Here is a 63,556-nt window from a genome sequence, read left to right as displayed (position 1 = left end):
TCTCTTACTAATAATATCTACCATCTTACTTTAACTACTGCTGCTGACGTTATGTATCATGTTATGACATTTTATACAAAATTGAGATTCGTCATAGAAGATATCTATCGAAGACGTTGATAACCAAGAAAAACTATCAGAAGTCTTTGATTATTTTTATTTTCTTTTCCTTTTGTATCTGCTACTTGTATTACTATTAGTTTGTTAATAATATAATATCAATCATATTCTAAATTCTGGTAATTTTTCTATTAAGATTATTGTTAATAACGTATCATGCTGCGCTCTGGATGATGGCTCCAGTATGTCGTCTTTAAGTCCCAATCCGACGTGTGACACTCGATATCAACGAATCCGGAATGAAACAATCTACAGATGCGTGTTCTTACGATCCCTGTCAAATAGAAGTTTTCCGTTGCGCAATACTACTTATTTCCAAAGACAGGAGCTATACAGTGTGATGAACAGTGCTATTACAGTAATTTTGGCGACATCCATCTCAGGATTTTGGTAACGAGTGGAAAAATAGGAGATTGGGAAGTACGCTATAAGGAAGATGATACGTTTGATGACAAAATATGGAAGAAGGATTTTAGGTGGTGACGGGATGTGTGACCGTCAAGCTAGTGACTAGTGTATTAATGGAAACTCGATATAAAGTTCACCGTAAAGACGTTGATAAGGTGAAAAACAAAAACATTAATAGTAATGAGAAATATGGATGTTGTGATGATATAGTGATAACTATGGACGATAATAGCACAATGAATGCTAAGTCGGTTGAATGTGAAATGTGTAAACTATCTTTTCATTTTAAGTGTTTGAATTTACCGGAAGATCAACAGGAGTTTTTAGGTAAGAGAGAATTCCCCTGGAAGTGTGATTCGTGTGATAAGAAAACAATCAATGAGAATAGCCTAGAGGACGAAACTATGTCGAAGAAACCTTGTAAAGATCATGAAAAAGAAAATGAAAAGAAGAAATTGGAGGAAGATGAAGTCAGTGGGGTAGCTGACGTAAATAAATCTAATTTAACTACTGATGATATGTTAAGATTAATACTTACCGAAATGAAATCCGTGAAGAGTGAGATTAAAGACACACGCCAGCAAGTATCGAAAACTGATAATGCGATCGCTGAAGTTAAAATTCATTTGAAGAATGAGTTTGATGCAGTCAGGAGTGAAATGCAACAGATATGTACAAAATTCAGAGAGGAATGTCGGATTGAAACAGAGAAAATAGTTGAGTCTTTGAGAGAAGAATTTAAAGTGACTAAAGAAAAGACAGAAAATAACGAGCAACGCATATGTGAACTGGAAGAAAACGCAACATCTATCATGAAGGACAATGACGAAATGAAAACTAGTGTAGTGGATCTACAGAATGAGATCACTTTATGCAAACGCAATATGGATACTAATACCCTGTACATCACGAAGTTAGAAGATGAAATGACAACTCGAATAACTGTCTTAGAGGAGAAGGTAGTCGAATTACATCAGACAGATACTAAAGCTAGACAATTGACGAATATAACCGGACATGGAGAAGGAAATAAGGAGTTGCTAAATTTAACATCAGCCGAAAACTCGGAGCATAAACAACTAAATATAAGGAATATACAAAATACCGAACGATCAGACAGGCAAACGATAGAAAGTGCGAACAGAATGCCTAGTAATATTAGTTTCAGAGATTTACGGGATTTCCCGAGGTTTAATGGCCAGAATAATAATAACGGCTATGCCAAAAATTTCCTAGATGAATTATTACAGACTATAGAATTATTCTCTCTAACGGACAAAGAAAAACTTGTAGTGGCTCAGCGTTGTTTAACAAAGAACGCAATTGCATGGTTTAAGAATGTGAAATCGGAAATAAAAACTTTTGATGATTTTGTACACCTTTTCAGAAAGAAATATCTAAATCAAAGTTTGGAAAGAGCTCAGAAGCGTCAGTTACAGTATATGCGATATGACAGTACGAAAAATGGTAATATCGTTGATTTTGTTTGGATGATTGTTAACAACTATAGAAATATTGTAGAAGAGCCGGACGAAGCGGAGTTGATGGAAATTATCCTGAATGCGATTCCGGCCCAAGACGCTAAAATACTACGGGCTACTCCTAGTCCGAACTCGGATGATTTAATTACTAGAATCACTAATATGCAAGATGGAAATAGACAACCGATGAATAAATTCTGGGATCGAGATGACAAAACCAAGTCACTTGCGCAAAATCCGAGGGTGAATTTTGTAAAACGTTTGAAAACAGATTCCGCAATGCAGTCAGAAGATGATGCAAATCCATGTAATCGCCTGGTTCTTAATAGGAGAAACTATAATTACAATAACAATATGAAGTGGAATCAATCATGGAACAACAGACGTGGTAGCACATGGAATCGGAACTGTAGTAGAGGGTATAGTAATCGATATGTCCGGAATAAAAGTACGAATTCTGTAGAAACCATGACAGACCCAACTCCAGAACTTAGTAATATTGTTAATACAGTAGTATCTACGGATAATCGACGAGAAAACTAAATCTGCTATCCGATGACAAGGTCCGTATGTGATAACCAAACTACTTCGAAATTGTGCAGTCTTAAACACTTTAGATGGAAAGTCTATAGGAACTCACAATTTTCGGAATTTGAAATTCTATAATTGTACAGAGGAAGAAAGGACCAGATTGATGACTAAATACAAGTCACCCGAAGAACTATTTTCTAATAATTAACAATAATAATTTGTTGGTATTCTACGTTAATGATATTTCATTATTTCTTTTGTTTACATACATGGACTGAGTTCATTTTAGTATACAATTATAAAATTTTAAACGAAGTTTAAAATTTTAATTAAACCAGCGGCCGGCTGTAGTGCTCCACTACGTGGGTTACAACAGTTAATTCTATGTCTTGATGTGCAATTCGCAGTTCATTTTAATGTTATGAAAGTTTGTTGTAAAACAGTTGAGAAATTTATATGGTTTAATTAATTTTATCAGTAGTGCCCATATTATATATCTGTACTTAAGTTCATTTGAAAACATCTTTATAAATAGACCATGAACACTCTTGAAGAAACTTATTCTCGGAAAGTGAAAAAGAAAAAAATATTATTCTGTTATAAATTAAATACGTATTGTAGTTTGGAATTATCAAACTTCAACATAATTTATAAAATTTGTGCAGACAAAGGAGAATTCTATTATTGGAGAAATTCTATCTTCAGTGTGAAGTGAACCAGATAACATTGCCTGAGTAAGAATTAAGTATTTTTTGTAATAGAAGGATATGACAAACAAAATGATAGCTTAATTTGTTTTAGGCTTGAGGGTCCTATTCCCTCAACACCACCGAAGCCTTCAGATATGATTTAATCTTCATATGGACAAGTCTGTCAAAATTATCAGTACTAAATATGCAATAATAGTTGACAAAATTTCCATATTTCGATAATTATTGCAGTATGTATTTTGAAATGATGGTAAGTTTTTTGATTATCATTAAATACATCTTTCTTTTACCTGGATTTTTGCGATGTATATCAGGTCAAGAAATATTGGATGTGCTGCGGTGATTCATGGGTATCGAAGCGAATATATATATCTATCAAGGAATTTCATAGTTATTCTGCAGTTTTCCTTAAGGCTATCTAAATAGAACACAAATATGTATTCTTCGAATTTTAAAAATGTATTACAGGTGAAGTTAAATAGTACATAGTAAATATGAAATACGAATTAATTACTTGGATATGACCGCAGAGGCATATCGCATCATGTATGAGTAGTAGATATTTACTGTATTTTGTGTTTTCATGAAAATCATGTTTATCAACTTAGGGAGAATAGGAATTGATTTACCAACGATGTGTATTATTGTTCTACCATCGTATTTTTGTTCGCTATCGACTTTAACAGCCCACTTGGATCAGCAATGATAAACTTATCATCGCGCTTCTCTTACTAATAATATCTACCATCTTACTTTAACTACTGCTGCTGACGTTATGTATCATGTTATGACATTTTATACAAAATTGAGATTCGTCATAGAAGATATCTATCGAAGACGTTGATAACCAAGAAAAACTATCAGAAGTCTTTGATTATTTTTATTTTCTTTTCCTTTTGTATCTGCTACTTGTATTACTATTAGTTTGTTAATAATATAATATCAATCATATTCTAAATTCTGGTAATTTTTCTATTAAGATTATTGTTAATAACGTATCATGCTGCGCTCTGGATGATGGCTCCAGTATGTCGTCTTTAAGTCCCAATCCGACGTGTGACACTCGATATCAACGAATCCGGAATGAAACAATCTACAGATGCGTGTTCTTACGATCCCTGTCAAATAGAAGTTTTCCGTTGCGCAATACTACTTATTTCCAAAGACAGGAGCTATACAGTGTGATGAACAGTGCTATTACACGATGACTGAGGGGACTAATTCATACGCTGCAGCCCCGTGGAGTGATACTTAAGTCAAGTAAGTAGAGTATCTTGGTGGCACAGTGCATTGTCAGCCTGGAAAATGCCGTTTTCGTGTGGATGTGATTTTCTAACACCTGCAAGTACACAACGGATGTCTCGCTGTGGTCCATACACATAAAAGGTCTCAGTCCATGCGAACAGAACCATCTCTAAACCAAGCAGCTGCCCCGCCTGCCTGTACACTACGCATAATGCACGAGGGATCCATACCTTCATGCTGTTGGCGCCACACATTCACATGCCTGTCCGAGAGGAGTAGCACTTCAGATTGATTGACCCAATTTGCAGTTTTAACCTGTATAATCATAGAATAAAAACAGTAAGAGATAACAAGTAATTGCTTTTTGATATTTATTCAGCGTCCGAGAAACAGGTTCTATCTTTGATCTTATTAATCTGTTGCAACCAGCAGTATACCCGTAGATGTGTTTCTTAAATTTTGAGTATTTAATTCCCATAGTTTGGAAGTCTACGTAGTTTCACACTGTGAAACGAAACTCACTTGACATTTTCTCAAATGCTGCACACAGGCATTTACTCTCAAGCATATAATCTTGTTTAGCTCAATGTGGTCTATTGATTGATTTATGTCTTAAATTTGGACAATATTTAAATTAAACAAAAATCAAAATTTGAGAGTTAATGGTAATAATTTTAGATTGATCTCATTAACCGCATTATATATTGTCCTCATGCTAGTATCGTAATAAATAGATTAATGATTATATGCTAAATCTCATTAGCCGTTACATGTATTGCTGCCCTGCTAATATCATAATGGAGAACTTAATGAGAGTATATATATTAGGATTAGTTTCCGTGTTAATCTCAGTAAGTGCCACGGTTCTCTTACAGCATATTTTTTATATTTACAAAGACAATAGATTGCCTCCATTTTCTGGAAAGTTATCCTTAAGATTTTCCTCTCATGGACATCATTTTGTTCAGCTGAAGAAGTTATATCATTTTGTTTTCATCTCATCTTTGGATATTTTTCCCTTATTAAACGCTAATATAATAATGCGGAATTAAGTTGAATCTATTATTTCTCAACCTATAAGGGTTTCAGATTCTCAGCTACAGCGAGAGATATGCAAATTCATTTGATTTTTTTTTTTTTTTTTTTTTAGATCTCTTGGGGGCTCGTCTTCAATCTAAGAGGACAACAAAAGCAGAACCTTGAGGGGTACTTCTTGTCCACATACCAGAGTTTAAGAAACTGCAGTATACATGCATTTGAAGGATGTTTTGACAAAATATTGTCAGTGTCCTGGCCGAAGGTAAGGGCTCTAACTCAATTATTCTAATTAATTAGGTAAGGCCATTAACCCAGTAGTGGCTAGTATCTTTCACTGATAGTTTACAAGAGTACATGCAGAGCAAGACACAGGAAACTGGAGTGTGAAATAAAGGCTGAGAATAAGGATAATGCATACTTACTAAACTGAATAATTATAGCTTCAGTACACAGATATTTCCATACATGCCAATTAATGTAATTTCAATATAAAGACATACCCTCTACTTCTTATATAGTATCCAAAAACCACTTCCGTGATAGGAAATTTGAGGAAAATAAATAGTCTAGAATATGCGATTAAGTATATGAAAAAAATAACACAAGGATGTATTACGCGTCTGAAATATTTATGAAGACGACGAGATTGTCTTTTTCTAACAAGTGACGTCAGACATACTGCCAGTGTTGCCAGAGGTAATACTTTTACGTGATATTTTTTGCATAAGTGTTTTTTTTTTTTTTTTTTTTAAGAAAACAGAAAAAGGATAAGCTGAACCTAAAGGTATAAGAATTAGGATTTCCCATGAGACGAGACGACAGAAAGTTCTTGCAATAGAAACAGATACACTTCCGAGATGAGACATCACTTTCAAAATACTTTTTCGAGACAAGACATACTGAACTCTTATCTCGTAGACAAATCTAATAAAAAAACATATTGTAATATCCTATGTGATGTCGTAAACAAGCAATTCCACGTATCAATGTTTACAAACCACCACATGGTTCAGCAAGAGGATATCCCACCATAGGGGCCTATAATTACATGCAGACGACAGCTTCTGGTCCCTCCCATGGAGCAGCAGACGACATCGGAGCAGCAGCGCCACCGCCACCCAAAAAGACCCTATAAATTGGATGGACGAAGGCAACTCGACACCAGTTTTCTGGTGACCCTCCTATTGTCTGCTTCGGGACTTTAGGAGTAACTTAACCCCAGGACCTCTAGTCTGCTTCGGAACTACGCCTATCCTTTCTCCTGGCTTTGCCTGCTTCGGGGCTCTGACTGGGAAACCCAACCTCAGCCGCTTTGCCTGCTTCGGGGCTCTGTTGGCCATCTAATCTACTCACTGCTTGCTTCGGAGCTTTGGGCACTTAAAATCCACTTCTCTTTGCCTGTTTCGGGGCTCTGTTGGAGATCCCGTCTGCGACCTTACGGTCAAAGACCACCTATAACTCATCTTGATTCTAGAGAGATCAATTTGTATAGTATTTTGTGAAAATACTTTTATAAAGAAAAAGTTTTATAATAAAACTGGTAGCGGGAGTCGATTCCGGACGCTCTTTTTATTAACTGCTCTACCCAAAATCCTATATGAGACAAAGTTTTACAATATATATGCCACTTATGTTACATTTAAATTTTAACACAGTTGCTCTTATTACAAGGAGTGAATATTCTTCATACTATACGGAAACATGTTTCTTTCTCTTCTCCTAAAACTGAAAAAAAGGCATGTGTGTGTGTGTGACAAAGAGAGAGAGAGTCGAAAACTTTCCATTACCACTTGAAACCTCTCTCGTGTGGTGTCCTTCACGTTAAACCAAAACACTGTAAAGACACTTATACTACTTCAGTGCACTCTGGTGGGGTAGCGAGAAATTGATTCCATAAGAGAGAGAGAGAAACGAAAGTAGAAAATAACCCTCACCCATCGAAGAAGAAGAAGAAGAAGAGGGAAAAGAAGACCAGAAGAAAAGTAATTTTCCAATTAAGCATCCGTTTTTCGCTATACGAGTAATTAGAATCATTTCCAATGAGACTTAGAGACTCTAAATTTATATATACTGTATATATATATATATATATATATATATATATATATATATATATATATATATATATATATATATATATATATATATACGTTTGTTTGTTTGTGTATTAGAAGGAGAGAAAGAAGGAAAGAACAAATTGAAAAATAGCCCTAATTAGAACTTTAAACTAAGTTGGGAAAATTAAAAGGAAAAGTGGGTGGGAGAAGAGAAAGAAGAAAATTGTCTTTATTTACCAGAACACAAATACAACTTACTTCTTAATGGAATTTGTATGCATTAATCTTTTTTTAAAGCTACTTTTATTTTATAACTTTGTTTCCTTTTTGCAAATTTTACTGTATTACTTGTGTTTTTCAGCTTCTCTAATTCTTTGTTTAAAATATTCATCACCATTTTAAACTTCATCTTTATCGTATTAATAACACTTATTCTTTCGTTCTCTCTTAGTTCGCAAGGCATAAGCGCTTTAAATTTTAAGAAAAATTAATCGGAAGAGTTTCAAAGCCTTGATATTATTAGAAGCGCGTAGCACAGGGTGTCTAAAAATTGATGTAGCCCTCACTTTAACTTCAAAAAATTGTTAAACATACGCGATTAATGATAGACTACTGCAGGAATGCCTTATTTAACCCGTCAATGGGCGAGTAGTACCCTCCTCAAAATCTTCCTTCTAACATAATCTCCTCCTAGCTCCAAAAAATTAGTAATACCACTTCAAAGTCCCTCTACTCCTCCTTTTGAATAGAGCCTTCATTAAAACATTAATTTATTGTGTAAATAGTACAGTTTTTATTCAATTTACATTTGTTAAAGAATTGCCGTAGCCAAAGAAGCATACAACAAGAAAAGGTCACTCTTAACTATCAGCCTTAATATTGGACTAAGGATGAAATTGGTCAAGTGCTATATATGGAGTATTGGACTGTATGGTTCAGAGACATAGACATTATGGATGTTAAAGAAGAAATATTTATTGAGCTTTGAAATGTGGTGTTGGAGGAAGATGGAGAAGATAAAATGGACAGATAGAGTAACAAGCGAAGATGTTTTAAAACGGATAGGAGAGAACAGGACGCTTTTAACCAGCATCCTCGTAGAAAGGCCAATTGGACTGCACATATTCGAAAGAAATTGTTTTTTTCATACCGTCATAGAAGGATAGATGGAAGGAAAACGATGAATAGGAAGAAGAAGAAAACAACTGATTGATGATTTGAAAAATAGAAGAAAAATTTGGGAGTTAAGAAAGCAAGAAAGCACTAAAAATCTCATTAGCCCCAGATCCTGTCAAAAGGCATAAATATTTTAATAATAATAATAATAATAATAATAATAATAATAATAATAATAATAATAATAATAATAATAAATTAATTTAAAGTACTGTTGACTACGAGACGAAAGTTAAAGCTGTCTTGCATCGAAATGGAATTGTTAATGTGATGTATCATCTCGGAAAGTGTATTTTTTTCTATTAGAGACCTCGATCTTGTCTATTCTCATATCAGGTCTCGAAGAAAAATGTGTCTCGTCTCATACAGTGCAAGAGTTGGCTCCAGAGTTCTACCAGAGAAAAATCACATTGACAATAGCAGCGAAACCCCATCTTTCACCCCTATCCTACAAAGTCAATTTCCACTTTCGGGACTTTAAATTCTGATATGAGGTACAAATATTACAGAAAAAATCACAACGAATTTTGACATTGCATAGTCATACATCCATATGTGCTTACATAACTATATAACTTAAATTTTAGATACTTTTCTCAACACACACAAAAAATCATATATTCAAGAAGCAGAAAATAATTTGATGTTGCCAACATAGTTCAAGCTAATTGCTTGAACAGTGATATCTCGAAAAAGCATTTTACCACATGAATTGGTAATTATTATTGGGAGTTCTAAAGAAAGTTGAGTTGGAATGGAAATATCGGAGACCCATAAGAAACGTATATATGAATCAACAAGTAAGTGTTAGAATAAGTGAGAAAATGACAGAGGAGAGTGTGATTGGAAGGGGAGTTCGACAGGGATACTGTCTCTCGCCTACATTATTTAATATCTATCTAGAAAAGATAGTAAAAAATAGGCTACAGTATGAAGACTGCACTTTGGTAGGAGGCAGAATTTTTAGGTGTATACGATTCGCAGATGATATAGCTCTTGTTGTAGAATCTGAAAAGAAAATCAATAGAACTCACTGTCAGATGTTAAAAAAACTTGAGGAATAAATGTTGGAAAGACAAAAGCCATGATTGGAACTTAAAAGTCGATGCAAAATATAGAAGTAGGAAGAGAGAAAATAGAATATGTGACTAGTTTTGGATAGACGGATAGTATTAATGATATGAAGTGTTAACATGAAACACAAGCAAGGATAGGAATAACGAAAGAAGTCTTTAGGAGGAAGAAAAGTCTATTTTGTGGGACTTGAATAATAAAGAGTAAATGCTTCGTGTGGAAAATTGTACTGTATGGGACGGAAACATGGGCATTATGCAAAAGTGATGAAACGTGATTGGAGCTTTCGAAACGTGGGTGTGGAGAAGAAGTAGCTGGATTACACGGAAACGATTGAGAGTTTGTTGCAAATTGTGGAGGAGAAAAGACTGTAACGTTATTTATGATTCCTTTTGTTACATATATTGCCCACAATTCGAATCACTAAATAAGTCAACACGATTCTGTACTTTAATTTTTACACTTAATTGCAAAAATTAACAATTGCATACCTTGGAAATTAGGCTTGTCAAATATATAGAACAACTAACTTTTATTCTCAAAATTCCATGAATAATAATCTTTCTGTTGTCATAGCAACACGAAACAAACAATTGTCTCTAGTTATAGCCACTATCATTACATGAACATCAATCTATCTCAACAACCTATATTATACATTTTTCCTTCTTCTTCTTCATAACATATTGTGCATTTTTAAGCACCGTTGCCCAAAATAGCTACAATTAGAAATGAAAGTAATTCACAGATGTCAGATATTCAATATGTTAGATATACAATATTTTTGTATATATGGCTCCCGACGAGGACTTCTTGAATTGATTACAGTTGAAGAAAGAATCCTGGACCGTTACATATCTTACATATGTGGTTACCTTACTTTCCGAATGGCCCTCACATATATATATAAAATAAAATACATACATAAATTATATTCATTTTATCTCAACAATAATCTTACATTCATTTAATAATCAATTACATTTTAATTCTAAAAAATTATCGACGAAGAGGACTTATTGAAAATACGATCCTTTTGCTGATTATTTAGGTCCTAAAATAGATTCTGTAATTCAATATCATCGGAGCTCAGAGACAAATTAAATTAAAGTATATTAAAATGTTATCTAACGTATTTCTTGCATTTGGTCATAATTAAGATAATTATAAAAGATTTTGAAAACACAATATTGATAAGTGAAGCGAATTACAAAGAAATCATAACAATACTCAAAGTGTAACAAAACAAGACTTGATTAACGGAACAATACAAATATCATCATCATCATCATCATCATAGGTATTCTGCCTTTATTGGCAGGTCTGAGAAGCTTCCATGCTCCACGGTCCTCCGCTAACCTTTTCGTCTTCGCGTATGATCTTTCTGTTTTAATATCATCCATCAATTGTAGTCTCTTTCGGCCCCTCCCTCTCTTTCCCGCCACCATACCCTCTAGGACGTCCCTCATGATACAATCTCTTCTTAGGCAATGTCCCAACCAGTTTCTCTTACTCTTCCTAATAATATCTAAAAGTGTTCTTTTCTCACCCACCATTTCTAACACTCTCTCATTCGTTTTCCGCTCGACCCAACTAATTCTTTCCATTCTTCTCCACACCCACATTTCGAAGGCTTCCAGTCGATTTTCGTCACCATTACGTAATGTCCACGTTTCCCCTCATACAGTACAACACTCCACACGAAGCTTTTTATGAGTCTTTTTCTCAACTCTTTGTCCAAGGTCCCATAAAACAGACTTTTCTTTCTTTTAAAGGCTTCTTTCGCCATTCCTATCCTTGCTTTTATTTCACGTTCGAATTTCATGTCATTACTAAGAACACTACCCAGGTATCGAAAACTATTCACTTGTTCTATTTTCTCCCCTCCTACTTTTATATTTGACACAGACTCCTTCGTTCCAATCACCATAGCTTTTGTCTTTCTAACATTTATTTTCAACCCATATTCCTCAAAGCCCTTTCTCATTTTTTCTAACATTTTATTGATTTTCTTTTCAGATTCTGCAACAAGCGCCATACCGTCTGCAAATCTTATACATCTAATCATTCTACCTCCTACCGAAATGCCATCATCATCATGTAGGCTCTTTTTCACTGTTTCTTTGGCGAGTGTTGGCGAGAGGCAGCATCCTTGTCGAACTCCCCTTCCAATTGCACTCTCTTCCATCAGTTCTTCCCCTATCCTAACACTTACTTGTTGGTTCATGTATAAGTTTCTTATGAGTCTTCTATCTTTCCATTCCAACACTATCTTTGTTAGAACTCCCAACAACAATTCCCAATTCACGCGGTCAAAAGCCTTTTCTAGATCAATAAATACAACATACACCTCTTTCCCTTTTTCTATCAACCTTTCACCGATCACCCTTAATAATCCAATAGCATCTCTTGTGCCCTTGCCTCTTCTGAACCCAAACTGCTCTTCCTCAACATCTTTATTTGTTCTTCCATATAACCTTCTGTTCAGTATTCGGAGCAGAATTTTAGCTGCATGAGATATGAGACTAATAGTTCTATAATCCTCACATCTCTTTGGGTTCGATTTCTTAGCCATCGGTTTCATGATCGTTTTCAGAAAATCTCTTGGCCATTCTCCTGTTTCATATATTTCACTGCATAGTCGCCACAATTCTTTCTTTCCCTTGTCTCCTATATTTTTAATGAATTCAATTGGAATGTTATCTATTCCTGTTGCCTTTCCATTCCTAATCTCGGATATAGCCTTTTGAAACTCATCCCGGAGAATACTAAATCCTTTATCATCCTCGCCTACTTCATTTTCCACTTCAACATTTAGGCTACATGGTCTATCCCTACTCTCATATAAGTCTTCAACGTATTCTTTCCACCTTCCTATGACCTCATTTCTCTCGCTGACTACCTTCCCATTCTTATTTTCTACTGCCATCATAATACTCCCTTGTTTCCTCCGAAATTCCATAGATTTCACCTCCTTGTACATTTCCTCATATTTCCCAACTCTTTCTAATTCTTCTGTGTCCTCGCATTTTCTTTTGTAAAACTCTTCCCTCGCTTTGTCTGTTTCTCTTCGTAATTCATTATTTAACTTTCTGTACATCTTTCTGCCCTCTTCTGTATCAACCTGTTTCCACATCTTCCTCTCCCTCATTTTCTGCAACATCTGCTCCGTAACCCATGGTTTCTTAGCAGTTTTGTGTTCGCGGTAACCTACTGCTTCTTCTGCAGCCTGCTGTAAGCAACGTTTAATATGTTCCCACCGTGCGTTACTACCTGCGCCTATCCTTTCCTCGTTTGAACATTTTTCTTTGAATTTTTCAGCGAAAAGATTTCTTATTTCCTCGTTTTTCAACTTTTCAGAATTCAACACTTTGTTACCTACTTTTCTTCTGCCTACATTTTTCAGTTGAATATCTACTTCGGCCAGCACAAGATTATGATCAGAGAAAATATCAGCCCCGGGAAATATAATTAGATGATTGAAATTAATGCATTGTGCAGACATCAATATTTGCTGCAACCTAAAAGGTAACAATATCCGGATCGATGCCATGATTCGTGATTCCTGTTGGTATGGATTAATTAATTTCAATTCATTATATACGGAAATCACAAAGTCAGTAAGATTCTTATCAATTTTGGGATCATACCATCTGTTTCGAAACAAAGCGTCTCGGTTTGCCAACATAAAATCATTCTCAAAGTTGGAAAACAGTGCATTCTTAAAATCTAAATAATTGCGTAAACTCCCCCTGATCGCTTTGAACCAAACAGAGCACGGTGGTAGCAAAACGTGTGGTAAAATCTTAAGAAATTTGGATCTCTCTACCCCAATTAAATCGCATTCTTCTTCGAACTTTTCTAAAAATACACTTGCAGGTATGTCTTCTGACCTACTAAATTTCGTTAAAGACCTTATTTCACTAAATCTGAAATGATGATGATTATGAGATTGTTTCAAGTCATTAGACTTTACGTATCTGGTTTTCTGGCGATGTGATGAATACGGTTTTCTCTCTTCTTTCCCGGTGCTAGAAGCACTATCATCCCTCTCAGTACAGCTTTCCGGTATATCACTTTCTTCCAAAGCTAATCGGAGTTCATTTGGCCTATGATCGCAATTCTTGATCTGACCAGGATTATCATTTATGGTAATGATCCTTTCCTTGATAGTGTTTATTTCTTCCTGTAATACTTTAATTTGGTTGCTATGCTCATTAACTTGAGTTTCAACCACTTCCACCGAACTTTGTATAAGTGTAAATCTGTGCAAAATTTGTTCCATCCTACAGTCTGTTCGTTCTAGTTTAGTGTTCATTTGCTGCGTAATTTGCTCAAATTTGTTATCCATTTGTTGAAGCCTAATATACATCTGTTGTGTTTGCTGCGTCAGTTGCTCAAATTTAGTATTCATTTGCTGGGTAATTTGTTCAAATTTGCCATCCATTTGCTGTGACAAGGATTGACCTAACTGTTTTATAAGGTCAGCCACATTCGTTAATGTATCCGATCCTGGTGTTCCAACATCACCAACTTCATCGTTATTACTTTCGGCTCTGGGTAAATCCACTTTAATATTCCTATAAATTTTCCTTTTACTTCTTAATAAAGTGTACTCCGTGTTGACGGTTATTTATGAGATTGCTTACTTTACTTCACACAAATCTCAAGGTTCCCGGGCGAAAACACAATCTAAAATAATATGTAACGTTATTTAAAATTTCTTTTGTTACATATATTGCCCACAATTCGAATCACTAAATAAGTCAACACGATTCAGTACCTTAATTTTTACACTTAATTTCAAAAACTAACAATTGCATACCTTGGAAATTAGGATCATAAAATATATAGAACAACTAACTTTTATTCTCAAAATTCCATAAATAATAATTTTTCTGTTGTCATAGCAACACGAAACAAACAATTGTCTCTAGTTATAGCCACTACCATTACATGAACATCAATCTATCTCAACAACCTATATTCCACATTTTTTCTTCTTCTTCTTCATAAGATATTGGGCACTTCTAAGCACCGTTACCCAAATTAGCTACAATTAGAAACGAAAGTAATACACAGATGTCAGATATACAATATGTTAGATATACAATATCGTTGGAAGACCAAATTAAAGGACTATTGAAAAGAAGAAAAGAAACTGGCTGGGGCATTGACTAAGAAGGAATTGTATCACAAGCGATGGACTAGAGAGTAAGGTGGCAGGAAAGAGAGGGAGAGGAGGAGTGTATAATTGATGGTATCAAAACAGAAAAATCGTACGAGGAAACAGAGATTAGCTGAAGAACGTGGAGCATGGAAGTTGTGGTAAGTGACTGCCAATAATGGCAAAATTTCTATTATTATTATTATTATTATTATTATTATTATTATTATTATTATTATTATTATTATTATTATTGTTATTATTATTATTATTATTATTATTATTATTATTATTATTATTATTATTATTATTATTATTATTATTATGTGTATTTTTTCATGATTACTGAATAGTAAACTCGCATCTTTGGACGCCTTTTCGATTCCGTTTCATACCAATGGTATTCTACAATGTATTTAATATTTATTTACTGCAGCATTTAAAAAAAAAAACGTGAAAAATCCCTTTTTAAAATGTGTACAATTGACCAAATTTAGTAATAATAATAATAATAATAATAATAATAATAATAATAATAATAATAATAATAATAATAATAATAATAATAATAATAATAATAATAATAATAAACAAAAAGAAATAAAACAAAAGGGAATGCAACATTAAAATGTACACGTAAAACACGCGTACAAGTAATGTGTTTTGTTGGTAGAAAAAAGACAGAAGTATCAAAAGCACCTTTAAAACTCTCGTAAACCAAAATGGACTCTTTCTAATTCAGGAGAGTGACATTGTGAAAAAGCAAGGGTATTCATCTTAAGTAACGTTTCCCTTGTAATTAGAACAAATGCCTTCCGGGTCAACAATTACCTGTGGGGTCAATAATCACACGAACACAAATAACAATCAGATAAGTTCGTTTTTTTTTTTTTTACTTTTATGTTTTTCTCCCATTTGTTTTCCTTCTTTCTTTCTTACTGGCCGTCTACTAGGTTTTCTTCTTACTTTCTCTTCATTCCGGTTTCTCTCCAACTTTCGTAATCTGGATTCGAGGTGATAAGACAAAAAAAAAAAACAAAGAAACCTAACTAAATTGATTAGTCTAATATCCTTGAGAATCTGAGGAAATTGTATTGCTTTCTCAGAATTTCGTTGGTGTGAATTCTTCTCAGGTACAATCACGTGACTCAAGAAGAAGAAGTAACTAATTATTATAGTTGTGCCGCCAAAGCGAAGAAGCAGTAACATTTTGGCGTATCTCAAATCCAACCGACCAATTAGTAATCAGCACAGTTGCCAAAGTTATTATTACATAACTTAACCAATGCTTCTACTTATCGCGCCACTCTGTTTTTGGAACTAACTTAAGTAAAGAAAAAACTTAAAATTTCAGGAAAGAGAAAGCTTACATTAATAACTTTGTATTACAGATTTCACCCACATATGACACATTACACTCAGCCTGTTTTAACGAACTAAAAAGAGACAACAGCAATTCGATGTTGCCGATTTTCCGTAAATTCCAACACTAAGTATGTAGTGTCATAATATTTGCCATAATATTTGAATTCCGGTCTTATCAGATCTTATAGACGTGAAGATTCACACACCTGACGTAAAAGACAAGGGTTGCCAGGAACCTTTATTTTCGATTCCCTTTGAATAAGTGGTAAGTTTTTCTTGCCTTTGGGGCGAGAAAAATTATATTAGTAGCTGAAAACAGAACATTAAGCTCCAAGCAAAAGAACACAAAACATCATTAATATCTCAAGAGCTTCATAAATTGATACACATGTACAGTATTTTCTCTTTTAACATATGACCTCCTGTTATATAATGTTCTATTTTTTCGTCATGCTATGCAAGTAATTAACTAGGTTTAATACACTTAAAATAAAATAAATCAAATATTTCAGTTTTAGGTCTCATGGTATGCCATGTGGGCTAAAGGAGACAGTGATGACGAGAATGAATGAAAAATGGTGAAATGAAGAAAACACGAGAACCACGAGAAGATTCACGCATACGATGTTTGCCTAACACATCACCCTCTTCATGCGAACTGCGATCGAACCAAAGACTCCACGCATCAGAGGTGAATGTCCTATCACTTTAAAAAAATAATAAATTTCCTGACAAATTTTCTCTATCACAGTTCAGGACTATTGGACTTAACAGGGACACGGACACAGTAACATCGAGGACACTTAAAATCCGCCCACGCTACTTTAGAGGGACTCGAACTCCCTACGGCTTCACTTTACAATCGTCGGTCTAACGCCTCGGATCACTATAATTTTTGTACACTTAGGAAATGTAAAGACGATAGAGCCCGATGAGGAACGAGCCACCACGAGACCATCTGTAAAAACACAGTATGAGGAGGAACCAGCTATCAGTTTGATCGCTGATCATATTAACAACATCCGCTCTTGAGGTCGCCTTGGACTAGGGAATAATAACTACAACCCAACCTCGCGAAGCTGCTTTGGACTGAGGAGAGTTCCCACAAGACTCGCCTAAAACCGTGCAAGTACTCTGGAGGGTGCTTTGAGTAAAAGAGGCACAGTGCAAAACACCTTTCTCCTTCATCTTGGTCGCTTAGAAGGACAGACTTAATTATTTTTTTTCTAAATTCAAAGATGTTTGTATTTAAAATTGGTGAATGGGAAAACACCCGGATCGTTATTGGCTCTACCTCAAAGACATTAAAATATATAATACTCGCAAGAATATGAAAAGTTACAAAATGCCAATTGTAACATAAATACACGTGTTAACTTACGAAGTTTAAATCTAATCTTATAGCCCTTCTGCTAATTCCAATTCGTTTCTAATATCCGCAGCAGCCTTTCAGTAGAGATAACACACAAGAAGTAGAATTTATGCTTCCAGAAGCATGAAGTGATGACTATAACATTACACTAGATTTGGTATATACTTCTAGGCGGCTGCTATTAGAACCTTGTCCTCTGTGTTCTGTACAAACTGCACGTCGTCCATTAAGAAAAATATAAGTCCAAAATAAAATTCTACTGATAATTACTGAAATTTATGTATAAAACTCATGCTTCTAAGACATTTTCTCAGATCATCGTGTGCTCTCAAGTGGCCCCGGGGTTTCGTAGGTTCTTTGATCTGTTTGGAGCAAGCGATCCCAGGTGCTATTTCCGGTGGTGGCACTCTATCGGAAAAGTATAAAAGCTTCTTCAGGTCACCAATCCTGAGTGAGGTTTTCTGGGGTTTCCTCATTCACACCAGGAAAATGCTGGGATGGTACTAACATATTTTTACCAAGCCGCTTTCTTTCTTTCCTTTCCTCGGACAGTGTGGTCACCGAGGGACGTCATCCCTCATACGTGATGGGCTAACATGGCGATAAATGCCGAAAGCCCAGAAATCTAATTCCGAAATTCCTAATGTAGTCTCAATGATGAAGTATTGAAGTATCCTATCGTCAAGTCTTTACATTACTTTACATTAATTTTCTTTTATTTTCTTCTGAGTACATTTTCACTCTTCTGAAAACATGAAAATTAAATATAGTATCTTCAAGTCAGTAAATATAGTACTGTAAGCTGAATACTTTTGAACTACGGTAGATGGAACACTGAAACTTCTATTCGTGATCACCTGAAAGAAGTTCATTTTAGAGGCAAGTTCATCTTCTATTAATAGCAGTGTTAGATGATTTAGTTTATCGTGAACTAACGCTACTGCCACTAATAGGCTAAAAAGTGCCCACACTTCAATAAATGTCTAAAGGTGATTTTTTAAATACTAATTTGAGAACGCTGAATTCAATAAAAATATTTTTAAACATATCTGTCCATAGAGTCACGAGAAAAATAGCCTCTAACTTGGGCTCTTTGAAAGCACTGTTTATGCTCATGGCGAAAGTGTCCACACTTAAAGACATTTCTAACTGTGTTGTGTGTACAAATTTGAGGTTTCTGAATCCAATGGAACTATCTTTTAAACATTTAGCTTAAAATAAGTTTCAAACCGAATCGGCTGCTCTCGAAATTTTAACCATTGCTTCCGAAATTCTTTAAATCGTGGTCCATGAAACCGTGGGATGAATGTATGTGAATTTGATTTTGATTTTCAATCTTTATTTTAAAAACAGTGTCGAATTCCAACATTTTGTAAGCGGTTTCTACGGAAAATTTTCATATTTATAATCTCTTTGATGAAGTTTTTAGTCTATTGTATGGTTGTAAATGACTCGTATCTTCAAGTTGAAGAAAAGTATCTCTTTTTGTTTTTCTTTCATTTATTTATTTTTACACAATTTGATGAAGCTGCTGGTTGCGCCATATTGCGGGTTTCAGAAAATGATTTAGATAACTCTCAACTTTCGAAAAGCTAATGTAGAAAGTAAGAAACTTGGAAAGGCAGAGTAGTCTACTTTTAAGAAACAGAGTCAATGTAACGCTTTCTGGTGTGAGATTTGCAGTTCTTCATTTTCTGCTGCGAAGTTTGTTACTCCGTTTTTTCCACTAAAAGAATGGGTGGAGTGTTGGTGGTTGAGTGTGAATATGTAGTCAACAGTGCATTATGAAATGACACATGCCATAGTGCATTCTTAACACATCTAAAATGATAGGTGTTAATGACAGTACCACGTCACAAGGTCCTGGACATAGGGACAAGGACAGAAAGACCTAAGTCAAACCGTCTTACGTTAAGATTGTCCTCTCAAAACAACCCCGCATCAAAAGAGCCCAGCATCGGAAAGGTCAAGATCAAAATGGGCCGGTTTTGGAAGGACATGGGTCAAACATTTCCTACATCAAATGATCCTGATGAAAATGACTTTGTGGAGAAACACTATGATTAAAAGCGTCCGCATCAATTTAGTTGAGTCATTTCGATATTCGACTTTCTCTTTCATATTCTTCAAACAAATGTTTTGTATTTGATTTGTTTATGATGATTAGTGTGTTCTTGAATAATGTCAACATAGATTCCTTTAGTTGAAATAAATTAGAACCTTTATTAGAAATTCGTATTTTTAAGATCCGAAGGGAGAGCTCATCCGTTTGCTGAAAACAACGAAACAAACAGAGGTGCCAACCAATCATTCTTCTATTAATCCCTAATTTGAATACTAAACCGCTAATGGTACAACCATAATATATTTAAAAAAAAAGTTACACATAATTATGAATCAGCCGGTAGGTATAAGGTAAATTGATGTTAAAACGAATTAAGAAGCCGAAAATAAGCAAAACCTTCAGTAGTATTTAAGTTATCAAATGCATATGAATGAAAACACAATATATCTATTACGTGTCACAGCATCAAAAAAAGCTATAGTGAGGTTGTCAGCAGATCGTACCGAAAATGTTCAGTTTTATATCAAAATAATAATGATTCATTCCCCTTCTGCCTAATTCTCGTTCTGCCTGAAGACCCTCCAACACTTTGTAGAAAATATTTTCAATGATCTTATCTTTAGGCAGAACAGGAATTTCAGTTCTCCCTATTTTTTGTAGACAGGGAATTTTATGCGGGAAGGATTTTGGGCCGGGAAATGCAGCATCAAAAGGCTTGACTCCTAGCGTGTTTTTATGCAGATCGGCACTCATGTATCTAATGGCTGTAGTAACGAGGGCGGGGATTAAATACAAGCGGTCAAAATTCAAGCAAAAATTCTGACGGCCCTTAAGAAAGAATCTTAGAATTTTTCATCGTAACTCCTTTTTCGGCATCACCTTATCAGCTGATTTGTCTTATATACATAATTCTATACTATATGCATTAATATCATATACGACTTCTATCTTCACATTTATATTGCCAATGTAAATAGCAGCAGTACAAAATATCAATGTCACATATTGGAATACTTGTATGTTTTTGGTAGAGTTTCAATCAGATCAAAAAGTCAGATAATCGGGGATAAGGTCTGTCTTATGCGTCCTCTTACATTGTTTGCTTAATATGGCCAAACATGTCTTGAGGATGTGAACTATGGCACCTTTTACGTACTACGAGCCTTAGCATGTTAGAGATGAACTACTGGAAAACTGAAGAAAATTTTATCTTCAGTGACTTGAAATTAGACCGAATAAAGTTTGTTTTAGTTCCAATGTCAAACAGCTTTCTTGCAACTGAGTTAATCAATTTTCCATTTCTCATCACCTATTTTTTGTTTTAAAAAAATCACATTCATTTTTACTAAAGTACTAAATGTGAATAACACAGCTAATAAGAGAACTGTATCTAGTCACTTTTCCGAGAAGAATAAGTAGAATAAAATCTAAAATTTATGATGAAATTTGAAGAAATAGTATTCTTCTTGCAGAATCTGTTCCAATTATTAAAAAAAAAAAAAAAAAAAAAAAAAACCTAGAAGAAAATCCCTCCTTCACAGAATTCCCAGTCTCGAGAGATTAGGCGGAACGCGAATTCACTCAATCAATTAAAATATTTTCTACAAAGCGCTGGAGGACCTTATATGCAGAACTAGAAGACATTATAATAATAATAATAATAATAATAATAATAATAATAATAATAATAATAATAATAATAATAATAATAAACAGATATGAGATATTCTGCAATTTACGTTACTTTAGACGTAAGTACTCACAAAATGAGAGATTTTTAACTTTAATCTGTGTCAATGTCTTAAATTGTCTTCAATACGCTACGGTCTTCTATTTAAGGTTTTTCCTTCTCCTTTTTTTCTGTTCACATTATCTCCTCTATTTTCCAGCTTTCTACTTCTTCACCTCTTTTCTTATTTTCTTTCGTCTTATCTCGTTCCTACGAAAGATTGTAAGTTGCCGTGGAAGACATGTCGCATTGCTCGACACGTCCCATTGAGCACAGCCAAATGAGCTGGAAAATGCGGATTCATAAAACCGATAACAGATAGCATCCAAATCGACCTCTTTGGCTAGAGCCACTTGCGCTGTTATGAACTATCAATTCACCTCGGAGGGCAATTTGTTCCAAGGCAAATATCGAACTGTGAAAGCATTGACAAAGCCACTTAGTTGCAAGGCTAGTGGGCTGGATGTTAAGAAAATGGTTGGAACCGAAGATTTCATGGTTACATTGTTCTGATTATTGGATATATGGTAGCTTAGTGGTAGGGCTTTCACCTTATTATGGAATATTTTAGTCGACTTCATCTTGTGTGTTTGAAAGACAGCGACATATCCAAGGGTGCAGATCTTGGGAGGCCGAGGACCCGGGACCCCAATGCTCATGTGGGTCCCATGTATTTTTTGTGAATATGTATTTTTATTGTTATAGTATTGTTATATGTATTTTCTAATGAATATACAATATTTGGCATAATTTGAATTAAATTTGTGTTAAAATCATCATATGCCTTCTTAGAACCTTGTCTGCAACCAAACACACATCTGAATGGGTCCCCACAAAATTACAGAGGAATTGGCGCCCTTGATCATATCCACAGGTTTCTAATTGTTTCCTCGTTTCCTTCCACATCTTCATCCCACCAATTCTTTCATAATCATTCATTTCGTTATTCATCTCACCTGAAAAGCACAAGAGTGATACATTAACGGCATTGAATATCTCCACCATGTCTATTTTTAGCTCATTGATTTGTGTGGAGAATTACTTTCCTCTTCTCTTGAAATAAACTTGGAATATTTATGGTTTCATTTTATTGATTTTTATTCAAATCTACTCAAATGTTTCTTACTTCATGAAAACCTAAATTTTGTTTTATATACATATGATATTCAGCAATCAAATTTATAATTCATATAAAGTTCGTTTTGAAAACCTAAAGGACATTTAATAAGATATAAAGAAGAAATTTGTAAAAATCACATCATTAAAATTGCAGTCCGTTTCAAAGAAAACAGATAAACAATTCTCCAATGGGCTAAAAGTCAAAGATGGCGTAGGTACATTTCACCGTTATTTTTAAAAGTTCATTTAAATTCTAATCAAAGATGGTGTAGATGCGCAACACCGTTAATTTTAAGAGTTCATTTAAATTTTAATCAAAGATGGCGTAAATACTCATCACCGTTAATTTTAAGAGTTCATTTAAATTCTAATAAAACAGTTGCCACTGAGACCTAGTGGTCGCTAAAGTGACCTATCCACTGTTGGTCAGTGATGACCACGGTTGACCAAAATTGAACAAAATCACTTCATATGCATGTATTGCAACGGGAATCTTAAAATAAAACCCAAATACTATAACAATTGGTTTGTTCTCGGGTCTGAGGAGAGACCTGATCGTGATTTTTGGTCGTTCAAGCGACCGTGTGTTTTCCGGCAGTTGCCACCTTAGAAACAATTTTTATATTAATCTGGAACGCTTGGTTGCTAAAGAAACCTTCCTCCGTAGAACGAACTTACAAGTAGTTTGAAACTTCAACAGTATACAGCAGGATCGTCACACAATGGCAGCGTCTTCTAGAAATACGCGTGTTGCAGCAGCATGTGATAAGTATTTATTTATTACATATGTTTGGTGTTAAAGTTGACATGTTTTCATGCATTAATTTTCATTTTTAATGTCAGATTGTACAAAGCACGTAATAAATAGTGATTGAAACGCTTTCTTGATAAAACTACAGTCTCGAAGATTTGTGTGGTCTCTAGAGCAATCAGAGGTCACAAAGTCATAATTTCTTGTTTTCTAGAAAAATACTCGAGTGGAATTAAATGCCTATTTACTAAGGGCAAACTATAGAAGTAATCAATTTAATTCTCTTGTGAATGGGCTGAGCGAGGAAGGGTCTTGAGGGTACAGACCTCCCCAAAAATTAAGACTTTTTGTGAAATTAGTAAAACTTTAAGCATTCCGTACATATTATGTACGAGGGCGGGGTGAAAAGTTCTCGGCCTGACCCAGAGATATCACTCCAATCAGCAAAATTTATTGTTCTTGCCTAGGGGCGCTTTCCAGTTGTTCGCATAACAAGTGTCAATTTGTTCTTTCAAGTAGTTTGTGTGTAAGCATTATTGCAGCTAGTCGTCTTGCGTGTTAGTTGTGAAAAAGGATAAACTTGAATATCGTGTGGTTATCAAATTTTTCGTTTTGGATGGATTAACCCCTACGGAAATTCATCCAAAGGTGACAAAAGTTTACAGGGACTCTGCTTCTTCCATCAACCGTTAAAAAGTTGGCAGCTGAATTTAAACGTGCTCGCACATCCTTCGAAGATGACCCACATGAAGGAAGGCTGAAAACCGCAACCACATCGGAAACAATCAAAGAAGTGCATGATAACGTGTTGGACGACAGGCGAGTGAAGGTGAGTGAGATAGCTGAGAGTGTGGGGATAGCGGAGGAATGGGTGCGAAACATCTTGCACAAAGAACTAGGACGCGAAAGCTCTGCGCATGATGGGTGCCGTATTTGCTGACTGCCGACCAAAAGCAAATGCGAAAACGATTTTCGCAGCAATCTTTGGACCTATTCAAAAGGGATCTGACAGATTTTGTGCGGTGATTTGTGGCAATGAATGAGACATGGGTTCACCACTACACGCCAGAAATGAAACAGGAGTCCAAACAGTGGATGGAAGCACCCGCTAGAAAGCGAAGACGATCGTATCGGCCAGAAAGGTCATAGCCAGTGTGTTTTGGTATGCGAAAGGGACCCTGTTAATTGATTACCTTGCAAAAGGGAGAACAATTTCAGCCGAATATTATTCCAAACTTCTTGACCAGCTGGATGCCATAATTGGCGAGAAGAGCCCTGGCTTGAAGAAGAAGAAAATCATCTTTTAGCAGGACAACGTACCTTGGCGATGGGTAAACTGCGGGATTTGGGGTATGATTTGCTCGGCCATCCCCCATATTATCCTGATTTGGCACCATCGGACTTATATCTTTCCCAAACTTGAAGAAATTTCTTTCTGGGAAGCGCTTCACATCGAATGAAGAAGTTGAGAGGGTCGTGGATGACTATTTTCACAACCTTCCAGACTCTCACTTCCGGGAAGGATTACTGATGTTGGAGAAACGCTTTACCAAGTGTATTGAAGTTAAGGGAGGTTATGTCTAAAAACACAATCATGTTTGAAGTGAAATTCGCAGTCTTTCATTGTCAGGCGGAAAACTTTCCACCCCGCGCTCCCCAAATTCAACTTTTGCGTACGTGCCTGCGCTGAGTTGAATTAATGGACTGAACAGACAGTATTGGCCTAAGCCCGTCATGTGTGGGGGATGACATCTCTGGATGATTATCCATCCAGGGATACCCTTCCCTTTGTTAGTAGTTTTAATAAACAATGGACCGAGCCACCATTGCTCAGGTTTTTCCTCAGTCACACCAGGCAATTGCCTGGATAGCATCTTCAACGTAGACAGTGGCCAAAAGCTTTCCCTATCCTCACCCCTCTCCTATTCTTGTCTGAGGCTTAGATCCCTAAAAGCCATAAATGGAATTCAATTCAAGAAACAATGGGTGTGTTCTATTTTTATTTTGACTCCGAATAATTGTGATGCGCCCTGGTTTTTAGTGCCTTGATAAATATGTGAAGGCCTTATACATATATCTGCAAGAAATATCAAAGAATAACAAACAAAACCAATCCCTTTTCAACTGAACAGAACTTGGCACTACTGTCAAATTTACAAGCCTTACGTTTCAAAACTTTCATGTTTTATTTTATTTTATTTTTATTTTTTGAATGTCAATCTGCAGCTTCTCACCAGTTTTGATCCTCTTTTATTTCAATTTTATTTACACCACTCATTATTTGTTCTTTGTTATAATTGGCAGTAAGAATGGAAATAAAAGAGGTATTAAAACAGAAAAAGAAATTTAAAATTATATTCAAATATACGAGCGGCTCACCGAAAGACAAAGGAAATGCCATCTATGATTAAATTGAGTTATTAAATAGTGTGGGTTGGGATCGGAGCACATAACGATACGTAGGCACTTTAATTTGGGAAACATGCAGGTAGCAATGGATGCTTGTTTGGTATGCGTCATTGCGTTGCATTGCATGGGAATGTTGAACTGTCTTTTCGAATTTACTCGAAAGTTAGAAAATGTTACATAGCATTATTTCCCGCCAAGCCGTTCATATATTTCCCTCTACAACCTAAGTATACTGTACCCCCCAGCCCCAGATGGGTTAAAAAAATATATATACACTTTGAACTGTCATAGAAAATTTATTTTCCAGCCTTCAAGGTTCAATTTATGGGCGAAAGCATTGTAATGTTTCCTTAACAGGTGGCAGCCAGGGCGGATCCAGGGGGGACAATCGGGGCGATCGCCCCCCAGAAGAGGAAACTTTTTATTTTATATATAAATAAAATATATAGTTTATTTTTTGACGCTCTTAAAAGTAACTCTAAGTAGCATTACAACCCACCGCTCCCCCAGAAGTCCGTCCTGGTGGCAGCAGATATATTCACTTATGAAAGGTTAGCATTGGAAAAACAATATTCTGAGAAAAATTGTGATTTTATTAAGCATAAGAATCAAAGTTTCTCAGTCGAACATGCGAACATCACACCTGCAGTTATCGAATTATGTGAAGAATTCTTTTAGAAGCATCAAATGATCGCGCAGGGAGAGAAAGATTATAACATTTGCAGAATGAATAATTAAAAAATTCTTAGCTTTCAGGGACAGGTTTTGAACCAAGAACGTCTAGATCATAAGTTTACGATGTTAAACACTCACTCACGAAGAATCCTACTTGACTAACCACATTCTCTTCGCATAACACTTTAGAGGCATGAAAATTGGGAATGTAATCATATTTCTATTAAAAATAGTTATTTATGATAAATATTCAAACAGGCATTGCAATGTGTAGAAAAAATTATTTTCAAAGTGAATGATAGGCGAGAAAGTTCAGTGTCTGAAGTACTACAAGGTCTCACAACTAAATGCTCTTACCCAACAGTCAGGGATCTAGACGTGGGATATACAGGGTAGACCAAAAGTAGGTATACACCTCTGCATTGATCAAGTATAACATTCTAGTTTATGAGTTTATTTACTCCGGCTCTTTTCCGAGCTTAAAATGCAAATAAAAACACATTAAGAAGAACTAATAAAGAAATAAGTCTACCTGACGAATAGCAATAAGAAGTGATATAAAATGCAATGAGCTGATCAGTACGGTACTGTATACCTACTTTGGGGCCACCCTATATATTCGTAAATTATTAACAGAGATTAGCAAAAGTACGAAATCTAATCAAAGAGTATACGAGTTAGAAGGGTTTTAAGCTAATATTGTAACCTGTGGAAAATCTTATTTGTGTTTTAGTTTTGAGTTTCTACAAAATCTCCTTGCTGGCCTAGTAGTAGGACTTCTTGCTTGAGCGCTTATTGTGTTCGGACGTGTGGACCAATTGCTCTAGACAAGAGCTTATTTTTTTTTCTATTTCGTGTGTCGACATAACTGTGAATAGACTCCTCAAGAGACTTTGTCCTGTGAGTGTAATCAATAGCTATTTGAACGAACTTTTAGTTTTTTCCTGAGCCGTATACTGACTGTTTGGATTTTGTGATTTGAAAGTGTAACTAATAAAAATTATAATAATTTATTGCCCAAATAATTTATTAATATATTGTTAGTAAATAATATATTGCCCAAATCATCAAAACACTATCAAACTTGTGTATGATTTGCACTATCGCTCTACAGACTCATAATTGACTCGAAAATAAGTTAAAACTTTAACTGCATCAAGTTGCTGGAATCCAGTTAAATCCTGAAGAGTTCTGTATATTCTTGAAACTTTGTAATGCGGGGTGGCTTTAATAAATTTCTACGTGACATACTTTGGTCTTGAGTGAGTATGATGGTCTGAGGAAAATATAGAATGGCACATTCACAAATAATAATAATAATAATAATAATAATAATAATAATAATAATAATAATAATAATAATAATAATAATAATGTAAAACAACGCTCTGTATGGTGTTGTGTAATTCATAACCTTATCGCTAGCAACAGTAAATTCCATAGAATTAAACTTTATGCCTCTTGATTGTCTTCATTAACACCTCTTCGTTAACAGATTAGATGATATACACCATCGCTTAAGGACTTGATCGAAATCATAGCCCATCTGAATCTATTGTAGAAAATGTGCTTCGCATTATTTGTTGCTGCAGCTGGGTTCACTACCATCAACGCTCGTATATTTTCCGAATTTCCACTATTATCCCGGAAAAAAAAAAAAACACAACGTTGTGATTTGGCTATGTGGTGTGACAGTTGAATTTCTTACTCAAAACTAGCAATGTACTTTGGTTAGCTATAAATATCATTTTCTCAAGGAAAGGTGGAAACTGAACAATGTTCTCCCACACATGCTATTTGCAAACTTTCTTGAACTGCTGGATGTACACTCATGTTCAAAATGATTGTCGCATATCTATAACTGTCTTCTATTAAGAATATAATTTGATAATGATTTTGCAGGGTACTTTTAATACTGATACTATGTGTATAATCGGGAAATGTATATTTCTGGTAAATTTTATAGGAAAAGAATTATAAATACGAAAATTAGAATAAATAAAACAAAATGTTGCTAAATGGACAAGAAAGTTTTGTTTTCGTTTTATTGTTCTTATTTACTGCTCATGAAATTTTCCACATACATGTCTTTGCCGATTATACACATACTAATATTGTAAGAAATACCGGGCGAATCTGTTATTAAATTATATTCCTACAACAACATTTTTATAGACATGCGACAATAATTTTGGAAATGAGTGTACCTTTGTAAGTTAGTTTTGCCTTCATTTTCTTTTATTATTTTTTCTTTGTCTTTTTACTTAGAACATTTTATTCTATACACTTGTTGTATTTAGTTTATTTAATGTTTATTGTATTTATATATTAATAACTTTGCATTTTTCCTTTCACCTTTTCAATTTTCATAGAATTTTGTAAAATTATGTTTGACTCGCCTGTATATTTACTAATTTGGTAATAAAAAGTTACTAGAGCATAAATCTTTGGTGCACGTGGTCCCGGGTTCGATTCCCAGTGAGAGAGTATAAACATTTAATTTCGCATTCATTTTTTTATTAAACATGTGTCTTCTTTATCATGTAAGGAATAATCGTAGAAATTAAAACTTAAAAAACTTTCATGTCTCTAACTATATGTTCGACTGGGGAAGTTTTGATTCTTATGCTTTAAAAGAAATTACAGTTTTCCTCAGAATATGATGTATTTCCCCAATTCTTACCTTGCATATGTGAATGTACCGTATCCCTCTCTGTCCCCATATTTGAATTTCTCTCCCCCTCCTCTATCTCTTTCTCAGTGTCATCTGTCACGAGGTCACATGACTTGGGATCAAATCTCCGATGTAACCAGAAGTAAGTGATCTTCCAATGGGCAATCATGGACTTCATGTAAGTTTGTGGTTTAGTAGACAGCGCACGTTTAGGCATTTCAAATAAGACCTATAGGCACAAAAATTAGTAAAACAGAAACTAAAAATGGGCATATAAAACAGCCAAAATAGACGCAACATACATCAAAAGTACTCTGAAACCATCTTATATGAACATTTCCATATAGTTACTGAGATAGAAAGGAATTTAACCCATTAAAGACCACTCATTTATTTCAGTGCTTTTAAGTAAATAAGTTCAGAGGAATTTTTGTCTGAATAGAAGGAGTATATTACGTCACAGCAGCAATACGTTGACAAAGGCTGCTTTAGACAATTTACACCTTTATCGAAATATAATTGTAAAATATAGAACAATTTTGCACAACCTTCACTTATCTTCACGGCCCAACACCTAACGTCTAATTCTAAGAATTTCAACACTTTTCGTACATCTACTAGCCTCAATTATCAGCTATCAAATGATGTTAAGTCGGACCCGCTGCGACTGATATACTTTATATCAGGGACACTGACCCCATTTCATGCGTAAAAGGGTAAGTACATTTTAAACTAAGTGATATTTTATTGAGATTTTCAATAATGTGATAAACTATTCCCAAGGAAAGCTGTTATCTATATAAAAAAAATTCTACAATTTGATAATTATTACAAATTTCTTTAACCATGTTTCGTAAGGAGACCCATTCTACAGGGATTTAATATCCTACCTTTTAGTTTAGGCATCTAACTAAAGTGCAGGGTAACGGAAAAATGAAAAAAATTTTAAAAAAAGAAAACTTAGACGAAGAATAGCTTACCGGTACTTCAAAAACACAATAAAAAGCAGAAAATAAGATTTTTTTTAAAAAAAAGTCAACAATCTACTTCAAAACCGCACTAAAAGCCAAAAGCCAAACTTTTAAAAATATGAACCAACTTCAAAAAAGGCACAAAAATAATAAAAAGCGCCTAAAAGAAAACAACATTAATAATAACAAGTTAAAAGCAGAAAATAATGTATTACTATTATCTATAATTTTTCCGAAGTCATGCCAAGCCAACTATATTTGTATGCATTATAAAATTACCACCGAAATAATTTTATGTTAGGCATTAATTTCTTCGGCTTGACACAACTTCAAAATTTTTATAGGTAATAGTAATAAATAATTTTCTGCCTTTTACAGCTTTGTTATTAATATTTTTTAGCGCGTTTATTGGATTGTTTTTAGTTCTTTAAGTGCCTTTTTAAGTCTGTTCATATTTTTAAAAACAGTTGCACTTTTATTATTTTTTGCATATAAGTGCCTTTTAAAAGTCGGTTCATTCTTTTAGTACCTTTTTAAAGTCGATTCATTCCTTTAAGGTTGGTATAAAGGGAGAAGTTTTGCCAATAGATGTCACTACAGTCTTTGTATCTATATCATGTATTTTTTACCTTTCAAAAGATTTACATTTTCTCTTACAAATTGTCCCTTCAAAGAACAACAAATTTCAAGAGACTTCAAATTTTTGCAAAAGAAACTTCATATTCTATCGAAGGCAACAATCCGTGCCGATTTCTTATTTAGAATTTTCTTCATTGTTGAAACAGTTATATTGTTAAAGGTTTAGATATCCATTTCAACAATGAAGAAAATTCTAAATAAAAAATCGGCACGGATTGCTGTCTTCGATAGGTTATGAAATTCCTTCTCTAAAAATTTGAAGTCTGTAGGTTCAAATTTGTAAGAGAAATCGTGAATTTTCGTGAAAAGGAAAAAATACATGAGAGAGATACGAAGACTGTAGTGACATCTATCGGCAAAACTTGTCCCTTTAAACTAACATTAATGCCTCTTTTTAAATCGGTCCATTCTTTTGTTGCCTTTTTAAGTCGGTTCATTCTTTTAGTACATTTTTTTAAAAGTCGGTTCATTAAGTCAAGTATTTCACAAGGCCTACCTTTGTAGTAAGTTTAATATTGTTGAGTTTTAGAGACCACATAAATCCCTGAAATTGATTATCTTTATTAGAGTTGAGTTGATTTTAGTTTAGCGTCCCTTTCAGCAGCGAGGCTATATGAGACATGGACCTACTGATTAACGTGGAATCCGAACCACATGAACTCCCACCGGGAATCGAATCCGGGTCTCCCACGCCAAAGGCGCGTACGCTAACCGCTTAGCCACGGAGGAACTCTATCTTTATTAGAAAAACCGAAGGACGACTGACAAAATAACTAACTCTGCAACCATACCTTATGAAGTGCCGTGCACGTTGCATATCTGCTCAGGCGTTTGGAGGCTACTGAAGGTTGAATCGATTGCCTCCTATAGGATTAATTATATTCAAAATACCTTACAAGATGTCGCTGAAATGTATGCATTCAATGTTAATACACATAGTTATAACAACGGTCAACATTAAATAAGATAAATCATCGTTTTATAATATAAATTAATCGCAACTCCAAAAGTGTTTTCTGGTTTAAGTTATTAAAACCATTTGATCTAGTGGTCATTCTTATGGCTGCTAATCACTATTATTTTACATCAACAGAAGTACAAATGTAAGCTATATGATAGTTACATTGATCAATGTTTTCTTGTTACATAATTTATGGTCGATTTTAAGTCACCGTTAATTTGGGTGTTATAAAGCAAAATTTAAAGGTTGATAAGTCTAGCTCTGAGAAGAGAACGAAAAAATTTATCCCTTCCAACACGTTGTATAAATCTAGCTTTCAATAATATTTATATTTATACAAGCATCGATTACCCGCTTCGATGGGTTAATATAAAAAATTTAAATGCACAACTTCTTATCTCATGTGTTCGGTACCAGTAAAATAAGCTGAATTGTTTTTAGTGGTATGGATTTAAAAGGCATCGGAAATACCACTGTTCATCTCAATGACACCGAAAAATATGGATTCAACACCAATGTCGGTCATGTTCGATAATTTTTATATCTCCCCTTCCCCTTCCACAAGTTACGTGGTTGAATTTGAATTTAAACGGGATCCGGAAGTGTCACTGTTCATCTCAGCGTCCTCGAAAACCATAGATTCGACACTAATATCGGTCATTTTTAAATGTCTACCCCCGCCCTCTCGTCTAAGTTGCACCGTCAAAGTGACATAATAAAAACATTCCAAGTCTGAACCTTATCTATGTTGAAACTTTGATAGATAGGTCGGGTGGTTCAAGAGTTATTAATTTTTATTTATTTTTATGTATCTCCCCTCTTGTCCCCCGCCCCTAAGTTTTCCTGTCAAAGTTACAACATTAAAAAGTTTCCAAATCTGAACCTCATCTATGTTGAAAATTTGATCGAGATCGGCAAGGTGGTCCAAGAGATTAAGAATCACATAGTCACTTTCAACTTTATAATATAGATTTAGATATTACAATTATAAAATATAAATTTCTAATTGTAAATATAGTTATAGAGTAAAATATATTAAGATTTGGAGAACGCAGTGTAACAAAAGACAAAAAGTACTATGACAACAAAACAGCAAGAACATGATTTAAGGTAAGAAATACGGTATTACAGAGTCCATGATGTCAGAATACTTCTTAGCTAAAAATAAGTTGTCCAAAGATCTCTGTAATGCAGTATATTCAGTTATCTTAGTTTGTAGTTTGCTCATTCACCTTTCTTTATGATAATGAACGAAAAGATGATAATGAAACCTCATATATATTTTCTTTTTACTGAAGAAATGAAGATTTAATAAGTGATTTAATCTCACTTAGCCCATCTACTTTTCACTCAAAGCCTCTCTCTACCATTGTATCTCTCCCTAAAAGAGGGTATAGCCCTCTCAAGGGTTGCTAACCACTAAGAATAAGACTATACAGGAGTGTGTGCAAAAGTAAGTATACAGTTTTTATTATTTATTCCCTCTCAGATAATCATGGCTAGTTATTTGACTATCGGGCAACGAAAGTGGATGATTAAATAATACTGGAAGACGGAGACTGCTGAAAAGATTCGACTTAAATGAACTACAAAATTTGATAAACCTTCATCAAATAGACTAACAATTTACAGATTGCGCAATAAATTTCATAAAACTGGCTATATTTGCAATGCACCAACGACCGGTCAGTGTTACCACCCAAGATAATGAAACGTTAGTTGTAGAGACATTTATTCAAACCCACAAAAATCAAAGAGAAGAGCTTGACGTGTTGGACATTTCCCGTTGATGCGTCTGATGTAACGTTTAGGCTTGGAAAAAAATTTGAACAACACTACTTCATGGATTATTAGAGGATGATTCAGATCTCCGATTATAATTCTGAGAAAGTGTGTTGAATGTTTCTAAAGCTACAGAAAACCCCCATATAACACATGAAGAACAAGCGGTTAGAACCTGAGGTTACAATTTTTGCAAACCTTTCATGTAAAGTTTACATTGGGCCTATATATTTTTTAATAGAACTGTTACCCATGACCTGAATGTTAACTTGCTACAGGACACTGTTATTCCACAATTATGGCTCCAACATGATAATAACGACTTCTATTTACAGCAAGATGGAGCTCATCCCTACTATGTCATAACAGTATGATAGTTTTTTTAACAACGAATTAACCGATCACTGAATAGATTGACGAAGGCCAATTGATTGGCCACCACGATCATCAAACCTTACCCCAATGGATTGTTTCTTTCGGGATGCTGTCAAAGATAAGGCATTTTTGAGAAAGCGAGGAACTATTGACGACATGATTAATTTCATAAGAGAAGCGTGCCAGGAAATTAATAACAATAAAAATCTCTGTCCCAAAGTATGCTTGAGTGTAGAAATTAGACTACAGGAATGTGTAAATCCTGAAGCCCGGCACTTTGTACTGAATTGTAATTACTATATCAACTTGATTGTGACCTCATAAAGTTACTGTTTTTTCATAATTAAAACTTATAACACACAATTAATAATAAAGTAAACAAGAACTCTTGTAACTATGTATTTACTTTTACAACCCCCTTAACTATATTAAAAGAAAGCATGGTGTAGAAATAACATTCCAAATACATAATCAACCTGTATAGGCTATTTACACTAGGGTTGTCATATTTCAAAAATGGAAATCCAAGACGTTACTAAATTACGAGATTCTTTGAAATGCTTAAAATGAAAAGAAGTGTTATATACTAATTGACTTTATTCCATTAGATAGAGTTGTTCAAGTATTAGGGTAATCACATTTTCAGTTATTTTAGTAGACCTTATTCTCCCTAGTTAAGCAAACGTAAGCAGATGATTTACCTGCTCCCCCTGGTAAGCATTTTTTTTTAATCCTCAGGATCTGTTATGTTTCGTGGCTTTCAGAATCTTTTACCACACCTCATAAGTTTCTAGTTTAAAAAAGTACTCCAACATTTTTCCCATTGTTGTCTGTTCAGTTTTATTAATAAAAACAATATATTTTTCTCCTTGAATGGTCAGCAGAAAATTACCAACAATATAGATTAGGAATTATTGATTAAAATATTTCAGAAGCAAGATACAGATTGAAACAGAGTATTAAAGATAATAAGATTGAGAAATAAAATCTTTTGTTCCTGATCTAATGAAACGAATGCTTCGTTCGATGTCAAAGTAGTAAGATCGTACACTTAATGAAATCCATGTTTCATGTATTCAAGTTTTTTCTTTTTTTCAACTTTTGAATTGCCATACTCAGAAGTTGAAGAGAATAATTATATACCGATTTCTGTGGGGAAAAAACGAACTATAATATTCCCTTCCTTTCTTCTTTGCTTAAATCCGGGACATTTAGGCGTCCCGAGAAATATTTTCGGGACGCCGGAACGCAAAGCTCGATTCCGTGACCGTCCCGGATTTTCCGAGACGAATGACAAACCCTAATTTACACTTTTGCTGTGTATAGTATAGACAAGTTGTATTCGACATACAGAAAATCCTTATAATACCCTGCACTAAATCATGATGTATCTAATTATATGTAAGAGGCATATGTACAGAACATACGTCTTGTAGTGTATGTGTGACGTCATTACACTTATACGGAAAGTACATATGATATATAAATTTTAACGTATACGTTCTCTGTAGAATTAAGATATGGACGGTGAATAAGTCCAGAAATTGTAGGATTTACACATGTAACATATGTTCTTTTCCTCTGTATAGGCAGTTAAATAGTGAAACAAATTGAGAAACACTGTTTCGGAATAAAATAGTATTTGTGTGTTATTTATATAAAAGACAAGATAAATATTATCTAATCAAATAGTTATAATTAATATTCTGACATCTTTACCACAAACAATTTGTACAGTCTATTATCATGAACATAATAAATAAAATTGAAAGAATATATGGTAGTATTATATTTCAAGCAGTAACATATTCTGAAAGTAAATTTCAAAATTGTTTGTCAGTATGCGACAGAAACATTTCAATGAAGAAGTCAGTCTTCAGTGTCATCTACTGGAGAGAACTGGTAATTTCAAACTCAGAAACAAAGATTAGGATACTGCTCCAACTGGTGAAAAAGGAACCAAAAAAAAAGTTCCAAAGAAGTGTCGAAGAAAAAGTTCTAGAGTGTCGTTCAGCCGAGGTGAATGGTTAACAGGAATTGTCAAAGGGCAAAATTTTCGGCAAACTTCTGCAAAATGTCTAAATTTAGAAGGAAAACTATTCTTTCTCATCTTTTTCACTATTTATTTATTTTATTTTTCTTATAAATTCGTGTACTATATGTATAAGCTTAAGTGAAGTTCGAAATATTAAGGACGCTTCCATTTCCAATGCTTCGAAATGTACATGAACCGCGTGGTACAGAAGACTATGGGGAATTCAGACCTCTACAGTCTTACGTACGTTTCTGCTTTCCCGTTAAATTTTATAAATATGAAATGGAAGAGCAAATGTATAAAAGAAACCCCTTAGTGTTTGTTACTTTTCGCTTAACATTCAGATTTATATAAATTTTTCTTAATTTCTGTAAAAAAAAATAAAATAAAAAAAATAAAATAAAAAAATAAAAAACAGTCCATTTCGGAAAGTAGAAAATTAAATTTTAATTAGAAAATGTTATTAAAATGCATACATTACTAACAGAATATCCCGTTCTTCGCACGGAGAAAATATATACATAAAAATACATTTCCTTTTGGACATAAAGTATTAATGGAGGCTGAATTTGCATTTGAATGGCATCGGAAGTATCATTGTTCATCTCAGTGACCCCCCGAAAACTGGATCGGACACTAATATTCGTCACTTTCGATCATTCTTAAATATCTCCATCCCCCTAAGTTGCACTGTCAAAGTGAAATGGTAAAAAAACACAGCAGGCTGAAAAACTCATCTATGTGGCAAATTTGATCGAGATCGGTCTCGTGGTTCAAGAGTTATTAAGTTTTATTTATTTTTACACATCTTCCCCTCCTCCTCCCCTTACCCTGTATCATGAGATTGAAATTATAATATCACTCTCAGGTTTGAAGTTCATTATGCTGAAAATTTGATCGAAATTGGTCGAGTGGTTCAAGAGTTACTAAGTCACAATCATAGTGACTTTTATTTCTAAATGTATAGATACGTAGATTTTTTCGAGAACTTTCATATAGTGTAGCAATTTCTGAGCCCTTAATTTATCGATATCGTACACTTACTTACCTTCCTAAATGGCCAAACTATATACAGTACTCTCTAATACTTAGCGAGTCATTTGCGATTTGTTTACTCTCTTTGATGCCACAATAACCTGAACAATGTTCTTATTAATCTTTCTTTGAGGGAAGAGTATCTATCCCGGTAATACACCCTTAAAAGCAAATTAGCTTTATCGATTTAATTGATGTTTACTGAAGGTTCAACCTACCAAAAATATCTTAAATGAAAGTTTTTCTGTTAAATTCTGGTTCAGGAAGATTTTTCGGAAAGAAAAAATGAAGATTTTAAGCTTTTTAGAAAAAAAAAAAAAAAAAAAAAAAGACTGAAGATATTCTAAATTTACATATAACAAACATATATTTACGGATTTTTAAAGGGATTAAAAGCCTTTTGGTGTAGAAGATGCTTATTTGTAGCCGTAATGTAATAGCATGGATATTCACGACAAATATTCAAAATAAAGAAAAGCTATAATAAGGTGGTTTAAATATTCTCAATCTGCGCGTGATTTAATTTGAATTGATATAGTACTTACAAGGGAGGGTCACGAAGTGGCTCCGCTGAGATCGGAACGAGACAATTGTGTTTACATTTGCTCGTATAACTAGACGAATTCCAAAGTGAGTTACAACATATTTTGTAATGTAAAAGCTACAAAGCTGGCAGAATAGTTCGAACTGGGTATTTGTTCGGAAACGGTTGGGTAAATGGAAAGCTCGGCAAACATGTAGTTAATCATTTTCAAGGGCACACTTTTTGGGGTAAAAAAAAGTTTGTCCCAGGGTATCCCGCAGAGTCCCAGGCGGGGTCCAACTTAAAAGTTTCAAATGGCAATGGGGATTAAGTAGTACATCGTTTGAAAGGTGTTGTGAAATGAAAGAAAATGGAGCTATCTTGACTCTATACGACAACCCTGTACAAAATGGTGGCGGGTCAAAATGTAAACAAAAACTTAATTGAAAAGTTTATAGCCACCCTTATAAATTGAAAACGGTGGGACAAATATGAAAACAGGAAAGGGCGTGTGGCATTATTTCAAAGTATTCATATTAAAACGTCTTGTCCCAAGGCCTCCACAGGGTCATAGGTGGGGTCCAACTCAAAAGTCTCAAATAGCAAGGGGAATTAAGTAGCACATCGTTTGAATGCTGTTGTGAAATGAAAGAGGGAGCAAGTCTCTACTCTTTACGATAATTCCGTGCAAATGGGCGGCGAATCAGCGTCTAAACACAAACTTGATTGAAAAGTCTATGATCACCTTGAATCCAAGATGGCTGCTTAAAACCTATGTCATTCAAAACAGTACGAATCTAAATCTCTATTTTTCTCTATTGTGTATTTAGAAACAATAGGAAGACTAAATAACAATTGAAGTTCTATTCACTTCAACTATTATTTCATTCCGTTGTTCCTAATGCACGTTCGCCACGGTTCTCTTGATATCATTTACGTGATTATAACGAATATGCGATGGACACATAACTCTGACTTCCTATTCATACTGCTAAACAAAAGTTGAATACCTTCGGGACATTCCTAATTTTATCATACTTAGTTCATACATAAAGGACTTGCTGCACCAGTCAGGTTGGGGGTTCTATTGTAACGTATTCGTGATGGTTATTTGTATGCCATTCGTTGGTTTGATCACAATATTTCAAGCAATAACAAATATACAAACAACATTCGTCTTCAAGATTTGCGAGCAGTACCAAACCACGTGTAAATCATTTCAGTACATCAAGCAGCGTCAAACTTTGTTGGTTTGACCACAATATTCCAAGAAATAGGATATTTATATACAAACTCAGTTTTCACGATGGCAGTCATACTGGATTACAGATTATACATCTTTGCTATTTTGTGGGTATCTACTATTGACCACAAACGCAAATACTACATTTCGCTTCTCCAACACCAGTGGTTTGAGCTGGACATGCGTTCGATACATAGTGAGGCATTTTGAACTCAAGATGTTGAGTTTTAGAACATTCCGTATCTTTTCGCCACCTACTGATCAAAATTCATGCCAAATTTTGTTTTCCTAGCTTCAACAATTTGGTATGCCTATCCTTTCGATATAGCTACTTAACCCCCCTTGCTACTTGAAACTTTTAAGTTGGACCCCACCTGAGATCCTGTGGAGGCCCTGGGACAAGACGTTTTAACTTAAATCGTTGTACTTTGAAAATAATGCCACACGTCCTTTCCTGTTTCACATTTGTCCTACCGTTGCCGATTTATATTGGTGAACATGAACTTTTCAATTAAGGTTTTGCTTACATTTTGACCCGCCACCATTTTACACAGAGTTATCGTATAGAGTCGAGACTTGCTTCATTTTGTTTCATTTCACAACTTTCAAAGGATGTGCTATTTAATCCCACTTGCCATTTGAAACTTTTGAGTTGGATCTCGTCTGGGACCCTGCTGGGGGTCCTGGAGTAAGCTATTTTACCCCTAAAGTGTGCCCTTGAAAATAATGGGATATGTGTTCGAATTTTCCATTTACCCAACCGTTTCAGAACAAATGACTCGATTCACACTATTCTGCCAGGTAATTTTTTGTAGCTTTTACATTACAAAGTTTGTTGTAACTCACGATATCCCGCCTGGTGGCACGTATAACTTTGGGATTCGTCTAGTTATAGCATAACATATCAAATGCAAACACGATTGTCTCGTTCGGTTCTCAGCGGAGCCACTTCGTCACCTTTCCTTGTTAGACTCCTAATATTTTTGGTATTACTCAATAAGAAAGTCATCCTGCTTATATGTATCTGAAACTGCGAATATGTAACCTGCTTATATGCTTACATGATAGAACGTTACAACTGACTCGTAATGTATTTTAAACTAGGAAAAAAGATCTTGTTAGCACGTTATCTTTATCTACAGTAAGTATTTTACTTGTGGCCCCGCGTAGGGAAGTCTCTAACGCTCTCGCCTTTGGTGCGAGCGGTCTCGGGCTCGATTCCCAGTGGGGCCACTCGGTCGAAAAATTGTAAAACGCTTTCTCAGGCCAGCCACCCTGAATGAGGTTTTCCTGGGTTTTCCTCATTCACACGAGGCAAATAGCGGGGTGGTACCTAACTTATAGGTCCCAGGCCGCTTTCTTCCTTCCCCAATCCCTTCTTTCTTCTCTTTCCCCGGATAGTGTGCTCGCCGAGGGACGTCATCCCTCAAAAAGTGACGGGCTAAATGGCCTTAGCTGCCGAAAGCCCAGAAATCTAAATCCTGAGTATTTGACTTATTTTGGTACTTTTCCTTTCACTATTCCACTAGATTTATTTGTAGTTTGCAGTAAGAAACTGCAGTATGAATAAAATCTCTGAAACTTCCAATGGGACTCACAGGGAGATACTGAATTATGACGTCATACCAAAACATCTGTTTTTGTTGCCGTGACGTAAGCAGCTCATTTTTTCATCGTTGGAAGCGTTGTATCTCCGTACTTTCCTTAGATATTTAGAATTTGGTATATTGAACACCAGTTCTACACGATGGTGTCTTTAAACTACAACCTTTGTTCAACAAGAAAATGTCCATTCAAGCCTATTTATTCCATTTTTAAAAGATAATTTTGTCGATGCAATTATTGAACTTTTTTTAGCAGTCCAAACAGCTCGCTGTACGGCTATAGTATATGGAAACAAACAGCGTATACTCATCTAATATTTTTATATTCCAGCATTTACTTACCTTAAATATTGTATATAGAAGAACTTGCGTGTACAGGAGTGGGAAAACGCTTTATTTATAAAAAAAGGTCAAGCGTATACCTATCAAAAATTCTAGTATCACATAACTGTGTACATATATATATTTCTATTACTACTATTTTCTCACTATGACTGCGGAGAGAATAAGTACGCACTGAAACGCACATGTACGCATATGCCCTCCCCCATATGAATACAGAAAGATATGTTCTTGCGGAGTCAGGTGCGTGACAAAGCCATATATTGAAAGAACTGTGACGTTCCTTGATCTACAAGTGTATTCATTTTATTTATTGGGCCATCATGTATTTCGTTTTGAAGCTTCTACCCACCCACCACGGTTCTTTACAACAGCGCCATAACAAACATAAAGGTAATACAATAAACTTCCAGGAACCAGGAACCAACGTGATATGATTAGTTCGATATTGCAAAGGCAAACAAAAGAAAACGAAAGTATATTTGAGTGAGTAAAAGCGATACCCTTGACCACAAACGGAGCTCCATTTGTTACAGATGTCGTCAGGGAAACAGATTGCATGCATATTCTAACTAAAAGACAACTCACTCTATATCAATTGGAAGGAAAAAGGAGATACAGACATAGTGGAGCCAGAACTATTGTCTGCAGGCAAATCCTTCTTTTTCCAAGTTGCATGTCTTACGATTAAACGCATGACTCTAATGCAAAGCAGATTTTTCTTTTACAGATTACTTATCTTGAATGTAACGTAAATTTTGAGAATTGATATTTTTGTGAGCTCGAACACAGATAAAAAAATAGTTTAAAAAATCCTGCCATTCCATCATCTTTAAAATCTGTAGGCGCATTTCAATCATTGTATATTTAACATAATATCAAAAGTTTTTAATATGAGCACCAATTATAGTTTTATTTAATATCAATAACTGCTTATGTAGTATCAATTATAGTTCATTTTAATCTTAAACATTTTTTTTATATTTAGGGTCTACATCATTTATTGCTTATTATCAAACATTGTGTAATTTTATTAATCATTGTTTGTTTTAACATCAATCATTGTTTACCTTAATTTCAGCTGTGTTTTTCGTGTAATGTATTGCAATCAACGATACAACTAGGCTAATTGTTGCCCAGGGCAAAAAATCGCCTTAGCCCCCCTCCCTGACCAACCATGCCAAAACGCTCCCCAACTATAAGTACACCTGATATTGGCATTATACAGTAATTCTCCTATTCCATTTTTCTTGGTAAAACTTGATTTCAAAATTGCAGTTCATAATTTAATTTTTAGTACAAGATAAAAGACCAAACCAATCAGTATTTGATTGCCAAATAATCTGAGAGTAGCATGCTTGACATATTCTTATAGTTTTATCATAATAACTGCAAATCACAATGTTTTTGGAATTATATTGGGATGTGTTTTGTGTAGAATCAGTCTGTTGCTTTAGAACAGAATATTAAATTATGACAAACAATCAAGCTGTTGTCCCGAGTATTAAATTCGGACATTTTGCAAATCTCAAATCTCTTAAATCGATGTAAGTTAAATGAAAACACAAATAATCTGGAACTAAATTTTAACTTTCCGAGGTCTTTTGACTGCAAAGGTTTTTACAGTGTCCTCAAAAGGTAGCTTTGAAGCTAACTTTTGCTCTATGGATATGATCCTAAGTTTGGTGAGTCGTTGATGTCCTGTTACTTTTTTTTTGAGGTAACCTTATGATCTTTAGTATACTAAAACTCCTTTCCTTGCCTTATAACTATCTAACTAACTACCTCTATGGCCTATGGAACCCGGAGGTTCAATGCCGCGTTCACAAAAGCTCTCCACTGACTTCTATCCTTAGCTAACTGCATCCAGTTTCTACTTTGTACTTGTATTCCAATCTCTGCAAGATCCATCTTAATATTGTCCTCCCATCTGCGCCTAGGTCTTCCTAATGGTCGTTTTCCGATTGGTCTTCCAGTCAAGACTTTGAAAGCGTCTTTACTTTCTTCCATTCTAGCTACATGACCCGCCCATCTAAGCCTCCTAGACTTGACGACCCTAACAATGTTGGGTAAACCATATAAATAATGTAGTTCCTCGTTATGAAGTTTCAGCCATTCCCCATTCCCGTTCTTCTTGGGTCCGAATATTCGTCTCAGGATCTTGTTCTCAAATACTTTCAGTCTATGTTCTTCCCTCAGAGTAAGTGACCATGTTTCGCAGCCATACAGAACTACAGGCATGATTGTCGTTTTGTATATTTTAAGTTTCAAATTCCTCGACAGAATTCGCGACGACAAGAGATTTTGAACCGAATAGTAACACGAATTCCCTGCTTTTAGTCGACATTTAATTTCTTCGTGAATATGATTTTCCTCTGTTAATATTGATCCTAGATATTTGAAATTATCCACTTTATCAAAAGTATTATTTAGTATTTTAACGCATCTATAATTTGCTGTATTACGGTCCCGACGCACTTCCATGTATTTAGTTTTCTCTGCATTTACTTCTAAACCTATGTCCCTGCAAGCGTTTAATAAGATCTCTGCATTTCTTTCTATTGTTCTCCTATCATCTCCTATTAAATTTACATCATCAGCATATGCCATAACCTGGTGAATACCGTTCAACTGTAAGCCCTGGTTGCTATCTTTGATTTTCCTTATAGCGTATTCCAAAACGAAGTTAAATAATAATGGCGACAACGCATCTACTTGTTTCAGGCCATTTTCGACGTGAAAGCTCGTGGACAAAAATTTTCCTACCCAGACTTTACTTTGGGATTCATTTAAACATATCTTAATTAATCTAATTAGCTTTCTCGGTATTCTAAGTTCTGCAAGAACGTTGTATAATGTTTCTCTCCTAACCGAGTCGTACGCCTTTCTAAAATCAATAAATAGTTGATGTACCGGGGTATTGTATTCCCACTTTTTTTCGAGTATTTGGCGAATGGTAAATATTTGGTCGATAGTTGATCGATTTCGTCTAAATCCGCACTGATAATCTCCAATAATTTCATCTGCGTATGGGGTCAGTCTTGCTAACAGAATATTTGAAAGGATTTTATAGGATGTTGACAGAAGAGAAATGCCTCGATAATTATTACAGTCAGTTTTGTCGCCTTTCTTGTGGATTGGAACAATGATTGATTCTTTCCACTCTTGTGGCAATTCTTCCTTGTTCCAGATAAGGAGGAGGACTTTGTGTATCTTGTTCCACAATTTTTCGCCTCCAGCTAAAATTAACTCAGCCGGAATTTCATCTACACCCGGAGATTTGTGTTTCTTTAATTTCTTTATAGCGGTTTCTACTTGTATTCGGTTGGGTTCTGGAATATACGGTTCTGCGGTGTGTATCTCCTTTTCTCCATGAACACTAGTTTTTGCTTGCATGTTAAGCAAATCGTCAAAGAAATCTTTCCATCTATTTAAGATGCTAGCCGTGTCAGTGAGAACTGTACCGTCAGATTTCTTTAATATATAAGCACGAGGTTGATAGCCTTTCTTAAATTCGTTGATTCCCTTATACATGTCCCGGATGTTTTTATTTTTACTATTATCTTCAAGTTCCTTAATTTTAGCTTTCAGAAAATCGCGTTTCTTTGTTCTATAAGTTTTGGAAGTTTCCCGCCTGATATCTGCGAAATTTTGTGTAGTCATTTCATTCGGATTTTGTAGCCAGCGTAATTTTGCCTGTTTTCTGTTCTCTGCTAGTTTTATGCATTCCTGGTCGAACCATGGTTTGTTCTTACGTATTTCCGCGTGTCCCAATTTTTCTTTTGCTGAAATTTTAATGCTATCTCTAATTTCAATCCAGGTATCCTCAACACTAGTGCACTCCGAATCTTCTAAAGCCGATCGAAACTTCAATCTGGTATTCCTCTCTTACCTGGCTCTCTTCTAATTTCTTTAAATTGAATCTCTCCGTTTTCGGACAATGAATATTACCTTTATTCAACGATAACCTCTCTCGTATTATCGCTGCTACCAGGTAGTGGTCAGTGTCACAATCAGCCCCTCTAAACAACCGGACATCAATTATGCTAGATTGCCTTCTTCTATCTACTAAAACGTGATCAATTTGATTATGTGTTTTCCCGTCTGGTGATGTCCAAGTGTATTTATGAACGTCGCGATGTGGGAATTTTGTGCTCTTCACGATTAGGTTTTTGGATGTTGCAAAGTTCACGAGTCTAAAACCTTTGTCATTACTTTCCTTATGCAGACTTTCGTTCCCTATAATCGGTTTGAAAATATCCTCCCGTCCTACCTTCGCATTGAAATCCCCTAATAGAATTTTCATATGGTATCGCGGGAGTTGGTCAAATATCCGTTCCACTTCTTCGTAAAAACTGTCTTTTATATCGTCATCCTTATCTTCCGTTGGGGCATGTACATTTAAAACAATAATATCACACCACCGTCCCTTAAGAGTAATAAAAGAAAGTCTGTCAGTAACAAATTTAACCCGTTTAATTGCTGGTAATATACGTTTATGAACGAAAAACCCTGTTCCTAAGTGGTGATTTTTCTTTCCTTCCCCGTAAAAGAACGTAAAATTTCCGGAATTCTCAAATCCATTTCCTTCCCACCTAACTTCCTGAACTCCTACTACGTCCATCCTGTATTTCTCTAACTCCCTCGTTACGGATTTTAACGCGCCTGCCCTATAAAGACTCCTAATATTCCATGTTCCAAATCTCATGTCCATTTTCTTTAGCTGAGGTCATGCCAAGTTATCAGTCCTTGTCCGAGGCTTTTGTAAATATTTCTGAACAAGTGCTTTTTTTTTACAGGATGAGGTTGTTAGCCCTACCCAAACCCCCAAGCTGGAGAACCACTCCTAGTCGGCTGTCCGCGACTGCGTATTCAGTATATTCGCAGCTAACCTCTATAGTGAAAATAAATATTTGCGGAGTTTGCCCCCCTGAAATCCGGCTCCCGGAGCACAAGCTCCCTTTGCCCACCCCTAGTTAGGTCACTGATTACAATAATTTAATTTTTCAAACAGTAATAATAAAAATGATAATAACAGATACAGAGTTCAATTGCTACAGGAAAGCATACTATAAGGTCCAACTTACACTATTAATTTTCATAACTATTATTTGCTTAACTTATAGATCAATACATTCTATTGATTTCAGAAGTGAAATATTTACTTAAAAATTTCGATTTTTTTTTTTTTTTTTTTTTGTTACAGTTCGTATAAGACGACAAATAAATACTTGCATATTTATTGGAAGTACTTTATTTGTTAAATTACAACGAAATGTTAAATTGCATGAGAAATACGATTCATAGAAAAACAAGATTGTTTATTCTTATTCTTATTCTTATTCTTATTCTTATTCTTATTCTTATTCTTATTCTTATTCTTATTATTGTTATTCTTATTATACACTTAAATTTATTGTATTAAGGAAGTGAAAATTTTATGAGATCTGCCAGTTTTAAACAATGACGTTTAGAAACAATAAGCTAAAATGTAATTTTACGACTGTTGTTCACAGCGTTTCAATGTTTTAGATAGAGAGCTTGGCAATGTTTACAGTGGTAACAAGGAATGCTAAGGCCCGTATCCAGGAGGGCCAGGGGGCCGTTCCCCCTAAAATTTTGCTGTCCCCTAAAATTTTCACGGTAGGATTGCAAATGAACTATAATATAATGATGAACTATATATAATATGGTTAGATCGGCCCCCCTAATTTCAGCCGGCCCCCCTACATTTTTGGGCTGGCTACCGGCCTGTTTCTGCTTAATTGACTTTTATCTACATTGTTTTTTTTATATTAGTGGTCATCTTTTTACTGTTTTCATATTTATTATTGTTACTATTATTATTAGTATTATAATTCCACTGTAATGCTCTGATACCACACAATGTGCTGTATTTTTGTCAATAAGCTGTTCGCGGAATTGAAATAAAGATTATTATTATTATTATTATTATTATTATTATTATTATTATTATTATTATTATTATTATTATTATTATTATTATTGTTATTATTATTATTATTATTATTAGTAGTAGTAGTAGTATTGAAATGAAATTAAATTTGTTGTTTTACATTCTACGGTTATGCCGTTTAGGCTGAAGGAAACAGACGTTTGCTGAATGTAAATCTTCATGAAATAATTGTTCAAATGAGAATGTGGGAGGAAACAGATAATCTCAAGAAATAAAACAAATACGGTATTGTCCACCACAAAGTCACTCGACGTGGGATAGAAGAGTGACCCCATGCATCAGAGGTGAACGCGATACCACTGAGCTACCATATCCTCTATTATTATTATTATTATTATTATTATTATTATTATTATTATTGTTATTATTATTATTATTATTATTATTATTATTATTATTATTATTATTATTATTATTATTATTATTATTATTATTATTATTATTATTATTATTATTATTGATAGTTATTGTACCACCACTATTTATTGTTCTTATTTTACAAAGGCTTCTCCGTAATCTAGTAATTTTGGTTATGACTGCATATCTATGGATCAGGGTTTAGATTTCTGACGTATGGCAAGATAGCCCCCACTTTAGAAAATCGAAACAATGACTAGGTCATTCGTTTATACTATGTTTGTACCGTTTGTACCGAAAATATTTTCGTTTGTGCCAATTTCCTTATAGGGTTATTTGATAGGTCAATTGGGGGGATTTTTGGCCCCAAGATAGCCCCCCGGTATTATAGCACAAAAAAAATTGAAATACACACTTCGGAAGCAAATAGTTTGTACCGTTTGTACTGAAAAAAGTTTGGTTTGTATCATGATAGTTTTCGAGAAAGGGGGATGACATTTGGGAAGGGCTATCTTGGCATCAAGATAGGCCCCGTATCAGAGCACAAAAAAATTGAAATACACACTTCGAAAGCAAATCGTTTGTACCGTTTGTACCGAAAAAAGTTTTGTTTGTACCATGATAGTTTTCGAGAGAGGGGGGATGACATTTAGGGGGGCTATCTTGGCGTCAACATGTCATTAATAATGCTTTAATGCTTTTTAATGCTTTAATCTTGGAAATATCTTATAAGGACCACAGTCTTTATACAGAGTGGACCATAAGTAATATACCACAGTTTGAATCGTCATAACTTTTACCGGAAGTGCATTTTCTGACAAGTTTCATTTATAATATACTTAGTAGGTGTCATATTGCAGTGTTCTAAAATTATTTCTTCTTACAGTTTGAACTTCTGAAATGGAGACTAGTAGGATTCCTCTGGAGCAACGAAGTAGCTGAAGAGTGCCTCATTATGTTGGAAGATGACCCATATGTTGGAACACACTGTAGTGTGGACTGATGAAGCCAAATTTCACCTATCTTGTAGTGTAAAGAGACAATTGTTTTTGCTGGCGTAAGTCTAATTCAAATATTGTAAACAATTACGAAAATAAAAGTCCCGGCGTATGATCTAGGAAGGTGTTCCGTACCAAGGTGTCATTGGTCCTTTCTTCTTTGAATATGGCGTCAATGGTGAGAATTGCCTGAAGCTTATTAGGGTCACTATTTGTATTTTACTCCAACAGGGAAACCACTTATATCTGTTGTGGTGGCAGCAGGATAAAGTTTCCCCTCAGCATGGCACAACAGTACTGAACTGGTTGTAGTAGGCATTCTCCGGATGTTGGTTGGACTTCGCGAGCCAATTGAATTACTGGTCCGCTCTCCTGACCTCATATTTCTTGTAGGGTTTTGTGATAACAGGATTGCGTTGACGCTGATGATATGCAAGTTGATCACATAATAGGAAACCGATATTAAATAGTGTTAGTGTTACAAAATAAACCATCTGTTTCCTATTATTTTCAAGTGGTCAACTTAAAGGTTGGTACTTTAAGAACTATCCTAAGTTGCTATCGGATTTTAAAAATTTCGAATGTTTGATAGCGCAAAGAATTTATAGACCTAATAAAATTATTCAATATTTCAATCACTAACTATAAATTAGCAATTATATTTCTGGAGTATCGGCTTCTATGTCCATTTTATGTGAGGTGGAGTCCTTCGGTGATCGCAGTGAGGAAGAAACAAAGGAATGGGAAAGGAAAGAAGTGGCCCCGTTGTATTGGACACGTCCGAACTTTTGCCTGATAGGAATGAGGAAAACCCCAGAGACGCGGAAAAGGCTTTTATACTTTCCGAACGGGTGTCCCACCAGGAATCGAACCAGGGACCGTTAGTACCAAGTGCGAGAGTGTTAGCGACTTCGCTACGCAGGGCTACTCTTTCAGTTACTAATAATATGGTGACTACTGGAAGGGAGCCACTGGGGTAGAGAAAGCATCTGAGTAGGGGCTTCCTATAGCTACGCCACTGCGCTGCCTTTTTGAGTTTTAATTTTTTTAAATGAAAATTTCTGCTGCAACAAAGTTCTAAAATAATTTCTTGAAGAAAATTTATTTTTCTTCCAAGGAAAGAAAAAAGTCATTTGACTTGTTCGTTGAGTAATTTATTTTTGCACGATGACAGAGCAAGTGAGGAGAGGAAAACCGAATAGGCTGAGATGTTCCTTCTAAGACTTAGGATTTCCAATACAACACCACCCTGTGAAAATGTCAGAAACTAAGAGAAAAACGTGACTTGATTCTTTAGCATCATTTCTTTTTTCTTTAAAGAACCCAAAAACTCTCACAGGAATTCAGAATTGAACACCACACCAGAAGCATTTCTTGTAAACAAGTTCGGAAGGAAAAAAAAATATAAAGTGAAATGTAACGATAAAATGTTTCAGAAAAATTGGAGAAATCACAATTTAAGAATAAAAATATAGCTCTACTGCACTATTTTTCTCTTAAAACTTTGCATACTAGTGTGTGATTAAAATAACTGTTATCCACTTGTGTGGGTACAATGGATAGACTATATAGATATATCAGAAGTAAGCAATACATTATGTGGTATAAAAGTATATAAGCATGTTACATATTCAGCTGCATGTGATAAAAATATATTGGAATATTCCCTTATATTTGTAAACAACAGCATGCACTTTTCCACAAGGATCATCAAGCAGCCGACAGAAGCCACTTACGAAGGAGTACGAAGAAGGACACGGAGAACCACGAAGGACTTCTACAACCTTTTACACGCTCTCCCTCCAAATTACGGCTATAAAAGAGCACGTCAAGACCAAGAGCATATCAGTTCCAGCTGATCAATACTAACTTTCTCTTCGCGCTGCTCTGGGCAAGGGAGATTCCCAAAACTTACCTCTGCACTGCTCGGGCAAGAAGTTCCTATCTTATCCTATTTCCGCGCTGCAGTAGGCAGGAGATACTATCTTACCACCGTGCTGCACTAGGCAGGAGGATCCTTTTGTCTCCATTCTGCGTTGAGCAAGCGTCACCAACTTACCTCCACGCTGCTTCGGACAGGAGGTCCAACTTCTTAGAGAAAAAAATATTGTGTAGAGGAAACTACTAATTTGTAGTATATTATTTGTACAGAATTTTTTATAATAAAAAATGAGGAAAAGAAACCCGTGTACCGTCTGTACCATTACATTACAATATGTACTTCAGGTTTTATCTCTTATAGTGTGGTAGTATTGTGTATTGGCAACTGTCAGAAATTGTTAAAACCATATGCCTTTGTAGCAAGCAGTGTAGCAAATTTATGTAGAAGCAAACAAGAAGCTTTCGTTGATAAAGTCGAGTAGTTTTCTAACACATACTTAGTGAGGAGATAATTTCTGTGAAGACAATGATGTGAAAGGTCAAAACAATCATCTTTAATCTAGTTTGGATTGAAAGAGAGAAAACAAGGAACTCATCATTGTTGACCGTGCTAGGAAAGTTCCGATGATGACATCCTTGACGATTCTGATGATGGAGACATCTTGCTGGATTCTACGAATGCTCAATGACGATCAAAAAGAGTCAAAGATTCGATCAAGTGTTTCAAATTTGACACATTCAGAAGAGAGGGACGCAATTTCTTGGAAAGTGTTGTGGCAATTGATAAATTACACAATTCATTATTCAAACCAAGAAAGAAAAAGGCAATCGATGCAGTGGAAACACATAGATTCACTCAACACCCGCAAAAAAAAAAAAAAAAAAAAGAAAAGAAAAGAAAAGAAAAGAAAAGAAAAAGAAAAAACAATCGTCACGTGGCCTTCAATGAGAAGGTACTGTACGCTATGTTCTGGAATTCCCAGGAAGTGATATTGTCCCACTCTGTTTCGAAAGGTAATACAATTACGGATGGGTATTTTCGCACACATTTGAATGCAGAATTTTTGCCAAAATTGACTTAGAAACGACCACAAATAACAAGTGGCAATTTCATCCTCTACATGTGCAATGGAACACCACACCGTATTTTCGTGTTGTGATCTCATTCTTGGCTGACCACGGTATTGAACTTCTGCCGCAGCCATCTTACTCACCAGATTTATCCCCTAGGGACTTCTGGTTGTTCCCAAACCTCAAGGATTCTCTTCGTCAATGCCATTTTGCCAGTAGATCGTCCCTGGACTAGTGCTATTTGCCAGTATCTGAAACATACCTTCAAAGATGACTATGCCACATGCTACACAAAATAGACGGAGCAATGGTATCTGTGTATCAATAAAGAGTGAGAGTTTTTGAGAAATAAACACAGATTAGTTCCCTATATTTCCTTGTTCTTGGAAATTAGAATGAAACGTCAAGTATTTTTGATGTGTGATTTGCGATCTCTAAGCGTTGATAAAATGTTCTTCATTATGTTCTTACGATAGTTTTATTAATTTATAGTTTTTATTATGAATTATGAAACACTAAATAGTGTATGAGAGCTAAGACTTTAGTAAACTAATTTCGCTCACAAGACTCGAGAAACTTCTCGTCTCACCTCAAATTTCCAAACGTACACCTCGTCTCGTGGACAACACTGTGGAAGCAAGTGAAAAAAAAAAAAAAAGAACAACAACGATAAAGAGAACATTGCATTATAGCAAAAAAAGACAAACTTTGCATTTAAGCGTATTTAAAGGAAAACTAAGCCATAATCAACTCCCAGGTCATAGTACTATGGGCAGAAACTTGAAATTGAAACAGAAAACTCCTTTTACTACAAAAGTAAGACATAAAAAAGTTATATTTTTTGGGGGGGGGGAAGGGATAATTATCCCTAGAAAAAATGAAATGAAAATGTATTCCTTCAGTTTAACGTTTCACGATTATGCTCTTTAGACTAAGGAAAACGAATGGTCAAGGCAAGTAAATTATGCTAGAAGAATCGATGAAATGAGAATGTGGAAGGAAACGGAAGTACCCCGATTAAACCGACGAGCACTATGCTACCCACCAGAGATTTTCTTGACCGGGGATTACCGGTAAAAGGTATAAAGGGGAGCTTTTTTTTCTTTTACCACGAGTAGTGTATTTTACGGATCCTAAAATTTGAAAAGCTGAAACTTGACAAATAACCTTTTCATTAAAAGAAGTTGGACACTTGCTTCAGAATTTTTGAAAACTCTGCATCTAGATAGGAGAAAGGGGCAATTTCTCTAATGTTCAAATGTCCGACTATTCATTAAGAATACGGCCAATAAAAAGAATCGCTTAATTTAGAAATGTAAAATTCCCTATTTAAACTGTTTATTCAAAATACTTGAATACATGAACAGTAGGAATTAGATTTCTGGGCTCACGGCATTTGTGTCCATTTTAGCTTGTCACATGTGAGAGATGACGTTCCTCGACGATCACATTGGCCGGGAAATTAGGGAGGAAGGAAGTGGCCTGGGAGCATTATGTTAGGTATCATCCCAGCATTTGCCTGATGTAGATGAGGAAAACTCAGGAAACCTCACTCAGGATGGCTGGTCTAAAAAGAAAAAGTTGTTACAGTTATTCGACTGAGTTTCCACATTGAGAATCGAACCCGTACCAAAGATAAGAGCGTTAACGACTGCGCTAGGAGTTACAAAATTTAAAAAGTGTTTCTGAGAACATAGGCCTAATAGAGATAATGATGTGTCCCGCCAGGCCGGTAGCCAGCCCAAAAATGTAGGGGGGGCCCGGCTGAAGTTAGGGGGGGCCCGATCCAACCATTTATATTTCATCACCATATTATAGTGCATTTGCAAGCCTACCGTGAAAAATTTAGGGCGGTCAGGGAAATTTTACGGGCTCCCCCGGCTCCCCCTAGACCCCCCTGGATACGGGCCTGTGTCCCGCACAGATAGCTTTTACCTTTTTCCGAAATTCCGAGCGCTGAAGGGGGAATGAAAGGAAATGTCTATAATATTCAAATTAAAGATTCTTTATTCAGTGAATGCCTATATTCACTGAAGTTTGAAGTATGAAATTCCATTCACAAGCTCAATTAAAAATGAGCAAGCACGTGTTGCGGCTTTTGTTTAGAAATTATATTTCTAAAAGAGGAAAGAAAACTATTTCTATTTTAATACTGAAAATTTGGGTTTTTGTGTTCATTAAACCTTATTCCATTGTTTCTGCTAGTGTGTGTATATGGAGTTTGCAAAGGAAGTATCCGAAAGCAATATGTGTGTGTTTATATGTAGTATTTTGTCAAGAAAGTAAAAGATCTCAAGAAACCATAAGACATGGCAAAGACCGACAGTTCTAGCCACAAATAATCCCAGAGTTGTAAGAAAAGGGGGGAAAATCTCCCTGTCCCCTCTCCTCACAACACACATAGAAGACTCAAGTATCAAACAACATAAAAGGAAGGAAACTGCAAAAGTATCCAGCTAATCTCTGTCACTGTGGTATTGTTTCCCTTCCTCCTTCGAGTCATCCAATAAACTGAGAAAGAGTGACAGTTATGACGTTCAGATGGTTCCCATCATCATCATCTTCTTCTTCCTCTTCGTCTGCTTCTTCAACTCCGTAAAGAAGACGTCCTTTCTACAGCATCTTATATATATATATATATATATATATATACACACACGTCTTTTCTTTCTCTTTTTTGTCAACTTCCATCGTCATTTCGTTTTGTCTCGTCTCTTCATGTGTCGATGTTGTTTTTTGCTTTCTCTTTCTCTCACATTCATCTTTGATAATACTTCTTCTTCAGTTCTTGTGATACTTGGTTGATTCTGTTTTCTCATTTTTGTTCTCTGTGGAAGATAGTTTCTGATTTTGGTTTGGTCTTCTGTATTTCTTTTTTTTCTGATCCCTTTTTTAATTCTGGAAGAAGTGTTGTTCTGTATCTTACTTTATGGTACTCAAGAAGAAAAAGGGTATACCATTGATTTGTCAAGTATATCTGTAACAACCCAGCGACGCACGTAGAATAATATTAATTGTATAAAGGATGTTTAGAGTGGGCACGGTGGCCGAGTAGTAGAGCGCTTACATCTTGGTTCTTGGTTCGATCTCCGACCAAGTAAGTTTGTGGTGGACAACATCATGTCCGTGGGTTTCCTTGGCTGCTCTCGTTTCCTCCCACTTTCTCATTAAATCAATTTCTCCCTCATCATTCACTTGCTTTAAACATCGTCTCCCTTAGCATAAAGGACTTAATCCTGGGACATCAAACTGAAAGATTTCATGACGTTGCAGAAATAAGCCGAACATTTGCGTAAAGAGAAATCAAAATAACCAGTTTCGTTTTTGATTTACTAATATTGTGATACAGGGTGGAAAGATATAGCCTTGCTGCTGAAAAGGACTCTAAACTACTTACCTTGTGTCTCGTAGCTAACCGAACAAGTTCTTTCGAAACAATGTCCATCCTGTTTGTTTTCCTCTTTTAAACTACTCCAACACTAAAATTATTCTCCATACTCATATCACCAATCTCTTTTCATTGTTTTCTCGTACTACAAACATTTCTGATTCATACTGTATAATACTTCACACTCCATGTAATGAAACATTTTCTAAATCTTTGTCATAGCTTTTTACTCAGCTATCCATTAGTCACAACTTTTAACTTTCTTAAAATCTTTATTGCTATTCTTATACGTATTTGCTTCAATGTTACATTCACTTTTGAGATTTTCATAAATAATGCTACTTAGATATCGAAAACTAATAGCATGTTCTTCTTTAGCCCAATTTCTATATGAGTTGTTATATTCTTTGTTATATTTGTTATATTGTTATATCTTCTTGATATATCAGTCTGTCAGTTGATATAGTTAGAATTTTACTCACTGCGACTTCAGAGGTGGATTTTGTATTTGATATATTTTCATGTTTGTTGAGACAACAACTGCACGGACATACTGCGGGGGACTCCACGGTTGCTCAGTGGTAGAGGTCTTCGCTTGCTTATGGGGCGTTTACACTTAGTCGATTTGCGTTCGATTCAGTTGAATTGACGTCACTTTCAACTTAATCGACCGTGTAAACGGGACTTCAACTTAATTGCTTGTTGATCGAAGGCGACTAATCGACTGGCAACTGAATTAAAAGACGTTCTATTTTCTGTGGTTGAAATAATTGAACACATCCATCAATCTGATTCGGCCTAGTTGCTTCGATTTAGTGGCAAATGCAGCGAGTCGATTTAGTCGTGCGACTAAATCGACTAAGTGTAAACGCCCCATTACCTTCCATCGTCTCCCTTAGCCGAAAGGGCATAATCGTGGAATGTTAAACTGAAATATTTCATTTCATTCTCCACGGACCAGTTCCTTTTCTGTAGAACCGTTCAATCTGATTATGATACCATGAAGAAAATACATTTTGCACTTCGAAGTCTCAACCCACAGCGCATCTCCTTGTGAGCCTTCTTCATGGTGCCGAACACGTGGAAATCACAAGGCAATAAGTACTGTACGTACGGAAGGTGTTGTAGCACATCCTAGCCTGATTCTCGGATTTACCCCCAAGGCGTGAGCTACCATTTGTGGCATTGCATTGTTCTGCAAAAGAACGATGTCTCGAGATAGCATTCCCAATCGATTATTGTTAATATTTCTCCTCCAAAGTTCCAGTGGCTTGCAGTACCGGGCAGCATCCAGTGAAACGTCTTTTCTGAACGTAATCTATACTTATTGAACCGGCAGGCAATCTTTGCTGGCTGCACATCTTCAGGTGCGTTGAAATGGAAGCATCCATCGTTGCGTTCATTCTCGCTTGAGATCGAACGTCTATCTGCTAATAAAACAGATTACTAACAATGCGCAATCTACAAGTGTAGCGATAAAGACAATTGGTTTTAACTTACTTCTACGAATTCCGAAATTCAATTCCCAGTCCATTTATTCATAAAACAACGCTTGTACCGTGTTATGCAAAAATGAACTAAGCGCCAAACTTTGAAAATCCACGTAAATGCGACGATTGGTTCCTGATACGCATTAGAACGTTTTGCACAATCGAAAAGAGAGGAAAAGCAACACCTTTCCAAAAAAAGAAACATAATTTCACTTTTGATTACGGCTACATTAATGTTGGACATCAACCTTTATACGTAATTTTGTTAAAAGTATGAAGGTGGCGCTTAGTTCGATTTCGCAGGACACGATACATATGTTTATTGGGGTCAATTAATTAAGTTATTTTAAACTTCGAAGTTCATGTTTTATATGGTGGAGATGTTGAAAAGAGACACAAATACACAAATCAGAAATTTCTTATAATATTCATGTTTCATTACTAAATACTATTTCTCAAAAACAGAGAATTACTCTCTACATATAAATGTAAATTACAGTACTCAGGTATAACTCAAGCTTGTTTGAAAGGATGCCTACAATAAATAAATACAATTATATCACCCAAATTAATAGAATTAGAAAAAAATATTCTTTGTAAATAATGAAATATCAAATTACAGTAGAATAATAGAGCTGGTTCTTATTGACAATACAAATTAAACGAGATATTCGTTACGTGCGATCAGCAAACGCTCCGGAAAGATAATTTGGAGCAAACAGAGAGCAAGCATAAACAAATTACGCTTTACCATAGATACACACATACACATTCACACAATCTAGCAGACAGTAGAGGGCAAAAGGGGAGTTAGATGTATACAGAAGTAGATCTGACATGGAGGAGAAAGGTCCCTAAACAGATTTTGCATCGTCTGTGTGCTGAATGTGCGAGCAGAATAGAGAAAGCAGTGAAGCAAAATTTTTGTTAGTAGAGATAACTGAACTCAGCGTCTCGTCCCATCAGCATTTGCGTGTATCCTAATTAGGTAAAGCTGAGAACTACGTTGCTCTGTATGTTTTGTGTGTGTGTGTGTGTCAAACAGAGAGATAAAGGGAGAAAGAAAAACTCTTTCAGTATAAGAATAGTGTTGAAGATAGGGGTGAAAAAAACGTTCACGACCTTGCTCTGTATGCATCATCGAATGAGGTGTAATGAAGTCTTACCCAAGCTCTTCTGTATGCAGTCAAACACTCTCTGGGAAAAGGTTCTGACACCAACGACGAAACTAGAAGATAAAGTGGATTTTCTTCTACAGATGCACTCACACACACATACGCAATGATATATGCTATACGTACCTCAGAAGCTTACTGATTACAGATAAATTTTAAAAAATGAATACATCATTTATTATTGTCCGTTCACTCTAGGATGGAAAATTGTTTACAAACAACAATTGTAGTGCGAGCGTCAAAACCTTGCTTCTCACCCCTACATGGTTAATTCATGGTTGCCAGGCATATGAATCGCCAAACCGAATGTGCCTACTTCTGCACAGTCATGCGGTTTGGGTACAAAACCTCGCGGCGACAACCTCGCGGACCAAAACCTCGCGGCCCAAAATCTCGCCGGGCCGAAACCTCGCCTGGCCAAAACCTCGCCGCCCAAAACCTCGCGGGACAAAATCTCGCCTGGCCAAAACCTCGCCACCCAAAACGTCGCGGGCCAAAATCTCGCGGGGCCAAAACCTCGCGGGCCAAAATCTCGCCGGGCCAAAACCTCGCCTTGCCAAAACCTCGTCTTCCAAAACCTCGCGCCCCAAAATCTCGCCTGACCAAAATGTAAATGTTCCAACAGATGATAAGGATGACGGTATAAAGGAAGTATCACGGGTATTTGACCAAGTCCCGCGATACCATATGAAAATTCTATTTCTGTATTAGAGGATTTCAATGCGAAGGTAGGGCGACAGGATGTTTTTAAACTGGTTATAGGGAAAGAAAGTCTGCATAACGAAGGTAATGACAACTAACGGGGTTAGTTTCGTGAACTTTGGAACATCCAAAAATTTAAAATTTTAACAAAAATCTAATAACATTTATGAAAGTATGAAATAATATATGAGTTTTTACGACGTCCCTTGATTATGTCCTGTAGGTTAAAGGAGACGTAGATGACCAGGATGAAGGAAATGATCGAATAAACAAAGTGGGAGGAAACGGGAATAACCCGAGAAAGTCCACGTTTTGTATTATTATTATTATTATTATTATTATTATTATTATTATTATTATTATTATTACTTGTAATGTGGAATTGCATATTAAGAAACTCATTGGGTAAATTTTAAAGAAAAGTTTCATTCGCGGCGAGGTTTTGGCCATGCGATGTTTTGGGTGGCGAGGTTTTGGCCCGGCGAGATTTTGTCCCGCGAGGTTTTGGGCGGAGAGGTTTTGGCCACGCGAGGTTTTGACCCGGCGAGATTTTGTCCCGCGAGGTTTTGGCCGGCAAGATTTTGGGCGGCGATGTTTCGGCCGCGAGATTTTGTCCGTATCCCCAGTCATGCACCAAGTGCTATTACTACAAAAATTACTGCTTTTGAGATGGCTGAGATATTAAAAAAATAAAATGAAATCTTTGAGTTTTACGTCCCACGGTTATGCCGGTTAGGCTAAAGGAGACGGTGATGATGAGTAATGAATGAAATGGTGGGATGAAGAAAGTGGGAGGAAACGAGAGAACCCCGAGAAAACCCACCCACACGGTGTTTGTCCACCACAAAGTTCACTTCGCGGGAGCTGGGATCGAACCCCGGACCCCAAGCATGAGATATTAACGTTATGACAAATCGAGTTAGTTATTATGTAATACAATCTTACATATAATGCACACTCAATTTTGTACAAGTGTTCTTGTTCGAAAGTATGCGAAAACCTTGTACGCCTGGTAATATTGGAAGATTGTAGTTTGTGTTGTAAACAATAAACAGAGACAGCGAAGACCGTTGGGTTCGCTGGACAGCGTTGTTTTCATGATAAAGCGACAGAAACATATTGTACTGATTGTAAACAAGGGTTGGGAATTTCGATGCGAGTATAGGTGGAAATATTCTCGCCACTTGCCTATTGGTGAAGGTTTGCAATGTTGAAAAATGCTAAGTCTAGAATTTCATACTAATTGAACGAGCTTTGAGAAGGATTAGTATGATGCTATAATTATAAATACTAACAACCATAGACTTAAAGTATTAGGAAATAAAGCATGCTGCTGTAAGAAGAATATAATACACATTGAATGACGTGTTCAAAGTACAGTATAAAGCGAATTTTGACATGTAAACATTTTAAAGCTGTACACATTTGCCCTGTTTGGGTGCCCTTACCAGACACTGTGCAACACACACACACACACACACAAAGGAATTAAAATAGTTAGATCGAGCGTGGGCATGAACACGACTCTGGCCGGTATTCCTTATTAAGGTTTTCCTCAGTCCCACGCGGTGAATGCCTAGGTGGTAGTTTCTGTAAGGCAGGGGCGGATCTAGGGTGGACTTCTGGGGGGAGCGGTGGGTTTTAATACTGCTACTTAGAGCTACTTTTAAAAGCTCCAAACTCTGGGATGGTTTTTTATTTAAATATATAAAATAAGATAGTTTCCTTTCCTGGGAAGGGCAATCACCACGATCGCCACATGGATCCGCCACTGCTGTAAGGCCAGAATGTTGTCAAACACTGAGGCCCCAGCATTGGCGGGAAATATATTCCTTCAGAATATTATGTTGCGAACACTTCCACAAATATTATGGCGGTGGGTTCCGATATCCTTTCTTCGTTTATATGTGCTTAAATTCATTATGAAGTAAATGTATAAGTTTCTTCCATTCTCTTTCTTTCTTTCTTCTCATCTTTCTCATCCTCGTTCTCCTTTCCGCTTCTTAAAATTTGAATACTATCCTCCTGTAAGATTGTTTCTCTCCACGGCCCAAGGTTTAAAGATACCAACCTGATATAGTTAACTATTAGCAGAACTGTGCCAATAAATTCACATTAGAGACACCGCCGTAACTTAGATTTTTTTTTCTGGGGGGCAAGCATTAATACGTGTATTTGAGCCTCCTAGAAAAAGTTGTTTTCTCATTCTTGGGCCCCCTCTTTCTATCTTTCTCTTACTATTTATGCCCTCACGGAGCCTGTGGGCCCTCCCTCACGGCAAGGTCTGCCGGGCCGTTACTTACGCCCCTAGGCTCGTTCCATACATGACAAATTAATTAAGAGGACAATATTGACAAATCTCAAAGCCATAAGAATAAATGTTATTTCTAGGGCCCCTAATAATAGACGTTTCTTACTGAAGTGGGCCCACGACTCACTTTTGTTTTATTTACCTTTTGTGCGCTGCTTTATGTAATGTGTGAAACTGTTTGATGCTTCATTTATAATTTCATGTTCGTATTGTATACGGACTAAGAAAATTTTGTCTGCAAATGGGCCCCTTCAAACGACGGGGAACCTCCCTGGGGGGCAGTTGCCCCTCCTCTGCCCCACACAAGTTACGGTCCTGATTAGAGAAGAAGTAAACTCTTTCGAAATTTACGCAACTTGCAAATACCAAACCCTACTAGTGCTAACATTGATGAGTTAATGCCACTGTTACCACTGCTATAAGGGGAAAGTAAGGGAAGGACTGCTAAAATTTGCTGGCCAGGTTTTGTGTCAAAACATAGCGCCAAGCTACAGTAAACGGACAATAGATTGTATCTGCATATTGTTTTCCAATGTGAATTATTATTACAATATATAGTGTGGTGCCTCTTCAACAGATGTCAGTACTGTCATGACTGCAACAAGTGATGTACATTATATGATAATGAAACAAAATGGCCGATGCACGCTTGACATATGAGGAACGGAAGTCTAGTTTAAAAGTGGTATTTTAAAGTCGAAAATGTTGCTGAAGTTTCAACGGCAATGCAGGCATGGGTGCGAAACAGACATTTTTAATTGTTTCACGATTACACGTCAAGTTTAAGACGCAAGATACCGCTTGAGATGTGCACAAACAAAGATCTGGAAAACCTTGCAGAGTTACATGCTCTGCTTTATCGACTATGATATTAAAAATAGTTAGCAACCACTTAAAGTGCCTTCAGTATTTATATAGGTAGAGAAAACTTGTATCGTGCTTACTGTAATATGTATTAAACTTGTGATGCATAAGAAAAGCTTAGACAGTGTATATATAACACCTCTTTCTCTCTCTCGTTATCGTTATCGTTATATATATATATATATATATATATATATATATATATATATATATATATATATATATATATATATATATATATATATGTATATATTGTTAAGGTTTGTACACAGTTGTTTCCCTGACTATCGTATGCGTATAGAGAGCTTCCTTGTCTCGTTTGTTACTTGGTAGGCGTGTCCATTTATGAAATCACCCTATAATGAGCCGCAATTAACGAATTGAATTTACAGTCACTTCTTATAATTGAACTTCTTACCAATGATCAAACAAAATATCTCATTCAGTTAATGCAAATGGCTATTTATATACCTGGCATATATATAAAGAAATAAATGATCAATAATTAATTGCCGTCACAACGTTCCTACCAAGATAATATCCAGAAATTTCCTTTCAAATTATTGATACCAGCTGTTGGGCCCAAGTGTTCTACACGCTTACACTATAGGTCAAATCGAGGTTAATTAAAAGTTATAATTGTTTATATTCAACAAGTTTATTTAATCACCCAAGCGGGACTTCAATATTGTAATATGTTAATATGTGCGTTACTCTATACGATAATCTTGAACCGGAAACGAATTCTTAAATTCCTTTTTGGCAATAGATACTAGAGTAATGAACTCGCCTGAGTCCGTTAACCGATTTAATTCGTTAATATTTTAACGGTTAACACTAACTTCCGTCTGTCTGTTACTCTACACGATATCTCTTGAAGGGAATGCGAATTTCTGAATTCTGTTTGTTGCCAGGGATGCGCACGAGACGAGTCGAGACAGGATTTTTCTGACAAAATTCGAGTCGAGACACGGCTCTTTCAATAGTAAAATATACATTTTTCGAGTCGAGACATCACTTTTACAGCACATTTTCGAGACGAGACAGCCAGAAATCTTGTCTCGTGCGCATCCCTACTTGTTGCATTAGATAGCTAGAGCAATTGTCTCGGTCAAGTTAGTTCACGGAGTAAAGTCCCTTAAGATTTTAACGGGTAACGGTGGCTTACTTTTAAACGTTAGTGCACACGATAACTCTTGGATGAAAACGATTTTTATAATTCTGTTCTTTTTTTTTCAGTAGATAACTAAAGTAGTTTTCTCATCCGATTTTTCTCAACGGAGTTAATCCGTTAATATTTTAACGGGTAAACGGTTACTTGTGTAGTTTCGTTACTTCAGACGAAGACTCTTGAATGAAAACGAATTTTTGAATTGTATGTTTTGCAAAGATAGTTACACATCTAGCGGTTAGAAGGCGGTAAATGTCCTTCAGCGGTTAACATCTACCAAACTAAATTCAAACAACTCCTAGTGCGTCAGCCTTTTCAGTATGTATCAGAGTTTATTTTCATTTATTAAGTACTAGTAATTAAGTGTTACCACTGATAAGAGAAATTGAACAACTATAGGTCTAATCTGGTATTTAACGGTTTAATTTTTCTTATATATTGTAGAAATTATTATTGTTTCCCAGCAGATGAAAACAACCAATTGCATCAGATTTGCAAGGAAAGAACACATATTTTAACAGCATTAAAATTAATTTCTTTAGATTTTCTCGAAAACTACGCATGACAATTCACCTTTAAGAATGCTATTTTGTACATCTCCATGGGATCCATCGATTGAAGATCATAATTTTGGACGATCTCTCGTTACCCATAACTGTGTACTGTCACCTTGCTTGTGTCATAATGAAGAGCTTGATTAGTGTATGCTTAAGTATTAAGTTTATCTTAACAGATGGCGTGGTAATCGTACAGCATACATTTTCAGATTTACAGAAAATAAAAATTTGTTATCGATTTGCTGGAAAACTATGTATGAACTGGATACTATTTTATATTTTTCAATCAATAAGTGTCTATGTCGAATACCCTTTCTTTTATTAGTCTAATCTTTTAAATGTGGGAAATTTTATTGAGGCACTCTGTATTTTAAACGTATATAAAGGTTTCTCCAATGTACATACAAGGATAGATTTGAGGGATATTATCTACTTTTTTTTAATGAAGCTTATCTGCACTGCCACCTACATTTATTGACCTTAGAAACTATGGACAAAGATCGTAATTATTTTCGCGACTGAAGTTGTATGTAAAAATGGGCTATTTTTCTGAGAGATAAAAGTTACTACATCCTGATTGTATTATTGTATTATTTATTTATTTACTTTTTTCCACTACTCAACTGAGCAGGCTATAGTAATATACAGAGCGTCAAAATACACGTATAACAGTTTCTTTTTCATTTCTGGGATTTGCAGGAAGCTTCTTACAATTTTGAGTATGTCCACTATTACGTTCGTCTGTATCTTTTTCATGTTTTTTTTTTTTTTTTTTTTCAATTCCGATTGTTTCAAGCATCTTTTTCGCTATCCGATGCAGTATTACTTTGCTATTAGTTTTACATTCTTAGTCTTGCATTGTTCTTTTATCTTTTCGGCTAGTTTCACGTATTTTTCTATTTTTTGTTGCTTTCTTTCTGCACTGTAAAAAGTAAAAG

The 63,556-nt window shown here is 35.5% G+C and overlaps 1 long non-coding RNA gene across 1 annotated transcript; it reads left to right on the top strand.

Moving 5' to 3' along the window:
* Positions 1–3,134: 3,134 nt before the first annotated feature.
* Positions 3,135–50,334, top strand: LOC145691761 (uncharacterized). Its single transcript, XR_014132537.1, has 3 exons — positions 3,135–3,274; positions 5,646–5,795; positions 47,897–50,334. It is a non-coding gene; the product is annotated as an uncharacterized LOC145691761 (long non-coding RNA).
* The last annotated feature ends 13,222 nt before the right edge of the window (positions 50,335–63,556 follow it).

Source organism: Thermobia domestica, chromosome 8 (assembly GCF_964235325.1).
Source record: "Thermobia domestica chromosome 8, izTheDome1.hap1.1, whole genome shotgun sequence".
Lineage (NCBI taxonomy): Eukaryota > Metazoa > Arthropoda > Insecta > Zygentoma > Lepismatidae > Thermobia > Thermobia domestica.
This window is presented reverse-complemented; position numbering and strand designations above follow the sequence as displayed.